The sequence below is a fragment of the Hakea prostrata genome, chromosome 7 (assembly GCF_041222555.1).
Source record: "Hakea prostrata isolate BN-2017 chromosome 7, UWA_Hpros_2, whole genome shotgun sequence".
Classification (NCBI taxonomy): Eukaryota; Viridiplantae; Streptophyta; class Magnoliopsida; order Proteales; family Proteaceae; genus Hakea; species Hakea prostrata.
Window position 1 is genome coordinate 24157506 of NC_142606.1, and position 72089 is coordinate 24229594.

At 35.9% G+C, this 72089-nt stretch overlaps 5 protein-coding genes across 5 annotated transcripts; 1 reads left to right on the forward strand and 4 right to left on the reverse strand.

Moving 5' to 3' along the window:
- Positions 1-11080: 11080 nt before the first annotated feature.
- LOC149010714 (epoxide hydrolase 1-like) lies at positions 11081-14587 on the forward strand. Its single transcript, XM_089161177.1, has 4 exons — positions 11081-11829; positions 11991-12173; positions 13796-14037; positions 14169-14587. The coding sequence occupies exons 1-4, from the start codon at positions 11536-11538 to the stop codon at positions 14413-14415; spliced, it is 966 nt and encodes a 321-aa protein (XP_089017303.1). The 5' UTR covers positions 11081-11535; the 3' UTR covers positions 14416-14587.
- A 1402-nt stretch (positions 14588-15989) lies between these two features.
- LOC149010715 (Fumarylacetoacetate (FAA) hydrolase family) lies at positions 15990-22394 on the reverse strand. Its single transcript, XM_089163740.1, has 8 exons — positions 22195-22394; positions 21984-22084; positions 21497-21662; positions 18709-18761; positions 17462-17524; positions 17155-17205; positions 16882-16999; positions 15990-16492 (listed from the first exon to the last, which is right to left on the reverse strand). The coding sequence occupies exons 1-8, from the start codon at positions 22202-22204 to the stop codon at positions 16377-16379; spliced, it is 678 nt and encodes a 225-aa protein (XP_089019866.1). The 5' UTR covers positions 22205-22394; the 3' UTR covers positions 15990-16376.
- Positions 22395-27821: 5427 nt separating this feature from the next.
- Positions 27822-41637, reverse strand: GEX2 (gamete expressed 2). The gene is made up of 16 exons (XM_089163025.1): positions 41541-41637; positions 40983-41321; positions 38673-38999; positions 37830-38036; positions 37655-37746; positions 37431-37572; positions 35112-35420; positions 34326-34450; positions 33249-33466; positions 32876-33103; positions 32363-32595; positions 30544-30782; positions 29541-29697; positions 29112-29275; positions 28862-28947; positions 27822-28221 (listed from the first exon to the last, which is right to left on the reverse strand). Exons 1-16 carry the CDS (start codon positions 41620-41622, stop codon positions 28107-28109), a joined length of 3063 nt encoding a protein of 1020 aa, XP_089019151.1. The 5' UTR covers positions 41623-41637; the 3' UTR covers positions 27822-28106.
- A 2448-nt stretch (positions 41638-44085) lies between these two features.
- Positions 44086-49932, reverse strand: LOC149010717 (large ribosomal subunit protein eL18x-like). Its single transcript, XM_089162474.1, has 6 exons — positions 49896-49932; positions 49642-49712; positions 49464-49553; positions 49246-49374; positions 48983-49165; positions 44086-44675 (listed from the first exon to the last, which is right to left on the reverse strand). The coding sequence occupies exons 1-6, from the start codon at positions 49930-49932 to the stop codon at positions 44517-44519; spliced, it is 669 nt and encodes a 222-aa protein (XP_089018600.1). The 3' UTR covers positions 44086-44516.
- Positions 49933-50271: 339 nt separating this feature from the next.
- BCE2 (2-oxoacid dehydrogenases acyltransferase family protein) lies at positions 50272-60545 on the reverse strand. Its single transcript, XM_089161709.1, has 8 exons — positions 60265-60545; positions 59911-60051; positions 58694-58819; positions 56471-56850; positions 54528-54775; positions 53187-53275; positions 51988-52215; positions 50272-50754 (listed from the first exon to the last, which is right to left on the reverse strand). Exons 1-8 carry the CDS (start codon positions 60466-60468, stop codon positions 50641-50643), a joined length of 1530 nt encoding a protein of 509 aa, XP_089017835.1. The 5' UTR covers positions 60469-60545; the 3' UTR covers positions 50272-50640.
- Between the last annotated feature and the right edge of the window lie 11544 nt (positions 60546-72089).

The window sequence follows — 72089 nt, forward strand, 5'->3', positions numbered from 1 at the left end:
TCAAATGTGGGTTTGGATTATCCATTTCCAACTCTATTATAATTTCTTCTTTGAGGTTTGAAGCCATACTTGAAATTCCTTGTACCCTGTCGGGTTTTCGGGAGACAAAAAATGTGGGCCAAGAGCCCAGGACTCTGTAATGTTTCTAATGATGGCCCTAGCAAGACCACGGACAAACTATTCGGTAACTGTTGAATAGTCAACCGAAAACAATATTCAATCCCAACAGTCTCCCTCTAGCCCAAAAGCCCAGTTACTGAATAGTCTCAGCCCAAGAATGGGCCCAGATGTTAATACCTAAATAATTTAGGGGTGTCAACAAATACCTGTTGGCTCAAACCAGCCCAAACCTACCCTGAGCCCAGCCCAAGCTTAGTTCAACTTTTTAACCCGAAGGGTGGGTTTTAATTACATAAAACCATAGGAAACCTTGTGGATGCAAAAAATTCCTGCTGGGAGACTTACTTACCTACCACAGCCAGGTGTGCGACCCGGGTCGAATACTAGATTAGTCAGGGCAAAGCCTTGGAACTGGGGTTGGCAACCAAAAAAAAAAAAAAAAAACCATAGGAAAACAATTTGGTGAATTTCGGCCATTTAGTATCTAGCGAATTTTTTTTAACCGAAATCGAGACATGCTAGATATCGCCGATATCTCGTGAAAATTGCTGATTTTTTGACGAACAATAAAATCCAGCAAATTCCTCGGGATTTTCTTGATTTCTTTCCTCTACAAATCAAAGAAAAACCAAGGCTTATAATGTTTGGAAAAATCTGATAGATTTTCTTCACTTTGTTCGAGAAACAAAAGTTACTTTTCTTTCAAAAAAAAATAAGAGATGGAATGGAAAAAAGAGAGAATCCAACTCACACAAACTTAGATCTCAGTCTTAGAGTCCAAGGGAAGCTAGGGGTGGAAAAAATAATATGAAAAATAAACAAATACAACTTCAATTTGAAGCAAATCGCAACCCCTAATGTAAGTGAGGTTGGTGGAATGGTGGATCAAATACTCACTGATATGTGCAAAAGCAAATCGGAATTTGAGAAAAATAAAGCACGAACGGAAGCTGCTATAGATCATAGCAACGAGGAAGCCATCCTAGTCTTTGAGCTCATGTCAGAGAGGAGATGTATGGAAGATGAACCTTTGTTCAGACTTCAGAGAGAGGCTGACGTTCGTTGGTTAGTCAGGGTTTTACACTTTTATAAGGAGTCGAATTTTGGGGGAGTTCAGACAAAATTCGCCGAAACTTCGGACCTTGCATAAAACTAGCATTGATAGGGTTGGGTAAGGGTTTGTGTTTAGGCCTTGGGGCAACTTGACCCAGCCCTATCCAACCTTGTGTTAATTTATTAGTTAAACTAGAATTATATTAAATTGAGTTTTACTAATTATTTAATATGAACCTCAGTTGGCAAACACTAACACTTTAAAACTAAGAGATCAAGAGTTTATATATCCATTGTGCCCCTAATCGGATTTAAGAGCCACCTTGATAAGGTAGAGTTTGGGTTTGAAATTTTCAAACTACGGTAGGATTGGATTTAGACTGGTCCAACCCAACCCGACCCATTGATACCCCAGACCTAATATGCTAAGTTGAGAAGTCAATTTATAAACCCAATTATGTTTGGCAATTTATAATTTGATAATCCCAATTGAACCGAAGAGTTAGATCCTCTACCATCAAGGACAAAGGATATTTGGCCAAAAAAGAAAAAAAGACAAAAGGATATTACTACTTACTAAGACCATATATTAAATAAGGGATCCTATCTTTTGAACACAAATAATATAAACTTTTTCAATATATATAATGATAGAGATTAAAATAATATTATCTATTATCCTAAACTTAAAGTACAACCTTTCGATAAGACCAATGAAAAGGATTGTTATATTATTTAATAATATCATCTAATTAACTAGGCAATAACACTTCTACACCAATCAGAGACTTAGCATCTTTCTAGTGATGCATTCCTTGTAATATAAACCGAAAGATTCTTTTAAATATTAATGAACATGAATGAGAAAAAAAAAAAAAAAGAGACAAGTTAAATTTGATTGTTAATAATTTGCACGACAGTGTGTACTCAAAGTAATAGGACCACGCATGAAGATGTTCTTCGTGTTTTTAAAAAGGAGATGTTGGAACTTTATTCTTGCCCACAAAAAACTTTTTTTTTCTTTTTTCTTTTACTTTTCCCTTTTTTTCTCCTTTTTTATAAACTTTTTTGCTTCTCTTTATATGCGTGTTTACTAACAAAGTTCATATATTATATTAGTTTAGAAGTGTCTTACATATAATTTAAAAGATTGATTCAATAAATAATGATTAACGTCTGATAGTATGAGATTAAAAAATTAATTTTTAATTTTTAATAAAGAATAAAACTTTACATATATAATATAGGTATCCTTCTCCCTTTATGGAAGAAGTTATTGAGATTGCGATGTATATGGGTTATGTTGGAGAAGCTTTAAGGATTGACATTGACTTATAAGTACTCTTGGTTTCATTTATTTAAGAGGCTAATAAGTACTAGAACAAATGAAAAATTCTAGAAAAAAAAAAAAAAAAGCAAATGAGAAATTTATTACTTAATTCTTATATTGATCTTAAGGGGAGATTAGCCACCTCCCAATCAAGGTTCGACATGTCAGCCCGAGTCGCCGTGTCGCCAGGGTCCGCCACGGCGACTCAGGCGACATGTTGCCAAAAGTCGCCCGATTTTTTAAAACCTAAATGTTAAATTTTTTTTAAACCTAATACTAAAACCGTCTTCGGTTTAGTCTTCTACAGTTCCACGGTTTATCTGCAACCTCTCCTTTCAGGGTTAATCGCCATCAGGATCTCCTCCTTCTCCTCCGATGGCAACTTTCTCTACTTCTCAGGGATACTCCCCGTCAGCCATCCAAACTACTCGATCTCCTCCTTCTCCTCCGGTGGCAACTTTCTCTCCTTCCCAGGGATACTTGCCGTTAGCCATCCCAAACCACTCGATCTCCTCCTCCTCTGATAGCTAGTTTTTTGAGGTCGTCTTGGCGGTGGATGGTGGCATTGTGATCGCCACCGGGGGCCCCTTTTGGGGGGGGGCCGGAACGGGAGAGGACCTCGATGGAGAGTCAGGGTTTCTGCGGAGGGGTTGGGGTTGGGGTGGAAGCCATCCATGGCTTCGATCCGAGAAGAATTCGGGTTTGATCAAGGGGCTGGAGCACGCAATGAACTCTCCTGTCTGTCTGTGTGCCTCTCCCTCCATCTCTCGACCTCTGTAATACCACCGCCGGTGGTTGTCAAACGGTTGGTGGATCGCACAGGTAAAGTTTTCGACTGTCGGTGAAAATGCGGCAATATTTTCGCCGACTTAATGTTAAGTTGGTGTCGCTGGGGGGTACCGTGTCGCCCCCCAGCGACACCTACCATGCTCCCAATTGCACCAAGATGCTGAGGCTTCAAATTTTATTTCCTATCTTGTTTATTTTTTTCTCTCTCTCCCTGTTATTTTTTTTGTCTTTTTTTTAAAAGATTTATGTGAAGATATCCATGCATGTAACAAATTGACATGCATCAAACTTCATTTAGACTAAAGGATTTCTTCGATCACACTCCTTTTGATTAAATTGGTGAACTTTATTGAGAAAGAAAAAGACATAGGCTTCAATTCCAATTAACTTGCACGATAAGGATTGATAAAAATGGTTAGTCCAATGTTTTTCACATTATTCAAAAAGAAATTGTCGGTTGATTCATGTAATCAAAATGCTTTACACTCTTGACCCCCAAGAAAAAAAGGAAAAACAGAATGCTTTATGCTCCTTTTGCCCTTTTGCAATAAACTTCCTCTTTACCCGAGAAAAAAATTTGTCAGTTAAAGTTGTGGATAATAAGAAACAAAAAGAGGTTGGTTCTTTATTCCATGCCCTCTAGTATTTTTTTTTTTTTTTAGTTTAAACAAAACTCATTCACTAAAAAAGTCAATAGAACAAATGAAAAGGATTTTTTTTATTTGCAGGCTTGCAGCAGTCTTACTGTCTGTAATTAAAGGTCGAGATTACGTCACGTGTTTAAGAAAGCATCCAATAGTGTTAAATCAACTAACTAGGGTATAGATGTAAATAAACTTTTATTTTTTAAATTTAAAAGATATTATTTATAAAAATGAAAAAAATATATTATGTTTTAAATTTACAAGACAAATCCCTAAATCTACCCAATTGAATCAACGATTCTCCTTGCCTACCTCTTCTTTTTCTTCTACACTGCCGTTCAGATCTCCTTTGTCTTCCTTCCCTAACATCCACCAGCACCACCACCACCACTTCCTCGCAGCAAACTCAGTCACGGTTTACATTTGGATCAACCTCATCACCTTCTTCATCTCTTTTTGGTTCTGCCGCTCCATCTACGGTGGCTTTTCATTTTGGACACCACTCTTTGGTTCCTCAACCTCTGCAAGTTCCCCAACTTCAGCCTCTACTTCTATCACATCTAACTTATTTGTTGGATCTAATGCCTCTTCTGCCCCAAATACAAGAACTTTTAGTTTTCTAAATTTGCATTCTTAAACCCAAACACACATGGCATGATCTTGGATACTGATAGCCGGTAGTAGTCGCTGCTGCAAATAAAAATTCCCAATGAAACTATTTTACGTAACTGCAGAGACGGACTAGTAATAGGCCAATCAATCAAAGACTCAACCGAAAGGGCCTACCTTGCCAAGGAATCTCCCACAGCATTAGCGGATCTCAACATGTAATGAAAACTAAAGGAAGCCTGCATGTGTTTGATATCATGATAAATGCCTAAGATATTGATCTAAGGGGAAGATCTATTGTTTTACTGTTGAATAAGCTCAAGATTATCAGACTCCACTAGAATTCTTCCATGAACAAATTTAGAGGCAAGAGGAAGACCTCAGCGAATTTCAATGGTGACGCAGCTTATAGCATACAACAAACAATCCTAGAAACTCTAATAAATTAAAATCAGTATTTAAAAGTCAAATGTGCCATACAAGATAACAATGACTCCTATATATAGTTAAGAAACCTTAGAAATATTAGGGAACAAATAAAACAAAGCCAAAACAACTCAAGTTAGAAATCCAAATCTAACTAGGAAACTAAAAGCGCCTCAAAAATCCATTAAATGATAGAATTTGGGGGTCAAAATGACACATATTGGGTAAAACAAGATAGGGACACTGTAGATAGACTTGTAAATGGAGAGCCAAAATCCGCCTTCGAATTCGCATTCATATTTGTTTAAGGGTATTCGTACTTGAAAATTTTCTTACAGGAAAATATCCGTATCCATCCGTTAAGCAACCGGATTCGGATTCGAATAATTGCTTATTGCATTGGATAATATCCGGATAGAGTACAATATTTAACATTTTTTCTTTAAAAATAGATGATAATCAGATTCGGATACCAGGAATTGGATTGGATACCGGTATTCAGTAATCGGAAATTAGAAATTTATAATAAAAAATGTAAAAATGTGACAATTATCAATCAACAATCGGATATTTTATCGGATATCCGATAAAGTTTCGGATTCGAATTCGGATGCCTTCTCTAAATTTTTGCCGGAAGCCGAATCCGGTCCATTTACCGGTCTAATTGTAGAGCTTGAAAAACGGTCTCTTTTGATATTTTGTGGGTCTCATATAGGGGTGTCAATTTTCAACACAAACCGTTAAGACCGGACCGAACCAGCCTATTATAGCCCGAACCGGCCCGAACCGATCCTTAATGGGCCGAAATTGGGCTGAGGGTCCTCGATAACGGTTTGCCCCGGCCCAGCCCGAACTCAGCCCGTTAGTCTTTACATAAATAAAAGCTGCTAAAATATTAAATGTCATTAAATTTTGTTTGGAATTGTTTAAATGTAATTAATGATCCATGAATTTCGGTGTTTGAGACGTTGAGACTCGAGTTTGAGTAGTTGAGAGTTGTTAAGTTTTAAATTTTAACTTTTTAATTTTCAAATTTCATTTAGTTTTATTATTTTAAAATTTAAAAGTCTTAATTGATAACTCTTAACTCTTAAGTCTTAATCTTAATCGTTAACTTTTTAATTTTCAAATTTCATTTAGTTTTATTATTTTAAAATTTAAAAGTCTTAATTGATAACTCTTAACTCTTAAGTCTTAATCTTAATCGTTAACTTTTTAATTTTCAAATTTCATTTAGTTTTATTATTTTAAAATTTAAAAGTCTTAATTGATAACTCTTAACTCTTAAGTCTTAATATTAATCGTTAACTTTTTAATTTTCAAATTTCATTTAGTTTTATTATTTTCAAATTTAAAAGTCATAATTGATAACTCTGAATTCTTAAGTCTTAATCCTTAATCGTTAACGTTGTTTCGAAGGAATACCATCTCTTAACATTTTCGCTTTTGTGAAATCGAAGCGTGGTTTTAAATTTCATTTTCACGGTTTCAATTCCAAACCGTTAGTCAACTATGAGAAATTCGCACTACTTGAAACTGTTTGGAACCGTATATTTTAAATGGGCTGGTTTGGAGGTTTTTATTTAAAACCGTAATAGGCCCCAGAAACCGCTCCAAAATCCACCGTAATGACACCCCTAGTCTCATAACTCTTTTCAGATCAAAAGTTACATCCATTTTAAGGATTACCTTAAAACCCCATCAAATGGCTTCCCCGATAAATGCGAACTCACATAAAATCCCAAAGAGAAAAGGCTGCAAAAATATTACGAATGAACACATTCCAATACCTCTTTTTTTTATCTTCATGACAAAATGCAACATCACAATTAATTTTAAGAAATGATTGAGGAGACCAAACCAAAAAGGTTTTTGAGAGGCAACATGAGCATCAACCGAAAGAAGTCCTCGATGAATAATTGATTGATCTAAACTCATGCTATATATGCATTCTTTGCAAGTCTAAGAACTGTCTCAGGAGACCACTCTTCCTTGTTGAACACCAATTAAGGGCAAGAAAGGAAGATATTCCGAACTGATTCCACCACATTACCACATCTAAAGCAAGAGTGATTGACTGGAATTATCCTATCCATGAATCCTTCCCCCGAAGGAATACCATCTGCACAAGATTTCCATAATAAAGCTTTTCTTTTCTGGAGTGGTTGGCATTCTAAATCCTCTTCCAGTAAGCTTCCTTCATCATCATGTGATTCTTAACAGCAGAAATGGAAGTTGAAGGCTGAGTTATAGCAGATTCTTCCTTTGACTGCAATAAAACATGGTACATAGATTTAACCGAAAACATACTTAGATTTGCAACTCTCAGACACACACACACACAATTTAGACATTTTGCCCACAAAGATTTAGGCTTGTTGAGCAACTTCCATCCTTGTTTTAAAAGAAGAGCATTGTTGACATCATCCATTTTTTAAGAACCCAAGCCTCCCAATGTTTATGGTCAAACAACACCTATCCTAAGAGATCAGGGTTAGCTTCTAGTTCCTTAGAGTGCTCCTCAAACAAAACTTTTGGCATAGGGAGTCAAGCTTCTTACATATCGGGAACTATGTCAATGGAGGAGTAGTAGGATGGTTAGGAACCTGACTTCTCAGTGGAGAGGTTATGGGTTCAACTCTTACCGGCGGCATATGTAATATCCCTATCCCTATATATAAAAAGCGCATTTGTACCAAAAAAATCTTCGGGAACTAGAAACGTTGCATATGATACAGGGAGAGGGGTTGAATTGAAAAGCTATAAAAGATTGGTAATCAATCTAAGATGAGTGAACAAACAAGATTTTTTTTCTTGTTTTGAAGGCACAAGAAAAGCCATAATAGAAAAAGAAGAAAGAAGGAAAGAGGTCGGACTCTGAAAAAAATAATAAAACAAAAGATATTCTAATGGCCTAATAATGTGAAAGACAAAAAAATAGAAAAGAGGAGAAAAGATAATTCTGGAATTAACAAAAATGAAAGATCTAAAGAAAGTTTAGGAACATTATTAATGATATCGATCAAAGACTCATATTAAATGGACCTGTCTGTTTCACCCACATTTAAGGGTGTCAATTGGTACGGTTTTGATAACGTATCAACTTTGAATATCGAAAAATAGAACAGTACTGAATTTACATGGTACGTTACGATTTCAGTATTCGTAAAAACGGTTAGGTATGGTTTCGGTATTAAATCGGTGAGGAAAAATGGTTTAAAAGTGGTATCTAGTGCAATACAATTTTAGTACGAACAAACCCATGCCACTTTTGTTATTAGTTCATTAAGATTTTAATGAAATTGCAATCAAACAATCGATAGAATATGATATTAACAGAGACAAAACAAGTAAATCGAAGAAGATGAGTGAATGATGAAACCAAAAACTGATACAATGAATTAGGGATAGGGTAAAGGTAAAGTGTTTTAATTGTATAATTACATTTATATTCCTTAATTTGGTATAGTACCACTTCAATATAATTTTGGTACATACTGACAATATGAGTACCTAAAATGGGAACCGTACTGAAGAAATTTGGTTTTGGTATGTACCGTACTGAATTTTGAACATTACAATACGGTACAGTTTTAGACGGTGGGGTTCGGTACGGTTAAACGGTTTAAGTATGCAATTGACACCCTTATCCACATTAGATGGGAAGGAAACCAAGTAGTCGATTGGTGTTTAAGGATGTTTTGTGATGAAATGAAAATTCTGAAAATCCTACAAAAATCACCTCTAGAATTAGATGAAGTTCTTCAAACTGATATATTGGGTCGACCAAATTAATTTTCTTTGTTCTGTTTTATGTTGGGTCCTGCATAACCCCGGTAACCAGGGCGGACCCACTAAGGGCCCAAGAGTTTTCAAAATATTTATTATTTTTTTTTAATTTTTGGATTTTTTATATTAATTTCCTTCATTTTCCCACTTTTTCTTCCTTCACATGTGAAATGTCACTATTTTGCCCCCCCTTCCCCAATATTGAGAATAATTTTTAAATGTAAAATAATGGGTATAAAAGTCATCTCTAGTTAAAAACTAACTCCTCAATCTCTATTTATTCTCTCCACTCTTTTCTTTCACATTTTTTCTTCTTATTTATTCTCATCTCTTTCTATAAACATGGATTAAAGGAAATTTTTGAAAAAAAAAAAATCTTATTAGATATTCAAAATGTCATTTATAATTAGAAACTTAATCCTCAATCCCTATTTATTCTCTCATATCTCCTCTTTCCTCTCTCTTCTTTTTTTCCTATTTATTATCTTCTATTTCTTTCTTTCTATTTATTCTTCTCTTTTTATAAGCGTGTGTTAAAAAATTTTGGGGAAAAATCCTCCCCACAATTAGGTACTCTTTTTATTTCTCAATTTATTTATTGTTTCTCTTTCTTTCAATTTTTTTGTTATTCTTTACTTGATTTTATATTCTTTGTTTCTTTATTTCGTCTACAATTTTTGTTATTTGATTTTATATTGTAAATAAAATGTCTATAGTTGAAGCCATGTCTTACCTTAAAATTTTTTTTTTGGCTTGCATCTGATTTTTTAGGGTTGAAGCTATGTTTTTTTTTTATGCTTGAATTTACATATATCTAGTTAAAAAAAATATAATTATCAATAATTTTTCTATTTTTATCAAATATGTGTGGGCCCCACAAAATATATGTGAGTCTATTCTTTAATATAATAAAATAATTCATAAGTGGGACCCCCAATGGGTCTTATAAGGACCCATACAATGTGTGGTGAAAAATCATTGGTGTTTCTTCATTCTGGACTTCCATTCTTCGGCTCCCCAATATTGAATCCTGGTTCCGCCCTGCCTGTAACTGTATTCTTTCAAAAAATAAAATGAAAGATTGGGGAGAAATTGTAGGATAAAAATCTGATAATGAATATGCTTGAAGTTAGTTAACGAAAAGTGAAGAAAATAACAAATTTTCAAAAATTAAGTCGACAAAAATAAATGGTTATAATTATATCTAATAAAACGAACAGTTGAATGGATCATCAGTTGAATGGATCATCATTGACGTCTAGCTGCCACCTTTGCATTTGCTTTTATCTAGGGATGTCAATTTTCAATCCGAACCGTTAAAACCGGACCGAACCGGCCTGAATCGATCCTTAATGGGCCGTAATTGGATTGAGGGTCCTTAGCCCAAACGGCCCAGCCTTTGTGCGGGCCCTTCAGCCCCGTTAATCTTTTACATAAATAAAATTAAATATTAAATGTAATTAATTTTTTTTTTGTATTGTTTAAATGTAATTAATGATCCATGAATTTCGGTGTTTGAGACGTTGAGACTCGAGTTTGAGTAGTTGAAAGTTGAGTGTTAACACGTTTAACGGTTTAAGTTTTAAGTTTTTAATTTTCAAATTTCATTTAGTTTTATTATTTTAAATTTGAAGTAAAAGTCTTAATTGATAATTCTTAAGTCTTAATCTTAATCGTTAACTTTTTAATTTTTAAATTTCATTTAGTTTTATTATTTTAAAATTTAAAAGTCTTAATTGATAACTCTTAACTTTTAAGTCATAATCTTAATCGTTAACGCTGTTTCACCGTCTACACATGATAGAAAAAATAAATATTGATATTGATTTTTAATTTATTCCAAACCGTTAGCCAAACCGAATCCATACCATTAGGCTAAACCGTTAGTGAACCCGAACCCAAACTGCACCAAACCAAAACCGCACCGAAACCGTTATCTTTTAAATGGGCTAGTTTTTGGTGAGGTTTTCACCCCGAACCGTAGTTAGGCCAAAAAAGCGCTCCAAACCGCACGGTTGACTTCCCTACTTCTATCCCAGAAAATTAATATTTCATTTTGAGGTTGAAAAAAACCAAATTGAAGACACGGGGGCCTTACCTTTGCAATCTTTCTTCATCTCGCACGTGTGATCTACTTTCCTTTTTGGGGCATGATACACGAGGTTTTTTTAAGCCTCCGAGTCATCACTCACCAACTATGAGCTATCCTTTTTTTTTTTTTTTTTTTTTGGGGGTAATAAGAGCTATCCTTTTCAATCTTTAGCGTGTGTTTGGTTCTTAAGATTATCATCAATCAATGCATGTGGTTCTCTCGTTTCAATTTCAAGATAATTTCTTTCTCGACGGCCAAACATTTGTCTTTCCTGGGGAGTTGATATCGATTCCACCAATAGAATCTCTGGTATCACATTTTCCATCTTTACTCCTCCATTGACCAAATTATTAATGCACGCAAGATTGGAACTTGGATGTGAGTTTTCACCAAAAAAAAAGAACTTGAACGTGGGCTCTGTTTGCTGTTTTTGAAGCTACAGAGAACATCATAGATTCGACACATGGCACATGGCATGACAATCTGCAAGTTTCATCGAACTGGAGAAACCGTCATTACTGGGCACTAGAGAGAGATTTTCGCCTATTTCCATTGCAAAAAAATTCCCTCTGGAGAATTGGGTGGAGATTCCCCTGGAGAATTGGGTGGAGATTCCCCTGTTCGCGGCCTATAAAACAGAGTAGTTACAGATTGAAAGAGGATGCAGAAACCCAGAGAGAGAGATGGAGATGGAGATGGGAGGGATTGAGCACAAGATGGTAAGGGTGAATGGGATAGACATGCATGTAGCAGAGAAAGGGCAAGGTCCGATGGTGCTGTTTCTTCACGGATTTCCTGAACTTTGGTACTCATGGAGGCACCAGATAACAGGACTCGCTTCCCATGGCTACCGAGCTGTAGCACCTGACCTCCGTGGTTATGGTGACACCGATGCTCCACCGTCTCCTACTAGCTATACATACTTTCATATCGTCGGCGATCTCATTGCCCTCCTTGACCTCCTGGGTCAAGACCAGGTGAGGATGTTCATTCTCTTTAACCTTCAAATTCTCATTTTTATTTTTATTTTTTCTGCATTATTAATGTTAATTTCTTCTTTTAAGAAGAGGGTATGTCTCGTCGCTGTTGTTTTCTGCTTTAATGTACGGTGGTGGGTCATGGATGATGAGAATTTCAGGTGTTTTTGGTCGGACATGACTGGGGAGCTATAGTCGCTTGGTATTTCTGCTTGCTTCGCCCTGACCGTGTCAAGGCTCTCGTAAATCTCAGCGTTGCCTTTTCTCCTCGAAACCCATCTGTCAAACCGCTCGATCGAATGCGAGCTGTCTTGGGAGATGATTACTACATCTGCAGATTCCAGGTCTGCCCTTTCCCCTTCTTACTCCTTTCATTGTTCCTCATCCTGGTCTTATTTTCTAGTTACTGGTTTCTCTTCTTAGCCTTGTTTGCATTGTGTTTGATTGGTTTTATTTGCTCCGAGATGGAATTTTCTTTGGTATGCAGATTTGAGTTGAGAAAAAAGTTACAGGAAACGGAAAAAGTGCAAAACTTCTTTATTACATATTTGGATCTGAGAACTCATAATTTAGAAAGCAATTCCCACAACTACTAATCTCATGAATTTTGACTAGAAAGTCTACTTTTCACTATCTTATTTAAATTGGGTAGCTGTCCATACAAGAGTAAATTGCACCTTCATTTACTTCGCTTGTTATTTCTACAAGCAAGCAGGTGAACTTTCACATGCATTGCTGGACAGACACTCCATAATCCCTAAACTATTCCTTCTTGTCTTAATAATGCAGTAAGTCAACAGTTTCATTCCTTTATGTTCTCCGGTTAATCACTATTTCTGTGATGATCATAATATTGAGATCTTGTTAACCTTCTCTTATTCTTTCCACATGGAAGAACAAGTATCAGTGTCTAGCCATTTACATTTGATCCAAATCCAGAAAAATCTTGATTTTTCTCAGATAAGAGAAAGGTAGCCTTAACTGCAATTTTGGGGGCGTGTTAAAATCAATAAAAGCATATTTGATTTTCTTCTTGCATTATGGTTGCTATTAGTTACTGCATAGAACATTTTGGGCAAGCAAAGAGTGTCACTTGTTTCTTTACACCCAAAAAGAGTGTTCTTGCTTTTATGTCCTGCTGTTCTCTAGAATGCTCTGGAGGGTCATCTTTGCAGTTCACCAAAATTGCTAGCATCCACTAACTTTCATCTCCAGTACATTAATATGGCCTTGTTAGTTGGAGCTTTCACTCTTTATAAAACAGGGTAAAAAAATTATGATTTAGATGTATGTAACGTGTATAATGGCTGACATTTGTCCCTTTCTGATGCTGCAGGAGGGGAGCCTCATGCACTGGGTCATTATTATTATTATTAGAATGTTATTATTGGTTGTTGTGTGAAGCCATATAAGAATGAGAAAATTCCTATATCTTGGCAATTAATGAGACCACTTGCACTTCTTTGCATCTGAATGATCTTTTACTCTCCTTCAAAGGGATAAATGAGTCAGACTGGGAAAGTTGGTGGAAGGGGCCCAACCTGTTTCATCCATAAATGGACCCACCAGCCTAACTTCCTTGGATGTATAGTGGGTAAGGAAGATGAGGCTGGAAAGTACTATCTCCATGTTACTAATCAAATAGATGTTTCTGTTTTGAAAATTTTGGAGTTTGGTCTCTGCAAATACTTAGTTATAAGTGAAAAGAGAGAACTTGAAAGAGAGAACTTGATGCTGTTACTGTCTTACTTATGTTCACTATACTTTTCCTCAGCTGATACTTCTATAGCGGTCCCACTGTTGATATTTCATACATTTGAATCAATCAGTGAAAAGAGAGACCTTGATTCTCTTACAGTCTTACTTATGTTCGCTATACTTATCTTTGACTGATACTTCTGTGGCACTTCTGTTTTTCGTATTCCGCTCATTTGTGAATCAATCATATTGGCCTGTCATTTTGTAGGAACCTGGGGAAATGGAAGATTTATTTGCTCGTTTCGGAACAGCAAACGTGCTTAGGAGATTTCTATCAACCCGCCGCGCAGCCCCATTTTTTTTGCCTAAAGGCAAAGAATTTGGAGATAATCCTGATGCAAAAATCACCTTGCCCTCTTGGTTGTCGGAAGAAGATGTTAATTATTATGCTAGCAAATTCAATGCAAAAGGCTTCACTGGAGGATTGAACTACTATAGAGCTCTGAATCTGTATGTTAGCTATGTAAAATTTGTCCAATTCGATTCCATTACAGTCCATAACAGTCTCATGAACCGGTTTTCATTTGGATACTCTGTCCACTTGGTAGTATTTATTCATTTCTGTGTTTTCTGAATTGCAGAAACTGGGAGCTAACGGCACCATGGACTGGTGTACAAATAAAAGTACCGACGAAGTTTATCGTAGGTGACCTGGATTTGACATACAACACTCCAGGTGCCAAGGAGTATATAAATGGTGGTGGATTTAAGAGAGATGTGCCATTTCTGCAGGATGTGGTTTTGATGGAAGGAGTGGGTCACTTCATCAATGAAGAAAAGCCTGAAGAAATAAACAACCATATTTTGGATTTCATTAAGAGATATTGATGTGTTGTGTCCTTCCCTTATTGTGCTTTTTAATGAGTTATGTACATCTAATGTGACTCTTTTAAGAATAGGTGGTGTTATGATGTTATCTTTCCTGAATCAAGCATTGCTTTTCTCAGCTACACAACATGTTTGCCTAAAATTAGTTAGCAGTTCATTTCGTTTTCAGGTTCAGTTTTGAAGCTTTTGCCTGAGCAGTTGTCCTAACTTGGATGCCTTGGCTTCAAGCTTCCTTGTTCTCATCTTTCCTTCATCATAGAAATTATAGGAATTATAATCTTCAACTTTTCTGGGTTTTGGAAGTAGTAGACTAACTGTAGGAATTCTTCATGCATGTGAATGTATCTGAGGCATTTAGATGGACTTCACCACAGATCGGTTTCGTTGCATAGGTAATGGTTAGATTGGTTTAGTCCTAGAATTTTAGGAATGCTTAAGAAGAAGGCTATCAAAGTAGGGTGAAAATCATCAGGAGAGGACTACCTATTCAAGGCTAGTGGTATCAATTCTAGGTTTGGTTGTTATATTTGTTTCTCTCATCGATAAGAAAAAAAGGAAGCAGCCTTTGGGAATCCTAACTAAATGGGGTTGATCATATAGATCTTTGCCTTTCAATCAATTGAGGTCATATTAGATGCAAGATCTAAGCTATACATATCGTTCTTAACTGTTTCTCTCTTAAGATTATTTTAGGTCAGTCTTTAATTCAACTAATTCCTTTAATTAAGACAGTTCTTCGTTCAAAGGCATTAAAAGGCTTCCATTGTATGTGGCAGTGCCATCTCAATCAACTTTCTTGTAGCATATATTTTATCGAAGTTATTCACAACTAGCTTTAATATGATCATTTATTATCTTATCCCTCTTAATTTTGCCACTCATCTATCTTAGCATTCTCATTTATGTTACATTGATTTTATCTATATGATACTTTTTAACAGTCCATACTATCACCATACATCATAGCTAGTCACACAAGAACCCTACAAAATTTCTTTCGAGTTTTTAATGTACGTCGATCGCACAAGACCTTGAACACATCTCTCTATTTCATCCACCTTATTTTAATATACTTTTTTTTTTTTTTTAAATATCTTGTTTTATATCACCATTCTTATTTATATTGAGTCAAAATACCTAAACTAATGACCATATTATTTACTGATAAAAGAAAATGATCATAATATCCACATCAATAGAGATGCATCAAGTCCATCTAAGCTCAGCTTCATGGTATAAATGGAACTTTTTATGTAAGTGTTGACCCATGGATAGGATTGCAGTCTTCTATGTAAAGGCCATAAGTCCAAGGAGGTCATCAATTCGAACATCCATCCCTCTATAAGTTCCCCCTCTCCCTAGGCCTGTGGGCCCTGAGTTGCTATGATTGGTTTGATGATGACAAATGAAAAAATATGTTGGATCCCAGGACCTGGCTACAGTAAGTCAGCTAACCCTATAGCAACTATGGAGTGAATTCCAATTTATGAACTCCACTTATTCATTTGAGGGGGAATTCATAAATGTCTCATGAATAACAAACCTCTGTAATGCTATTTAAAATATTGTTGGGCTTCGTTAACATGACAGTGCACCTGTATTTTGCATTCTTGGATCATGAAAAAAAGACCTAAAAACAAACAGCTGATGCGAAACTGAAAAATTGCACCTTTTCAAATGCGTGCCATTATTAAGTCTGGATGGATTTCAGAGACTATTTCAGTCTGATGTAAATTAGCAGTTTGAGGAACTTAATGTCAAAATTCATACTTCAACAGTTCAAATCATCCACACTTAGCACCTTTCATTTCAAGTGGCACTGCAATTTGAATCTCTTATTGGTACTTATTTGAATCTCTTTTGGCAATTACATTGTTTTGCTGCCTTGTGTAGTGAGATCATCTTCTCATCCAACTCTTAAATAGTTATGCAGTAGCCATCGACACTTAACACCAAGCACTTCACTGATTTGCTGGCTTTTGACGCTTTTGGACATCGAAGCTAACTCCGGTGAGGCCAGTTATGCCAGCAGTGATCTTCTGCCCGGCTTTCACAGGACCAACACCTTCTGGGGTGCCTGCATGAAAGAATACAAATAGGAAACCACATATCACTTATCAATTACAACCAAACATATAAACAGAATGATACAATGCCAACCTACCCATGGGGGGCTGCATAATGAAGTACAGATATGAAGCACTAAAAAACTGAAGTTTTTCTGACTGTGCTTCAGTTGATTACATTTTTTCCTGTTTATATTATTAGTTGAAAGATAACTGGAAGGGCTGTTGACCCACCCAACTAAGGTGCTGCAAGTTTGATTTCAGACACCTATGCCATGGCAGTTGTAACATAATTGAAACTTTTTTTTGGGATGAATAATAACATAATTGAAACTTTATTAAAAGCTAACCCTCATTTATCCATTTAATAATTTGATGAAAGAAAAGAATGATATTTTACCAGTTAGTATGATATCTCCTTCTGCAAGAGTGATCATAGAACTAATGTGGCTAATCAGAAATGGGATTTTAAACAACATATCGTCGGTTGATCCTTTCTGTTTGAGTTCCCCATCTACCTGTAAAAAGAGGGAACAGTCAGTTCTCCAACGCCTGCTTTTGGTAACTGCTCCTACACTTTTTAAAAGCAGTTGATAACCATGAGAGGCACGGTAAACATTTCCAAAATAAAAAACCCATTAAAAACAAACAGAAACAACAAATTTTTTAGAACCTTTAACCATAGTTCCAAGTTATCATGATCTGGCACCATTGACTTGGGTACCTGCAAAAAAACCATGACAAATAAACTAATAAAAATACTTAACCAATTGTAAACATTGTATACTTCTAAAGATAATGATCAGTGAAATGAGAAACTAAGGATTGACAATCTCGTAGTACAAATATTACTATAATCATCTTTTCTATTACCAAACCTGATTTCCATGTCAGTTCTGCAGTGGAAAGATGAATACAAGTATATAAATTATAAGTATACTGTATATAACAACTCACAAAATTTGAGTTTCTCTTCTTACCAATGGACCTATAGGAGTGAAGGTGTCCTGTGCTTTTGCCAGTGTCCATGGAAGACCTGCAGACTGAAAAAATTCACGAAGAGAAAAGGACAGATCAATAATAAAAATCAATCACAATATGAGTTCCAACAGTAGCAGAATCAACAATTAATATACATTTTCTCTTCTGTAAAATCAAACAGAAAAAGGAAACACAGATAATACCAACGTAAGTTACTCTCTGGCAGAACTAATATCCATTTCAAGGAAAAACTCACTTTACCCAATCAATTTGGTAGCTCGCTGTTCGAGTGCAAGATCCCATGACTCTCCTGTCTATGTCTTGCACCATAAGCCACCCCCCTTTCCCCCTCTCAACCACCCTCCCCCTCACAGCTGTAGGAAGTCTCATTCAGGCAGTTAGACAGGTATGATAACAGAGGAGCTTTTTTTTTTTTTTTGGGGGGGGGGGGGGGGGGAGAGTGCTGAGGGAGTCCGTGATGTTTTGAGCTTCATTTCCATCTCCCTTTGGGTTCAAATAGTTTGTTGCTGATAGTCCACAACTTTCATTGCATCACCCTGTATATGTATTTATACTTCGACATCCTAAGCATGTGCTCTACTTGGCAATGGAACCATGCACTTATGCAGTGTTCGAACTCAACTCAATTCATCACTAACATATTTTCAATTACATAACCACTTTCCTTTATTTAACGTAGTCTAATGGGAATCACTAGTAGGCTGTGGCTGAAATAATTTCAAAGAATAGGAAAGAAAAGAAGATAAACCTTATAAAAGAAAACGGAAAACAAATTTGATGGGTTTGGTAGCATAGAAGTAACTGGAGAACAACCAAGAAACCAATGTAAATTGCAGACATCCACTTCCTTCCATAAGTCAGATTTAAATTTTCTGAGGAAGGTCCAAAAATATGCCAGTCTTAAGCAGCTTTTGAAAAGAAAAATTCATGGTCCGACCGAGGAAGAATAGGTTTTACCAATGAAACAAATTAATCCAAACAAATGACTGTAGAATATGTTTTCCAGAAAAGGAAACAGTTACTAAATAAAACATAATACAGATATTGTAGACTGTAAAATATGAAGAAAGTAGCCATAGTCCATCCAAAAGCAGGAGCAAGGTACTATTTCAGAAAATATCTCCAGAGATTTGATTTGGTAGCAAACATTAAAGATTAACAAATAATAAAGAACCCACATCTAATTAGATTTAAATATTAAAAGAAAGCAATCAGTTCTTGTTACCTTTGCAGAAGATTGGAGTTCCCTGGCAGTCATATCCAGGGCAAGTGCATAACCTGGAACATCCATCTTATGTCAGGACTACAAAGAGTTCAACATAATCTTTCAAGCAAAAATCACATAGAATCCATTAACCATGTAATATTCTTAACCAACACAGCATATGGAAGAAGAACAACAGATATCATCACTTCAAGATGCAAGGCAAGGGCAAATTCAGGCCTTTCTCAACAACGGTGACCAGTGAACACCATAACACTCAAGCATGCTATAACATGGTAAGTTATGTGATAGATGGTATGGGAATGACAGAAAACATGATCCACTTCAAATGAACTGTAGCCCATTAAAAATCAAATAGATGGATCCATGACTGATCAAAAGAAATTATCTACAGGGAAGCTACAGTCCACCAAATCCTTTGAATGCATTGAGTTCCTCTTTAATGCTGATTTCAGTGGTATTTGGCAGAATATTTGAGGTCAGACAACCAGAAGTAATGGTATCCAAACAATAAATTAAGAGTAAATTAGTAACGGAAAGAAGATCAAAATGCAGTGGTGACCAACAATGTACCTTGAACTTCAACCAAATATAAGAAACATGGACAAAGTAAAGACACATTTATTAAAATCCCTCCTTGGACAATTTGATGTCAAGAGGAGGATTGACGCAGGAGGATTTGGGTAGCATGGAACCGCCTCTCTCAAGCAAAAACTAAAGGAGGTTTGGGGCTGAGGGATCCATCTCTCCATAACAGGGCTCTCCTATCCAAAGCAGTGTGACAACTGTATAAAAATCCTGAGTCTGAATGGGCGAAAATGATGAAGGCCACATACTTTCCAAAATGCAATTTTTTGGAGGCTCAACTTGGTTCCTCCCCTTCGTGGAGGTGGAGAAGCATAATAGAGGGAAGAGAGGTGATCACAAAAGGCCCAGCTTGGAGGATTGCAATGGTTCAAAAATCAAAATCTTCGATGATGTTTGGGTGTTGTCTCTTCCAAATTTTAAAATCTCTCAAGTAAGGCCTCCATACAGTAATCTGATGTGGGTTTTGGATCTGATTAATGGGGATAGAACGTGGAAAAGACAAGAAACCTTGAAGTGGTTTCCAAGGAAAATCAAGAGGCTATCCTCAAGATCTCTCTGTCATAAGTAGGGGTGTAAACGAATTGGATTCGGATCAGATAGTGGTAATACGTATCCGCATCATATTATATTCGGATGGATTCAAATGATATCCTATCAATTTAGGACGGATTCAGTCGGATTCAGATGATGGTCGGATAGTTATTTTCTTAAGTAGATTCTTCTAAATGGGCATGAATATAGATTAAATACAAGTTTTTGACTACCTATTGACATTTTTACCATTTTATTTGTGAGGGCTAGGGTTTGAAATTTAAGAAAATTTTGGTAGTTATTTAAGTAGAAAATATAGAAAAATAGTCAAATGTCTCAAGTAAAAAGTACATACAAATAAGGAAAATAAATCCAAATAAGTAACTTAGAAGGATGGTAGATGTGCTAGTTGTGGAGAAAAGGACGAATCCTCAGAGCATATTCTATTTCACTGCTCCTTTGCGCAGGCAGTCTGGTTAGGAGGGCCTCTCTCACTTCGGTTGCAGCAGGTTCCCTCCTTTGCCTCTAATGAATGGGTTGAGAAGTGGAGGTAATGTAGCCACTGGCCATGGGAAAAGAAAGATGTAGGGAATTATCTGGGCTGGCAAGCTTCATTCAGTGGTTTCTGTGGGTTGCTCGGAATGACTGTGTTTTCAGCAGGAAATTTTGGAAACCAGAGGTTATTGAAGCAGCATGTAAGACACATGGCGAGTTCCTTGATGCAGAGAAGGAAGGCAGCAGCGGCGGAGGGGAAACTATGGTGGCTCCCTCAAAGTCAGTGGTGGATAGCAGCAACGCCTCCTCTATGGTGTTCCTTAATTCAGATACCTCATTGAATCCTGACAATGGAGAAGGAGGATTGGGATGGGTGGCAAGAACAGCAGATGGCAGTCCTCTTCAAGCAACGTTTATGTTATATGGATTTCACTCAGCTCTCGAAGGTGAACTATTGGCTATTAGGGGAGGCTTACAGGAAGCTGTTGGTCAAGGTTGGGGTCAGATTCAACTGAAGCCCTTTCCTTGCTCGTGGAGGAGTCAGGGGGATATCTCTCTTCAGCCTATCGTCCAAGATATTTTACATATTAGCAGAAGCATGGATTCCTGTTATTTTAATTTTGTCCCTTGGGAACACAACTGTATTGACTCTCTAAATAGGGAAAGCCGTTTGTTGAAAGACACGACAATTTGGTCCACTACCCACCCCTGGATGATTTCCCTGTGTTCTCAATCAGTGTTTTTGCCTGTTTTTGAATAAATATCTTTCTACAAAAAAAGAGAAAGATAACTACAAGAAATTTAGTTTGTCCAAATCATTATGCTCCTAACAGACTCCAAGTCGTTAAAGCATCTGAACATAAATGGCTATTTCATCCAAAGGATCACATTGAAATTCATTCACATGTTGAAAGAGATGAACTCTTTATTTATTTATTTTTGCGTGGGGGTGGGGGTGGAATTTGGGGTTTGCTCTTCCATCTGTCTAATTTGCCTGGATTTGGATCGTTATTCTACAAGTAAAAGAACAAACAAGTAGTTTCTAAACAAGCGGTAGATCATAAGGACACTCTCCCAGAGGAAAAGAATACAAAACCGAAGCACTAGCGAGGCAATCAATAACAACATTGACCAGCAGGATTTATGTCATTTAGGAGTAACCCGAAAGATATACCTCCAATATAATCCATAGCAGATGATTCAGGAACATCACGAGCTTTCTTCCCAATGACAACGGCTAACTCTGCTTCATAATGAAGAGATTCCAAATTGTATGGAATCTCAATTGTTCCCCCGTTTGCCAGATAAGAAGAAGTTGGCTTTATGAAAAGAACCGGTTCCTGAAACATTACAATTTAAACAAGTGAACCTATGCTAGGATCTTGTCAAACCCAATAAATTTTTAAGTAAGAAAAATAGTATCTTATCATTTCGTCATCAATTTGTTGGAAGCCATGCTCAAACAATTTCACAAAACCCCGATCAATCTGCCTTTAAGCCATTAATGGGCAGAAGTTTTCCCTCTTACAAATTAGGTAAAACCACAGCATCTTTGACACCTAAAGCTTAATGTCATCGATTGAATACTAAAACCAGAGTCATGATCGCATCTGGGAAGTGACTTTGTGTGTGAAAAACAGAAAGATGGAGAGAGAAGAGACCTTGGGGACTGCGTTGCCGAGTTCCTTGGCGTGAGCGACATAATTTCGACCAACAGCGACGATCTTGGTACTAAGGCTTAGAAGATTCGCCATGGACAGAGCTACGAGCAAACAGTAGAATTTTTAGAAGAGGAGCGAGGGATTGTCTCCCTCTAAGTAGAATCGAATAGTTATATAATACGAAGAAATGGAGATTAATCCCAGTCCCCACCTCTACCCATACGGGTAAAATTTAAGAAATCTGAACTCTAATCCAAGTGCCGATTTAAGAAATCTGGATTCTGGAAGGGATGAAACACAGCTCCGACCTTGATGCTGCAGGCTGGCAGAAGTAGACAGGGACTGTTCAGGCAGTTTCACTGTTTTTTGGGTTGACAACTCAACTCAGGCAGTTTCACCTAACCTACAATAATATTGGATTTAATGTTTTATTGCCTCTTTAAGTCATCAATCCAAATTCTTGATGCTGACGTGGCTATTTATTTCGGCTTTATCTACTAAAAACCTCAATTCTCATGCCCCATGACAAATGCAGCTTGACTTGGGATTCTCTCCCTGTCCTTACAGGAGGGCTTCCTCTATTTATGAAAAACACAATCCTCTACTCAGAGTCTACCATTTTCTTCACTCAACTTACCCGTGAGACAATCCTCCTACACTAACATGAGTGTGAGACTTGCACTGCCCTATCTAGTACGTAAAATTCTTGTAAGTATAAGTTCTAATATTTTATGTTAATGTGGGAAGATGATTTGACAGGCATATCAGGCGTGATAAGGATGATTTTTCATCATTTTTCTAATTGTCTTTCATTTGAATTCTTTTCATTCATTATTCTTTCCATTTAAATTCTTTCCATACCATCTCATCCTTCCATTTCATCAATATCCTAATTTGGCTTTGGCTTGATTAAGAATCTCTATTAAATCATTTCCATACATTGTATTTCCATACTAGGCGTGATAAAGATGATTTTTTATCATTTCCCTAATTGTCTCTCATTTAAATTTCATCATTTCCCTAATTGTCTTTCATTTTAATTATTTCCATTTAAATTCTTTCCATACCATCTCATCCTTCCATTTCATCAATATCCTAATTTGGCTTTGGCTTGATTATGTTTCTCTATTAAATCATTTCCATACATTTTACTTCCATACTAGGTGTGATAAGGATGACTTTTCATCCTTTCCATAATTGTCTCTCAATTAAATTTCATCATTTCCCTAATTGTCTTTCATTTTAATTCCATTCATCATTCTTTCCATACCATTTCATCCTTCCATTTCATCAATATCCTAATTTGGCTTTAGCTTAATTATGTTTCTCTATTAAATCATTTCCATACAAACATTTTCATATATTATATTTCCATATAAACATTTCCATGGATTGTATTTCCATGTTTTATATCTTTCTTTTATTGTTCATAGTTACATAACAGCATGGGATGTATGTTGTTTATATATTTAAGGTTCTCTCATATAAAATTATTCAACCATTTTTCCCATTGAGGTTGTTTCTTAATATGGTATCAGCCTAACACACGATTCTACATCTTCATCAGCCACGTCTTCTTCTTCTATGGCTACCAACACTACGTCTTCAATGGATTACTCTCATATGGTTCACTCTTTTGCTACAATTGTGATCCATTCAGCTGTTGCACCATCTTTCACCACAGATTAGTACCATAAACTTCTAACTCTGTTGGAATCTGGTAACATTTCACCATTGGCAAATGCTATAGGTAAAGTATCTTTTCTATGAGTTATTGATTCGGGTGCCAGTCTTCATATGGGTTCCAACTTATCTTTATTTCATTCAAATATTCTTGTTCCCCACACCCAATCTATTCGCCTTCTAAATGATGGTTTTGTTTCCGTTACACATATTGGGAATTGCAGCTCCATATTCACTTTACTTCTCACAAACGTATTACATGTTTCTTCATTTGGTTTTAATTTATTATTTAGTACTCAACTTACCCAACAACTTCATTCTTCCATAACTTTCTATCCTGATCAATGTGTGATACAAGACCTACGTACGGAGGAGATGATTGGGCTAGGCAAGGCGTACAATGGACTTTATTATTTGGAATTGGATTATCACGTTGCTGCTGCTGTTTTACCTGCCAAAGACCTTTGGCATTCTCGTTTAAGTCATCCATCTTTAAAGGTTTCTAGTTATATTGCACATTTGGATCCGAATATTTATTTTCCTAAATATTGTGTTTGCTCCATTTGTCCTTTAGCTAAGCAAACTCGACTTCATTTTCCATCTAATACAATTTCTACTACCTCTTGCTTTGAATTGATACATTGTGACATACGGGGGGACCTTACTTCATTCCCTCAATTTGTGATGCAAAATATTTTTTAACTATTGTGGAAGATTTTTCACAATACACCTAAGTGTTTTTGTTAAATCATAAATTTGATGCTTGGTCCCAATTAAGGAAATTTTTTACTATGATCAAAACCCAATTTGGATACCAAATTAAACAACTCCGAACTGATAATGGTCGTGAGTTTTTTAATCACTATTCAATGCCTTTTTTACAACCAATGGTCTTATTCATCAACATAGTTGCGTTGATACACCCCCAACAAAATGGGGTTGTTGAACGCAAATACCGCAATCTTCTTAATGTGGCCCGTGTTCTATCTTTTCAAGTAAGTCTATCTCATAAGTTTTGGGGTCTTTGTGTTTTGACAGTCACTTACCTAATTAACCATTTATCCACCCCATTCTTACAGCTAAGTCACCACTTTAAGTTTTATTTAGCAATATCCCTTCATATTCTCATCTTCGAGCTTTTGAATGCCTTTGTTATGGTCATAATCATTTATCCATTCGTCATAAATTTGATCATCGAGCATCTCCAGATGTTTTTATTGGGTATCCATATGCACAAAAAAGGTATACGATTTATGATTTATAAACATATAAGGTTTACATTAGTCGTGATGTCACATTTGTTGAAGATTCTTTTCCTTTTTTAAAATTGTCATCCCCATTATTGTCTGTTTTACCCATTGCAGCTTTAGATATTGATAGTTTACCCATCTTGTTAGATCCACCCTTATCAACCACACCTCTCCCCAACCGGTTGAAGAACCTCCTTCACCCACCCTCCCATCTACTACCATCTCTCAGCCATCTCAGGTTCATCGACCGCCACCCCATCTTAAAGAATATCATTGTTATGCCATGGATGCCCAAGCTCCTCCTTCATACATAGGTACTCTCACTCCTGAAAATTGTTTTGTATCCTATCATAGATTATCCTTACTCCATTTCAGATATCTCAAGGCCTTCAATGCTATAACTGAACCTACAAGTTTTGCTAAGGCTATTATTTCACCTGATTGTAAGGAAGCAATGGACAATGAAATTGCAGCTCTTGACTTTAACAAGACTTAGTTTTTTGTACCTTTACCCCCAAACAAGAAACCAATAGGTTGTAAATGGGTTTACAAAATTAAACGGCATTCAGATGGATCAATTGAGCATTAAAAAACGCGTTTGGTGGCAAATGGTTATACTCAAATTGAAGGGGTCGATTTCCATGAAACATTTGCCCCAGTTGCTAAGTTGGTTACTGTCAGAACACTTCTTGTTATTGATGCTATATAAGGACGGTCCTTACATCATTTGGAGATGAACAACGCCTTTCTCCATGGCAATCTTGATGAAGAGGTATATATGACACTTTCACCTGGTTATCATCGAAAGGGGGAGAAATTGGTTTGTCATTTGCACAAATCATTATATGGGCTTAAGCAAACATCCCGTAATTGGTTTTCCAAGCTTTCTGGTGCCCTTATTAATCTTGGATATACACAATCTAAGGCAGATTACTCTCTATTTTCTCTACTTATAGAGTCTTCATCTACCTTTGTACTTGTTTATGTTGATGACATTTTAATCGCTAGGTCTGACACAATTGTGATTTCCAACTTAAAATCATTTCTTCAACAACGTTTTCAAATTAAAGATCTTGGATTACTTAAGTATCTCATTGGTCTTGAGGTGGCACATTCCAAGAAATGTATTTTCATCAACCAACGAAAATACACATTGGACATCTTAACTGATGTTGGTTTCACGGGTACTAATCCGACTCAATTTCCAATAAAACAACACCTCAAGTTAACTACTTCTGATGATGAGCCCTTACCTGATCCAGCACCATACCGTCGATTATTGGGAAGACTTATTTATCTCACAATTACTCGTCCAAATATTGTTCACACTGTGAATGTTCTTAGTCAATTCATGCATGAGCCTCGTAAACCTCATATGGATGCTGTTAATCGTTTACTTCGTTACCTCCATAGCACTCTAGGACAAGAGATTCTTTTATCTGCTGATAGTGAGTTATCTCCTTGTGCTTATTGTGACTCAGATTGGGCAAGTTGCCCTATGACTCGAAGATCTACCACTGGATATTGTGTATTTCTTGGTTCCAACCATTTATCTTGGAAATCTAAAAAACAAGTTACTGTGTCCCGCTCATCTGTTGAGGTTGAATATCGTGCTATGGTTGTCACTACTTGTGAATTAATGTGGTTAGCTACATTGTTTAAAGATCTTGGCGTCATGGTCCCTCGACCAATATCTTTATTTTGTGACAATCAAGCTACTTTACATATTACTGCGAACCCAGTCTTTCACGAGCGCACCAAGCACATGGAGATTGATTGTCATGTGGTTCGTGATCAAGTTTGATGTGGTCTTATTCAACCCACTTCCACCACTAGTGCTGCTCAAGTTGCAGACATTTTCACCAAGGCCCTTGAAAAAGATTTATTTCTCAGTCATAGAGGCAAGTTGAGAGTTCTTGACATTCACTCTCCATATTAGGTGTGATAAGGATGATTTTTCATCCTTTCCCTAATTGTCTCTCATTTGAATTCTTACGATACCATCTCATCCTTCCATTTCATCAATATTCTAATTTGGTTTCGGCTTGATTAGGTTTCTCTAGGTTTCTCTATTAAATCATTTCCATACATTGTATTTTCATACAAACATTTCCATGTATTGTATTTCCATGTTTTATATCTTTCTTTTATTGTTTATAATTACCTAACAACACGAGATGTATGCTGCCTATATATATGAGGTTCTCTCATATGAAATTATTCAACCATTTTTCCCATTGAGGTTGTTTTTTAACACACGATTCTACATCTTTATTCAATACTTTATGTTAATGTGGAAGATGACTTGACATACAGGCCAGGTGAAAAGAATCTCTATTACTATAAGACTCCCTGCAGCCTGCTCCGTATTTTTAATCAATGGAGGGAGACTGGTGACAAGCAAATTACCATGGTTTTATGGAATCGGTGATCGAATCGGTGAATAAAACGACTTGAATTCCAAATTCCTGTTAATTCTTGAGTATTTGATTCGGATTGAAATCGTTACTGAACGATTCAAAATCAAACTGAGTCAAATTGTAAACAGACTAACTAAAAATAAATGTAAATTTAACCTGACTACGTTTCTTTTTTTTTTAAAGGTTTTATCTTATGAATGGCTTAATTTACTAGTAGTACATTAGTGGGTTTAAAAGGTTTTCTGTTGGTTTAACCAGTAAGCGTGCATCATTTTGACACCAAACTCAAATCTTTTATTTACTAAACAGTTCTTATGTAAAGACTTGATTCAATTTCTAATGTTTTCAATTTGGTTTGACAGGCGGCTGCATCTTCGAAGAATCAAACTGGTTCTAAATGCCGTTTCCCATGCCATAAAATTGTTACATGACACATATCACGCCAACTGTGGAGGTCCACTAAGAAACCTGATAAGAGCCTTGCCAGAAGTTCTTCCAGAAAAAACTTAAAATGGTCAGTTCAATTGGTTTGTACCAGATACATTACAAAGCATAAGTGATTTGTTGGTTCATAGAAGATGCATTACAGAGCATAACTGAATGGTTATGGTTCATGGGCATATGTTAATGTTACTAGGAACTGTATTTGGTTTGATGTTCTTGAATTTGTCTTGAGTGGTAGATACCCTGGAGAAAAATCTTTGGAATATTGACCTTGAAGTTCTGAATTAAAAGCCTGAATAGTTGATGAGTGGTGAGACAGGTTCATCTCACCCCTTCTCAATGGAAAGAGGAGTGAAACTGAGGCGACGGTTTAGCTCAGAAGATTGAGGGGAACAATCTTCATCTTTGCTAGATCTTCCATCTCCCGATAGCCGGCGAGACCTGGAGATGCATAAGAGAATAATTAGCTAGAGAAGAGAAATGATTTGACACCAGATGGAACAGGAGATACCTCCTAAAAAATTGCTAAACCATGTCGCCGATTTTAGTAGTTGCAACTTGTTAAATTGAATTAACTGGACACAATCTCAAACAGCAGCAGACCGACAAAAGGCTTTCTATTGTAGCAATTAATAATCTAGTTATAAGAAACATGCCTTTGGCAAACATGAAACCCCCTGACATGTAAGGTGCCTTTTAAGTGATTTGCAATGTTAATCCAGTGTAATAGCTACTTAATGCAAACAGCTGAACATTTCAGAGATGTTCATAGAACTCAGGAAGAGAAGTTCAATCCACATGTAAGGTGTCATGGGTCATTTTCAGGGCCATGCTAAATGAGACATGTTGCATGCTGTTTACCTGACTAGTTCTAATTTATGAAAAATCTAATGTTAGCCAATATTTTAAAAAAAAATTTAGTAGCAGACAGCCTAGAATTATACAGTCTTATACTTGAAAAGGAAGTGAATTTCAAAAATCTTCTGGGCAACCTTTGCATGAACTCTTTCTCTTTGTTTTTCCCCAATTTAAAAGGTACCTTTCCAAAGTTAACTCTTTAGAAGAATATGAAAGTCCTTACTGCTGACAGAAGTTGGAAGGCTGGCTTCTGGCACTTGAACCAGCAGCTGTGTAGTAAGTCGCATCCTCTGATGAAGCTCCACTTGACTGCATATATATTCTGCAAATTAGTCTATTTATCACATAATTGCAAGGATTACATATCTTGCACGAAACTCCACAGGGAAGCAAGTGAAGTATCTGTGAATATTTGAGAAACAACGACGAGGAAACAGTGAGGATATAGTCAAAAGTACAAAAAGTATCCTCACAAGATGTTTTTGGAAATTTTCATGTCTCAAGAGCTTGATGTTGCTGGCATGACGGTATTTCCTTTCATTTCCAAGAGCTATGGCACATTTACATGTGAAAAAGAGTAGCAGCACTCCAAGGGCAAACATCATAATGAATTCAAGCACAATTGCTGACTCAAGGGCTGTCAATACAAAATGTAATAGTAAATCAAACCATTTAACATATGTTATACAAAACTTGTCTGATCTAGCACTGATACACTAGATTCTGTCTCAATAAGCACATAACAAGGATATTTTGGGTGGCTCCAAAGTTTATTTAGAACACATTAATTCCTGAATCTTAGAAAAGGATATTTTCGGTTTAAAAAGAAAACAGGGGAAAATTTAGAAAACAGATTAAAAAATAATTTCACTGGATAAGCTGTTACAGTTACTATTACTTACAATGAGCCGTCAGTGAACCCATTGGCTGTCTCCCAATTAGATTTACAGTAGCCTCAGCAAAAAGAGGAGCGGACATCCTTTCAGAGCAATCTGGATAACAACCATAATTTCCCATATCGTTTACACCTACAGTTAGAACAGCTCCATATTCTCCGCCCTGTACAAGAAAGAGTCAGTTTATGAATTGATTCACACCTTGTGCCAAGGACAGAATTGCATTCTCTTTTAATTAAAAAGATTGCTTTATGCTTTCTTAACTAGGTCCCAGCTTAAAAATATAAGTTTTTTGGTTTCTCAGTCAACATACTAAGTGTTAGTTGGTTACCTACTTCTGCATGTGGCTAATCAAGTTCAGCTGAATTATTTTGTGAGGCAGATCCCTAGACCCCCTACTGACATGTCAATTTTCAATTAAAAAAGAATTCGCATGTGGTTAACAAAGCATTAAAAATCCAGAAGACACCGGAAGTGACAGGGTTATCAATGTGAAAAAATGACGAAGGGTTTAAAACCTGACGTGTAACCTATCCATACCATCTTCCAGATATCCAGTGGTCAGATTTTCCATTTGAACCCTTCCACATGGTAGATTCAGGTTTCAGATAAAAAAGACACCCTTAGTTGGTATGCCAACCATGGAAATCCTTAAGAATATATGATAAAATTAGAAGAACACTTCAAGTTCAGCAGCCAGTATGGCTGTTAACAGTGAATAGTGGTAATGAACTTCCTCCGTGCTGATGTTGTTTTCATTTTAAACCTCTGTTGCCTACCCTTTAAAAAACCTAGAGCTTGGCATTTCCTTAAAGACCAAGCACAATGCTAGGAATTGAATCTACCTTAGCTAACCTAAGATATTAGAGATACAAACAATCCAGATACAGTGGAAGTAATTCAAAGAAAGAGGATGTCTGGTTCTAACTAAATGTCACTGACTAAAAATTAGAAACAGAAATAAAATAAATACAGGCAATGCATTACTAATGTGAGACAGTTCACTAACTTGATATGACAGTTGCTGCATGACATTGTTGCAGTCCTTAATTGTTCCCCTGAATCTAACTCCTTTAGCCTTAACCAAAAAATGTCTTGAAATACTGACAAAAGTCTGAAGGGGCTGCCACAGGTTACTGCTCTTCAGCTTCAGTTCAGTTGTATTAATAAGATGAATTGGTAAGTTAGTAACCAAAATTCCATAATTAACCTCCATTGAAAGTGTGACCAAAAAGTAGGAGTCATTCCCTGAAAAAAAATATCCATCAAAAGACATCAAAACATTGTATATTAACAAAATGGAGGATGCAACCCTTAGCTTTACCCAAATATTTGAAATAATTGGTTGATAAAAAATCATAACGTGTTTTCACTATGCTGTTGCCATCATCAATTACTTAACTTCAGTATAGTTTATCTCAAAAGTTAATCTTCATTCAGTTCATAGGTTTCAAACCAAAATTTTTGTTTCAATGAAAAGACAAAACCTCAGAGATAGAAAACAATATGACTGAGAAAAATCTCAATGCAAAATTTATATATATATATATATAATAGGCTTGCTGATACTGCTCACTCATGCACAGAGATGCACACAAAAACATGAACAGGGTGTCAAACGGTTCCAGAACCAGGTATTCAGTTCAGATACAATTCGGTTCCAAGCAATGGAAGTGGGACCCAAATCTGGACCAAGTCCCTATTGGTTCTATACTTGAATAGTAACTGATCCCAGTAGTTTGGTTCAGATCTATTCTCGATTTGGTTACTGTATTTGGTTCTTATCTGGTAACTACATCCATTACTATACCAATATCAATTCAGTAATAGTACTCATTTGGTTATTACATCAGATTAAAATTTAGTAATTTTTAAGGGACTAAGGGATAAGGGCTAACTGCCCAAGTCAGTAAGCTACCATAAGGTTAACTGTCAACATAGAACCTTAAAGTTTTAAAAATCTAAATCTAAACCTAATAAAATAGTAAACTATTAGTGTTTAATTTGACTTTTAACATTTGCAATTGATTTGGATTCAGTTAGAACCGATGGCTCCATGGCTAGATTCGGATCTGCTCTCAATCAACCAAAAAAGACATTTTCAGATCCAAGACTTAAAAGCATATTAAATTCATTTGGTATCAGTTCAGGTTATGTAGTCCAGATTCAGCATATGGTTGCCGGTTCCTCATTGACACACATACAAAGACACAACTGACTGACACAGAAGAGGAAATCTCACAATCTCAACTAGGGTCTATGGGTAACCATTGGGTCCAGAATCCACATCTCAATAACTAGGGTTTAGAAAATAGAAACCATAAGGGACTCTTATTTCAACATCAGGGTTTTGAAGATAGGGTTATAGCTTCAGAAACTTCATGAAACTTTACAGCAAAGTTTCTTATTTTTCTCTTCCTCTAGTGTCAAAGAAAGGATTTGGAGGGTGAATCCTTTGATGATGCACTACGAGTGAAACTTTCTCTAGCTGTATATGCCGGGTAATGAGAGAAAATAGGATAATAGCTTCATAAATTATGAAAATTAAGAATAGAATGGCTAAGTTTATTTGGGGTACAATGTCTAGTATTTCACTGCATGGTTTCATAGGTTAATTGAGTGCTCCACCACTATTTTCCACCAACCAATCACTATAAAACATCAAAATTTGAGCAGTTAGGTCTGATGTGACTTCAGAAGCAAAATAAGAAAATGTAAAACTTTTTCTGGTCACTGATTTCCTTTTCAGCATCTCAAGATCATATACACTCGAGTAGTATAAGCAAAAACCAGAATATGAATTCCATTAATTTAGTTCAACAGAGTACCAGGAAAATTAAAAAGATCTGGATCTCCAATTGAGAATTCAAACTGATCTCTTTGACTGTTGAAGATCTGTGAACCACCTTCATCTTGCTTCCACAACTTTATGAATTCAGGGACATGAATAAATGGAGGATCATTGATTGGTTGCACAAAAACTGGAACATGGGCATCATTTCTTCCATTTTTGTTCATGGTTGAAACATGAATGAAATCATCTCCACTGAAGTTATCATTCCTGAAAGGAGGAAAATAAAATTAATTCATCCAGTATCACCTAACAGGGGGTATAAAAATTAAGTTTTAATTGCCATTTACATTAAAAAATTCCTTCTTTTTTGGGGTAGTGACAAAAATAATTGCCAGTATGTGACATAGTAGACACTATATATCAGTTTGATAAGAAACTATTAACTTTTCCTTAAAGCATATTATGTTGAGTAAATAATTCAGGACCCAAAAGCAAAAATTTAAAATGTTAGAACTTTGTCTTGAACATGTAATGCTATGTGCAATACCCAAGATACTGGACTGACTGAAGAGCAAAATTAATTACTTCCACATGGCCCTCTAAGATCAAGCTCTTCCAATCTCCTCCCCCTTCATGGATAGCAAGTGAATTCCATCTTGATTGCCAGAACTGCATTGGCATAGGAGAAAGAAAAATAGAACCAGATTGTGTACTGAGAGTAACAGATATGTTCTCCTCTAAGTCGGAGTACTTCATTTCAAAACCAGGAAAACCACTGCAAGATATGAAAATTGATTCAGTACAAATTTCAAAACAATTCAAAGATAGAGGGGAGGGGGAATCTATTTTGTCTAGATCAGATTCTGCTTATATAAGTGGAAGTTTATGCTTTATCCGCTTCATCTTGAAACAAGTCTTACCCAAATCTGGGACTCATCAAATCTTCAGTTGCTTGCAGTTGAACAGGTAAAGAAACAAACTGGGGTGGAGTACTAAGAATGGAAATGATTACTGAGGCAGAAGCCATATTTTCATTTATATCAGAAATTGTGTAATTGAAGGAATCATTCCCAAAGAAACCTTTAAAAGGTGTGTATCTGAACAGCTGATCATACTGAAGAAGTGATCCATGACATGGCTGCCAATGCAACAAAAACAATCGTAAGCTATATACCCAGAAAACTATATATGATTTTCATCTTTGACATATTATGTATCTATGGTTGGTTATTGTGACTGCAAGGGAACTACAAAAATTGAAGGTCAGAAACGTCATAGGAGCACACTACCAAAAGAACAAGGAAACTTCAATGAACTATCATGAAATTTATGGGTTTTCAATTTTTTATAGTTTTCAAAAATATCTCTTCAATTTTTTTTTTATGAAATGAGATGTCTCTAAAAGGAAAATTAACAGGAATGAAAAGGCTTTACAGCTTTCCCCTGGCACAATTGATAGATTTAGACATAAATGGTCTTTGATCTCTATGGCCATCTTTACCATTAATATAAGTGCACCTAGGGTCCCACCATTGCAGGGTTTGGGGGGTTTTATAACATACACAGCATCACCCCCACTTTTGAGAGAGTCTATTTGCTGACTTGAAGCCACAACCTGTAGGTCACAATGGAGCAATCCTACCATTCTGCTGAGACCTCCCTCTCGTTTACAATTAATGGGTAGCTAACAACTAATCTAGGGTGAAGCAAAATAATGGCATGAGGATGAATTCCCTTGACTGGAAGAACTATTACGAAGAATTATATTTTAGTATTCCGACTGAGTAGTGAGTATCGGCCAGAAATGGCTGAAAAAATAAGAAGAAAGAAAAAAAAAATGAGGCATGCCTTGATTCATTGAAGATAATTATTTAATTCATTGAATAAAATCAATGTTGTTAGCTCCTATTTAGAAGGCCACGACACCAACACTAATGATACTATTTACATCACTTGCTTGTGACGTATATTCAATTGTCCATAGCTTTAAACTGTACCTTTGAAAATTCAACAATGCTTGCATTACCACCAGCGAAGTAATCATTTCCCAGTGCATCAAAAGCAACTGACTCATCCTCCCAAACAATTAGAGAATCGTTATAGGCTTTAGGAAAATATTCCCCTGCAAGAAATCAATATTTCAATATTCACAGTTGATAAGCCTGAAAACAAAGAAAACACACATTATGCATAATCCCATCCAAAGTAGAATTCTCATTCTTAAAATAACGAACAGAATCTCTTTCTACAAGCTCTGGTAGATGGCATAGGAAAAGCCACAAAGGTTAGAAACCTCCTTGCATCGTCCCTTGAGACCAGAGACAAAATAAGGTCAGAAATTTGAGCATGGCTACTTGAGACAAGTAGAAGATGATCAACATTTCCCTGGTCACATTTTTTCATGTACAAAAATTTGGAAGATACAAGGCCATGAATATATACTCTACTTTAAGAATCCATCCGATTCATGCTCCAAACTAGCAACAACATAAAAAGTAGATATCCAAAACATGTTCAAGTCTTAGATTTGTTTAATGGAATGGAAGAACCACCAAGCCTTTCCTTCCACATGTAGCCCAAATATATTAATACCCATTAAGAACATGTGTTCCAATTTAGATAAACTAACTCTCTTTCTCATAGGCAAGAAAATGGTTAGAAAAGAAGCACATTTAAACCACCACATTAAAGTACAAGTCTCATGTCTCTTCCATTATATGCAGGCAAAAAGAAGAAGAAAAGAAAACAGCATTACCTAAAAGAGGCCATTCCGTCGAACTTACCGCTGTAAATTTTAACTTCCAAAGGACAAGGAGACAAGTGTTGTCCCTCGAAAGAAATGCACATCTCATAGGTGCCAACATCCTTGCCCAGAAAGTAACCCACATAGGACCCATCTCCGTTGCCCACAAATTTTGAAATTAATAAACCAGAATTATTGATGGAACCAGTCTCAAGGCTCAGCTTTGGTTGCTGCACTAAGACAGGGTTGGAAAACAAATCCATCAGTTGGACCACAATTTCATTTCTAACCAGCTTTGATACTTTAGGTACAAATTTTACAACTCCTGAGAGTGATACATTTACTTCACCTGCAGAAAATTAACAAAAGCACTCATCATTGATTACAGAATTTATGCTCAATCAAGTATATAAGAGGAGTATGCCCATGAAAACACAAACTCAAGGTTGTTTAGTTAAATTACAAAATTAGTGCCAAAAAAAGGGAGAAAATAAAAGAGTAGGGTGTTAGAAAAAAAGAAAAAAAAAAGTTCTCAAGTAATATAGTACAACAACAATAAGCCTTATCTCAAGTAAACGGGGTCAACTACATGGATTCTTGCCCCACAATTAGTTCTATTTTAGGCCATGCTAGATACAAGGCCTAAGCTATGCATATCCTTTCTCAACACTTCTCCTAAGGTTATCTTAGCTCTGCCACTAGCTCTTCTAGTTCCATCAATTTGGATTATATCACTTCTCCATACAAGAGCATTTATAGGCCTCTGTTGAACATGGCTATACCACCTCAAACGACTTTCTCATAGATTAGCATTATGGAAACAACTTCTAGACCAACTCTAATATGATCATTCCTTATCCTATCCTTCCTAGTTTTGCCACTCATCCATCTTAGCATCCTCATTTACACTGAGTTTATCTATATAATTCTTTTTAACAGCCCAACACTCACCGCTATACATTATAGTTGGTCGAACAATAGTACTATAAAATTTTTCTTTAAGCTTTAATGGAATACGTCACACAAGACCCTGGACGCACCTCCCCACTTCATCCACCCTACTTTGATTCTTTGAAAAACATTATTCTCTATATCACATCTTTTATTTATGATTGAACTAGGTACCTAAAACAATCACTCTGAGGAATATCCTTATCGTCAAGTTTCACCACCTCATTGTCTACCAGATCATGACTAAAGTTATAAATTAGATATGTTGTCTTCATTCAACTTAGTTTAAAGCCTCTTGATTCCAAAGCTATTCTCCATGATTCTAACTTGGTATTAATCCCTACTTGAGTCTCATCTATCAACACAATATCATCAGCAAAAAGCATACACCAAGGAACGTCGTCTTAAATGTCTTTGGTTAATTCATCCATTTTAAGTGTAAATAGATATGGGATTAAAGTTGATCATTGATGTAACCCAACTGTAATTGGGAATTCATTACTTTGTACCCCCACTGTTCTTACACTTGTCACTGAACCATCATACATATCCTTAACTATGTCCACGTATTTACTTGTGATCCTTCATTTCTCTAGTACTTGCCAAATTAACGCTCTAGGAACTCTATCATAAGCTTTTTCTAAGTCAATAAATACCATATGAAGGTCTTTCCTACACTCTCTATACATTTCCATAAGTCTCCTAATTAGGTAAATAGCCTCTATCGTAGATCGTCTAGACATAAACCCAAATTGGTTCTCCGTAATTGAGGTTAAGTGTCTCGAACGGGTTTCAGTTACTCTCTCCTATTTTTTTCATAGTATGACTCATCAGTTTCATATCTCTATAGTTATTATAGCTTTAAATATCTCCTTTATTTTTGTAAATTGAAACCATGATACTTTTCCTCCATCCGTCTGGCATTTTTCCTGTGCTCATAATCTTATTTCCAAGTAATATAGTAAATACAAGAAATGAATAATAATTTCCTCGTGGTTTCAAAGAATTACCCTTTTAAGGAAGGGTATCACACAGAGGTGCCACTTTCAATTGATGCTAAAAAATTGCAGCTGAATTAAAAGATTCAGACACTCCTAATTGAGAGCTACGTCCAGGTTTCCAATGTTCATCATAATTCATAACTGATCATGAAAAATGTTCCAAAGGATCTCTTTTGCATCACAACAGCCATGTACTAGCCACCCAAAAAGTGCCAGTTACTGGCTAACGGTCTATTCAACGAAACCAAGTTGCCCCATGATTGCCATTTCTTAAAATTCTGAACCTTATCTTGATTTTGTGAAGAAAATATTTAGCAAATCAATTATGTTTTAGTTGCATAGAGTTATATTCCTGTGTTCTACCAAATATATAAATGATTACAAAAAGAAAGAGAAGAAGACTGCACCTGCTGTTACTTCCTTTGTATAAGGGTGGCCATTATTTAATGGAATATTTCCACAGAACACTCGAATCTCATAGAGTCCAGATTTTTTGGGTGTATAAATGACATCAAAAATACTTGTCTGAATTTTGAAGTCTGCGTCTGACTGAATTCAAAGCAAACTGCTATTAGAAATGTGTACAGAAACAGTTTTATGAAAAATAAAAAATAAAAAATGATTTTCTTACACTGTTCTTTGGGTCAATAGATGGTGCAGGAGCAGTTCCCATAAAGCTGGTATCTCCATAACTAAATAATCCAGTGGGCGCATGCATTGTGGCTGAGATACATGCCTCCTGATCAGAGCACTAAGTAAACATGTTGCAGAAAGGCTACAGATGAAAAATAAAGGAGATACTTTACCATTAGTGGGCTGCACAGGAAATATGCTTGGCAACACATTAGCTGAATCATCTTCCCTCAAAATTTGCACCCGAAGCCTATCAGCATCAATTGGAGAGGGATATTCATATTTATCATTCATATAAACTGAAAACTTGGATATCTGACCAGCAAAGGAACCAGTTAGGCCAGAACCATTGACAACACTCTTCGCTCCATCACAATAGCCTATTAGAAAATTATCAAAAGAAATCTGAACCTTGTTAGGAGAGAATGTTGTCCATTACATTATGTGGTTGATTGAAGCAATGCATGTCTTTTTTATTTTATAGATCTTGAACCACAAGCATTAACCTATGAAAATGAGATTACGTACTCTTTAAGGCAATGCCTAGAAGTATCCTGGAAGACTTATTAGGTTTCTAAACTTTAACAAAGATTGCATTTTATATTCAATCACCAAAAAATTGGGGGGGGGGGTAAGAGAGCATTATCTCATCACGAATGATGATGATAGGAGATGAAGCAAAGTATATAGGTTATCTACAGATTACACATTGGTGAATCCTCAGTCCATATATACACGCACACAAAGAGAGAGAGAGAGAGAGAGAGAGAGAGAGAGAGAGAGAGAGAGAGAGAGAGAGAGAGAAATATTTCTCAATCTGATACATTACGGCTTAATGAACATATTTCACCCCCCGAAACATTGTGCATAATGTCAGCAAAAGATTGCAATTACTCATCCAGGAACATGTATGATAAATTTTGACCTTGAAATTATATGATCATCTGAAAGGAAATCAGAAGGAACAGGATGAATGTAATTTGAAGAACTCCTCCATAGAAACAACATCTAGATACCTATAAAAACAGTATAGTCATATGGCATGTTGGAGATGCTCTGGTTCTGTTCGCTGTCATAAACTGTCAGCTTGAAGTCCCCCGGTTCACGTGCAGTGAAAGAAAACAACTGAATACCTGGTACCATCTCTTTAAAAGTCAAATCTGCTACAGGAATAGACAAATTTGTTCCCTTCTCAACAACTTGAGCATCAAATGCATATAAACCTGGAACAAGGTTTCCATATTGATCTTGTTGGTGTATAAATATCTCCAGCTTAGAAAATATTTGCAGAGCATTTGTTTCATGACTCCATTTTGCCAAGCAATTCGAGATATCCAGTAGCCCTATTAAACAGGCAGTGTCAACCTTCATGTCAACAAGAATAATAAAATATTTTGTATTACTAAGAATTGAATAAATGACAAAGCAACAAAATTAGAATCTAGTATTCATGAAAATTAGGTCAGCCAGTAATTGTAGTTTCTCATATAACAGACAAGATGATGCAGTTGCACTTTCATTAATCCTGTAAAGAGGCTCACAAGGTGTTGGTGGCAGTCCAATGAGTTGGGTAGTTACACTACAGGTTAAGCTTTTTATTTTACAATATGTTGATTTGGGTCATATAGATAAACTCAGCGTAGCAGAAATGAGGATGCTAAGATGGATGAGTGGCAAAACAGGATGGATAAGAAAGAAACGATCATATTAGAGTTGGTCCGGGAGTTGCTCCCAAGATAAGCGAGAAAGTCGGAGGGGCACGCCACGTCAACGGAGACCAAAAGCTCCGTCGGAGAAGATATAATCCAATGAAGGAACTAGAAGAGCTAGGGGTAGACCTAAGATAACCTTAGGAGAAGTGGTGAGAAAGCATATGTATAGCTTAGGCCTTGTATCTAGCATGGCCTTGAACAGAACCGATTGGAGAGCAAGAATCCATGTAGCCGACCCCATTTAGTTGGGAAAAGACTTATTGTTGTTGTTGTTGTTGTTGTTGTTGATTTGGGTCATAGTAAAGGCTCTATTTCATAAGTCCATAGAGTGGGGATTGAATTAGTACAGAAGATAAGCCAAAAAAACAAGCTGTTGAAGCCTGATCCAGTGCAGATGCAGACTTTATTGTTCTGGTTCATGGAGTCTGCCGACACATATGGTTGAAGTAATTGGCCCAGTAGTTGGGTTGTGATCAGAATGACCTATGCAGCTATACGGTGACAACAAAGCTGATGCAGACACAGAATTTGGTGATCTGGCTCATGAAGTCTGTAAGCTCATATGGTTGAGATGATTGATCTAGGAGTTGGGTTTTGACACTGAAGGACCTGTTCAGCTCTACAGTGAAAACAAAGCTACTATAAGCATTGCTCACAACTCGGTACAACAGTATCATCTATATCGAACAATACAGTGCACAACAGTAAGATAAAATTTGTTTATAGAAAAATAGTATTATATCTCAACATATCATATCAACACCGTGCACTACCTATTACCTACAGATCGCTCAATATGATATGGTGCAATATATTTCCAGATCACAAGACACCAACCACAATAACAAGAAATAAGATAAAGGAAGACAACAGATTGGGAAGAAAGGAGGAAGATAGATCATTTGGCTCTGACACCAAGTTCACACATAATGAATTGGAGGAGATGGGAAATCTGAGATAGATAATAAGAATTGGAGGGGAAGAAATGGAAGATTTCTATCACAAACTCAATCAGAGCAAAATCATCAATAGTGTTTAAGGCATTCTCCTTTCAAAAATGAGGAGACTACTACCATACGCTGGAACTGAAATTTACTTGTAAACCAACTCTGAAAGTAAATTGGAGTTCAAACAAATGTGACTAACCTAATAACTGCCCAAGAATAAAAGACATAAAAACTACAAGACTACCGCCAACTCTTGTTGGACGGAAAACCTGGTTGAACCAGTTTCATCTGGCTCAGGTTTCCGTAGATTGTCAATATTTTCACCCAACCAAGTAGTACTGCATCAACACAAAAAAAAATCATCCATAGAATAGAGAGCCTCTGCAAAATACCATGCAAAATGGAAATGCAATGGAAAAAAAGAGAGGCTTTCTTGTACCAACAAAAAATCAAAGTGAAAGGCTTTGATTAGGCCCCTAAAAGTTTGCTAAATTGATAATTTAGATGTGAAAACAGAATTGAGCAACAGTAGACTACTAACTTCTATAATTCAGAAGTGAAAGAACATGAGCAAATTTATGAGCCACGGTTATTGAAACTTGTGCCCAAAAAGAATTATACCCCAAGCTGGAAATGGGAAAAAAGAAGAGGGGGGGAAAAAACTGACCTGGATTTACCTTGAAGGGTAGAGGAGAACCACTCAAGGTTTGGTTCCCAAGCTCTACATGTAATAAAAGATTTCCAGCTATGGAAGCAATAAACTCAGCACCAATATAGCCAAATCCATTCCATCCTGTGTAGGAGACGTTAAAGACACTAGCGAGAGATCCATTTTCATAAAATGCAGATAATATAAACTTATAGGAGCCCAGTTCATCACTGGTTGATGATATATTATTCCCAAAAGCATCTTTAGGAAGCACTAAAACAGTAGTCCTCGTCCCTGCGACAAACTCATTTACAAGATTGCCAAATGAAGCAACAGAAACAGATGGGTACATCCGACCTTCAAAAAGACAGAGGGTGAATTGGATTAGAATATTCAAGCATATTTCAATCAGAAACCTCCACCAACCCATAGAGAGATGTGCAAGCTAGAATTCAGGCTATCCGTTACAGTAACAATCCAACCAACCCAATTTCCCAGTTATGAGTTCTTGTTAACATTTAATATGGATAATACAAACATAATTTTAAAAAAAAAATTTAATTCAGTTTTCATTACCTGCTAAAACTTGGAAATGAAGTGATGAATCTGAAATCCCAAAATGATCGTCAGAAATAAGGACATTAAACACCCCAACCATAATAGGTATGAAGGTAATACTCCAATCAGTAGAATTCAGATTAAAGATAAATGAAAAACCGGATATATAAGTACTATTGCCCTTTCTCCCGTTCACTGCAATTGATAGATTGATCGGATTTTGGTCAGAGAAAATATTGGCACCACCACCAGAATGGGGCAACACCTTGATCTTTATAATTGCTACATCACCAGCATTATATGTATCATTTTCATCCAACCAACTGAAAGCAAAGCCAGGTAGAAGTTTTTTATCTGCAACAAAGACAAATAAAGCATTTGCTGTCATAAAATTAACCAGATTCGAGAAGAAGCTAGAGGCCAAAAACATCATTTTCAACAACACTGTTCCGGAATTTGCTTCATTTGAAAACTGCGATGCAATTTCATAGATTAAAATAAGAAATCATATATAATTGAATGAAATGCAGTGGAGGTACCTGACTCTGAAACCGCACCAAGCCCCACAGACAGGCTTGTAAAGATGGAGGCACTGAAGATACCAACGAAAATATAGTTGTAAAACTGCATTTATCTGTCAGTGGAAAAGGTTCACCAAAGAAGAACTGTCGGATAAGGAGAAATGGAGAAAACACTTTGCGATGCCAATTTGATTTTTAGGGAAGACACATCTTTCTGCCTCTAGGGTTCTGATGGGGAATCACTTTTGCAGAGAGAGAGAAATGGGTACCAGACTGCAACTCAGGAGTCGAATGTGGAGACACTTTTGAGTTTTGACACTAAACAACGCGGGAAACGACATCGACCGTCCGATCAATGAGCGGTTATCGACAGTTATTGTGGCCCTAGCTGAACCTATTGAAAGCAATTTATCAGTTTCAGTTCCGATTTAGATTTTTCAAAAAATATAAAATAGTGGATCGAGCCAAACAAGAAACCAGAAACGGCCTCCAAGACCAAACCTGGATTGATTCTTCCCCTCTCTCAGCCCCTTTGGCCCCATTCCGTCACTCATAAAAAGGGGATGTTGGGTTAAAAGGGGGGGGAGTTTAGAGATCTGAGATTTCAAATCTATGGAGTTATAATTTATAAAATTAGATGTTTAGTTGTGGAATGAAATTTGTGGATTCATCCTCAAAAACTATTTGATCGACTTGATTTTTGTGAATATGCAAATGTATAGATTTTTTGAAATCTCTGGATTTTACCCCTTACCCATAAATCTACGGATTCACATTTTTAGTGTAAAAAGGTGAATCTCTAGATTTCTTGAATCTCTAGATTTCATGAATCTAGAGATTTTTACAACCAAACGGGTATAATTCTCAGATTCATGAATCTAGAGATTTGAAATCTCTGGATTCATGTAACCACAGGCCGAGAGCTTGATGTAAAACGTCTAGTCCACACATACAGGTTCTGTAGTTCTAATTATACCTAACGTAAGAATTCATCATATATTATCTTCGTAGGATTGCTCAATTAGTAAAAACCAACACCTTTTAGTGAAAAAATCGTGGATTCGGCTCTCGCTAATGGTATATGTAATATCCCATCTCCTATATATAGAAAACGTCTTGTACCAAAAAAATAATAATAAACAATAATTCTTAATGTACATGAATATGCATAAATGCATTTGAGGCATCAAAATAAAATGCACCAAAGATAAGGGTGTCAATCGGTACAGTTTCAATAATTCGGTATAGTATCAACTTTGAATACCGAAAACTAGAACTGTACCGTACCGAATTTATACGATACGGTTTTGATATTTGCAAAAACGGTTCAATTACGTTTCAGTATTAAATTTGTGCGAAAAAACGGTTTAAACACGGTATCTAGTGTAGTACAATTTGAGTACGAATGAACTTATGCCACTTTTGTTATTAGCTCATTAAGATTTTAATGAAATTGCAATCAAACAATTGATACAATCTAATATTAACATAAACAAAACAAGTAAATTAAAGAAGAAGAGAGTGAAGGATGAAATGAAAAACTGAAATAGAGAATTAGGGATAAGGTAAAGGTTAAGTGTTTTAATTGTAAAATTATATTTATATTCCTTAATTTGGTACATACCGACGGTATTAATACCTAAAACCAGAACCATACCAAATAAATTTTGTTTCGCAACGTACCATACCGTACCGAATTTTGAACGGTGCAATTTTAGACTACACAGTTCAGTACGGTTAAACGGTTTCAGTACACGATTAACACCCTTAACCAAAGATGGACTTTTAATGATGGACAACATTTTGTGATTGCACCGATTCCCTGTTGGATAATATTTCTCTAAAAACTAAAGAAATTAATGATAGTCATTTTAAGTGATTGTATCGTACCAAAAAAAAATTTAAGTGATTGGATCATATCTGTAGCTATTTACTTAAAATGCGGATCCTCATGTTTAGAATCAGGATGGCTTTATTGTATACAGATAATAACGCAAGACTCCAAATCATCTATCTGGCTGAAGAGTGCACAAAGTTCCATAGCTCCATTGACAGAGCAAAAGCTTTTATATTGGATAGATGCGATATGTGGCAGAATCCAAACTCTCCCTAGTCATCCTAGATATGAAATACAACATTGGCTTAATTCCCAGAATATTGTCAGGGGTACAAACAATCGCAAGAACAAAATGAGTGTTTTCCTGAAACTGACATATGAACTGTAATAAGATGCCACAACAAATGGCTAAAGAAAACATACAACACCTCACATGATTAACAAAAATTGAACCACATTATGGCTCAGGTCGCAAGGTTGCTTTGAAAATGGAACAGGAAAAATGAAGGCATGTCAATTGAATCAAACACTAAATCCCCTGCTGTTCCTTCTTCCTCTAGTGAGTACATGGCAATTGAATCAAACCCTAAATCCCCTGCTGTTCCTTCTTCCTCTAGTGAGTACGTGACAATTGAATCAAACCCTAAATCCCCTGCTGTTCCTTCTACCTCTAGCGCGCTCAAATTTCCTTCCATTTGATTGCACATACGGTTTGGTGTGGCTGTGTGGCACACCAGGAGCCTTACCAAAATGTTTCACTGCTTCACGAGCATTCTTAGGACCCCTTAGGAGAACCTGCAGCACGTGTTTAAAAAATAAATAAATAAGATAAAGCAGATGATTAGAACTACCAACATAAGTAGAATTTCTTTGTCCTACAATAATATTTCATAAAATAAATCTAGATCAATATATTGCCAATGCTGTGAAGACAGCATATTCTCACTACAATATGATACAAGGAAAACATTTTAACACCCTCCCTAGCTTAACTAGATTGATGCCGGGCACATTGGTCAGACCCATACATGTTTTTTCCTTTTTTTTTGGGGGTAGAACCAGGCCATGTTTGTTAGGAAATCCAAGGGTGGAAAAAGGGAGAAAGACACAACAAGAATAGTAATGATTAGATTATTTTCCCCTCTTGTTTTTTATTCCTATTTTTTCCTCCTGCCTTGCAATAATGGCATTAGCAATAATTATTCTTATTTGGGTGTGTGGCTTCCCCCCCCCCCCCTCTCTTCCCATCTGTTGCTACAACGGCCTAACTGCTTTTTCACCTTCCTTTCCCCCTGCTGTGACATCAATCAATTGCCTCCCTCTTGTGACATCAATCTAGTGCCACTCTTTAACCCCCCCCCCCCCCCACCAAAAAAAAAAAAAAACCCAACCCCCCACAATCAAAAAGTAAAAACTATGGCATGCATTGGTGTACTTGATGAGCTTTTTTTGTTTTATGCCCCTCCACACCTTCACTTTCAATAGTTACCTACTTATGGTCGACATTAAGAATTCATGGGCCCCAGTGATTCCAAAACTGGTTTCTAAAAAGTTGAGATTGCTGCCAATTTAGAAAGCCTATCTATATCATGATGGGGAAGAAATGAACAACTCAAACCAATGTTGGCAACAACAGAAAAAACAAAACTAATCTTCCCTTTCTTGAGCCAAGCTGTTAGAAAACAAACAAATAGAGATTCTTCTGAGCAATTTATAAAACACAAAGTGGGCAATATCTTTTGCTCACAACTTAGCTGCAAATTAAATCACAAACACATCCACAAATCACAAACAATTTTTAATGTGGAAAACCTCTCCAATGTGAAGAGGAAAAACCATGGGACCATAATGCACCCAAAACCACTAAATCACAAAAAATAGGAATACAATGATCTTCTCTAGATAAAACTAGAGGTAAACATCAACAATCACCAAGAACAATAATTTTTTGCATACAATATCTAATATATGAACTCCAAAATGAAGAAATTAAGAAAAATCAGATAAATCTCATCAAAACAGAGAAATAAATGATGTATAAATCGCACTAACTTCAAAAGTTCAAATGCACAATCCAACCGTTGGATTTGAAAAACAAGAAGTCAAGAACCTATTGTTCAAAAATCAACTTGATCAAACCCAAATACCACCAGATGAAGGACTTGATAAAAATTGGATAGACCCTCTAAAAAAACGAGGATTACCCTCTTCCTTCTCTATTTTGGGATTCTTGTTCCTTTTTTCATTCATTGTTTCTTCCAAATCAAACAAACAATTAGACTCTCTTTAAAAATCAAAGAGAAAGACTAAATTGTTTTTCCATAAACCATATGAGCCAACTTCAAGTAATGGGCCATCATCCACAAGGAGCGAAACCCAAACCCAACAAATTTCCTCCTCCAATATGTGGAGTGATTTGCTAAATTGGCGATCAAAACGAAAAATCTCAAGCTTCTCCCTTAGTAAAGCCTTCGTCAACATGTTGGAACCATTATGATCAGTATGGATTTTCTCAATTTCTACTAACTTGGAATTGAACACATCCCTAATCTAATAGTATCTCACATCAATATGCTTTGTTTTATCATAAAAAGTTGAATTCTAACCAAGGTGGATAGCACTCTGATTGTCATAGAATAACACATATTGATCTTACTTAAAGGCAAGCTCCTACAAAAATTTCTTCATCCACAAAACTCTTTACAAGCTTCTACTGTTGCAATCAACTTTGCCTCAATACTAGAAAGGGCAACACATTTGTGTAATTTTGATTATCACAACACAACTTCACCAGAGAAAGTAATCAAGTAACCTAAGGTAGATTTTCTATAATCAACATCCCCAGCCATATCTGCATCTCTGTAGCCAATCAAAAGAAGTTTATCATTTCCAAAATCAAGTTTCAAATTTAAAGTACTAGAAGATATCTCATTATCCATTTGACAACATTCCAATGCTCTCTTGCTGGATTTGAGACAAAGTAACTAACTACACCAACAACATGAGCTATATTTGACCTTGTGCAAACCATGGCATACATCAAACTCCCTACTACAAAGGCGTATGGAACTCTCTCCATGTCTTCCTTTTCTTCAGCTGTAGGACTCTGTTTTGTGTTCAATTTAAAGTGAGTAGCAAGAGGAGAACTAACTACTTTAGCCTTGATTGTCTTGAATTTTTAAAGGATCCTTTTAGTGTACTTCTCTTGAGATAACCACAACTTCTTTGCATCTCTGTCTCAAATGATTCTTATACCAAGAATCTACTTTGTTGGCCCCAAGTCTTTCATAGAAAAAGAGCTGCTTAACTCCTTTTCAATTTTGCAATTTCCCTCCATGTGGAAGATGGCCCATTACTTGAAGATTGACCCATATGGTGTATGGAAGGGCAATTTAGTCTTTCTCTTTGACTTCTAAAGGGGGTCTAGTTGTTTGCTTGTTGAAGAAATAATGAATGAATGAAAAACAAGAAAGAATCCCAAAATAGAGAAGGAAGAGGGAAAATCCCGTTTTTGAGAGGGTCTGTCCAGTTTCGATCAAGTCCTTCATCGAGTGGTCATCTAATGTCCAACCAAATTGGCTTTTGGACAGCAAGTTTATGACTTCTTGTTCTTCAAATCTAGTAGTTGGATCGTGCATTTGAGCTTTCGAAGTCAGTGCGATTTATATGTCATTCATGCCTCTATTTTTGTAAGATCTATCTGATTTTTCTTGATTTCTTCATTCTGAAGTTCATATATTTGATGGTGTATGCCAAGAATTATTGTTTTTGATGATAGTAGATGTTTACCTCTAGTTTTATCTAGAAAAGATCCTTGTATTCTCATTTTTTGTGATTAGTGAATTTTTTGGATAGACTACGGTCCCGTGGTTTTTCCTCTTCACATAGAAGAGGTTTTCCACATTAAAAATTATGTGTTATGTGTGTGTGAATTTGTGGATATGTGTGTGATACAATTCACAACCAAGTTTTGAGCAAAAAAATATTGTCCACTTTGTGTTCAATAAATTGTCCAAAATGATCTTTACTATATTGTTTCCTAAAACATTCAATCAAGAAGGGGAAGATTAATTTTGTTGATTTGTTTGTTTCTTCCCTATCATTTCCTACCCATGGTAGTCAATCATAAGGCCTTCTAACAATTCATCAACTCAACTCTTAAAAAGATAAAACCATCTTAAAATTGTCACCTTTTGATCATGTTGATACCCTCACTTAAATTGTCACTTCCATCCAAACTATGATGGCATCCACATAAGCTTCCCTTGACCAACTGTTGGCTTCCAAAAAAGGAAGGAGTCCAAATGTAATCTAGGGATTCATCCAACTTATTCTATACAGCCTTCCCTTGACCAACAGTTGGCTTCCAAAAAAGGAAGGACCCATCTAATGATACACCACCATCATATGGAGCTGGTTAATAAGGTATAAAATCTTTGTGGAGCTGAAAGAAAAACAAAGCTGGACATCTCAATGCATTATGGTTGACTAGGGCCAAAAATATTTATTGCAAAGTCCAAACTAAATATCAGTTCTCAAGTTTGTAGGATCAAACACCAGCAACAAAATCAGAATAACGATTAGCTTAGTCAGTATTCAGGCTGAGACAAGTGTCAAACCCATAACGTATGCATGTATAATAGGGACCCCTCAAGTCTGGAACCAAAAAGTGATTTGTGTCATAAAACAACTAATAGTATGTATTCAATTTCTTACCCCAGAACCCCCAAAAAAGAGAAAAATATAGTATGCCACTCAAAATTCTCATGTGATCAAATTTAATGTACACACGGTATAAACAGTAACATTTGCGATGTCAATATCAACAATTGTGAGCACAAGCACATTGTCATGACTATACAAACAGAATGCCCGGTTATGTCCTTAGTTGTGAAAGAGTTAAGGTGAAAACCTATGGACATCCATAGCCCGTTAATGTCATGCAATCATAATTACAAGTAAACAATATATTATGAGTTTGAAGGACACCTCAAAACAGAAACTTCACTTTCAGAAAAAATAAACACAAGCAAACCACCATAGGGATTAAGCTGACCTCTCAAAAGCACTATAAGAAGGGGAAAATATAGTTGAGTCAATACCGTGTTCTGGCCAAGAGGAGCTCTAAGCGCAAGCTGGTCAAAAGTCAAGCATTCTCCTCCTGCATTTAGTATCCTAGCCCTCGCACTTTCGGTAAACCTCAGAGCAACCACCTTCATTGAAGGGACCTCATAAACCCTAGCATCATCGGTAACCGACCCCACAATTACAGCTATCTTATTCTCCTGACAAACATGATTCAACAACATATGAAGCATTAAACCAGAAGGAAGCGATTTTACCGGGTAGAGCATAAAGAACCAACCTTCCCTTCCATAAAGCGAATCAATCTGGATAGCGATATAGGAGCCTTGTTAACCTTGCTCATGAACAGCCTCTTCAATACTACCGCATTGAAGTTGCTTCCAGTTCTCCGCACCAGAAACCGATACAGCTGCGCTCGTAAGTAGGTCCACCATTTGTTTAGTTTAAGCTATAGAAATATTCCGATGGAAAGAAGGTGAAGAAGGTGATTGAACTCACCTTCACAAGAAGCTTGAGGTAAATGTCATTAGATTTTGGTGCGGTTCGCTTGGTTTTCTTGCTCTTGCCACCGGCGACTAGATCGATACCCTGTCAACCACAGAAATGGAGAAATCGTAATGGAGGATATACTACACAAACGACCCATAACGACCCATGGAGATATAGACAGCTATACCAGAAAACAATACCATGGTCCTCCTTCCGCCCCGACTTCGAGTGCTGAGGATCGAGGACGAACTTCACTACCTTCGCATCAAAAGCAGGCGCAGAGTTTATTTTGGATCGTTTGCATTTCCACTCGAACCGTGGTGGCCTGAGACGCGTTGGTAAATCGGGTTGGTCTGGTATGGTCTGGGTGATTGGACCAACCCGTTCATGCAATCGATTTCAAAACTTGATACTTCTTTCGATATTTTTTAATCTTTTTACCTGCGCATACAGAAAAGAAATATCCACTCCCAAACATACAAATGAGTTTACACGGCTTTTTCTTTCTCTGGTGAAAAATGAGTTTACAAGTTGTAGTGGATGTACTTCTACCACAGCGGCAACAGCTTCTTATATATGATAGCAAATCCAAGAATATCATGAGTTAAAACCTCAACCTCTATCACACATTCCCCTAAATCTTGAACTCTGTTTGTACCGAAACCTTTAGCACTAAGTTAACCCTTTTTATTTCTGAACTATAAAAGCTTTTCTCTTCATTTAATGACCTTGCATTAAATTATATAATTTTTTGTTAAACATTTGAAATAATGATGGACTCTTCAATAGAAAAAGAAAAAGAAGCCCAGCAGTGAGGTTACAAGACATTAAATAATGTTGAAGTCGAATGCTTTTGTATTTAAAAAACTGTGGATCTTGTTGAAGATGTTTATGCAAGACGTGGAAAGAAGACCCTAGTTAAGGAAATAAATAGCAACTTCATTCTTGAGGATGTCCAGAATTTATTAATTACATAGGAATGAGCAAACCACCTTTCCAGTATGATTCTTCTTGAATCAATGTGTAGATACAAGTACCCAACAGGCTTTGACGCTTTGTCAACTACATGTTAAACTAGGTCAAGGCTCTGACAGTGATGATATACACATACGGGAACTTGTGCGTCTCTGTATATTAGAGTCCACATAATCACTTGAGTGCCTGCTCAGTTAGAAGTTTGCTCAGACTATCTCAAGTGTAGAACGAGCAATTCAGGATTTTCAATTAAATTCTTCCACTCATTGCAAAATCTTGCAACAGTTGCTCCATCCACAACTCTGTGATCCGCTCCAATATTTACCTATCAAAGGGAAAACCCAGAGTTAGAGATCACCACCAAAGATAAATTCATTGCCCAATGAAAGAAAGCTCCTCAATGTCATCAGACATGCTCAAACTCTCCCATTTACCATCAAAATCTGAAATCATTATCATTTCAATACTGAAGTTTTTCTCATACTATGACAATATCATGATTTTTCCACAACTCAATGCCAAATAGGAAAGCCTGAAAGGTAAAAAAAATTGGAATATATGAACTTCCAAATAAATAGATATGAAGGCTTAAAGCTCAGTCAAGATCAAGGGCAGTCCCCAATAACCAGCATCCGTTCTCCTGATCATTCATTAGAGATAAGAATAGAAATGGACTTAAAAGGAAAAAGTGGGGGGGGGGGGGGAATCATTGCAAGTATATAAATGTGAAGAAGCAAGCTTTTTCCGTGACCTCTTGAGGATCTTCTGTGAGGCTGTGTCTAATGGTAGTGGTATTTATGATAACTTCTCTTGCCATTTGATTACCTCAACAAGTACTTTTTGGGTCAATAGCAAGTGAATATATTAAAGACCATCTTTCTCCATCTAGTAATAGTTGAGAAGAAAACCCACAAAGAGAGAGAAGAGAGGGTATAGAGAGAACCTATTTTCAAGGCAAATAGCAGACCAATTTTAAGGAGTTATGGAGATTAAAAATTGACTTTCCCCCTTGAAGAAGTAGGGAAGGACCTATTGAAATTATCCTGTGAGGCTGTGTCTAATGGCATTTCTCATCAAAACGAGTGAAGCATAATATGAAAAATATCATTCTTCCCTTTGCAAACACAACAAGAGGGTAAAGTATGCACTGTTAGAATTCATCAGCACAAGTGAGTCGAGTATCAAACGATTGTTACCACCTATTCTTTGAAAGAAAAATATACCTTCACACGAAGATGTGGTTTAATTAGTACCATGTGTGCTAAGAAATATATCTTGGCATGCAGGAGCAATTTAATGATTCAAAAATCATCAAACTTTGGAGGGGCAGGGAAAGCATATTAGAAAATGCAGGTCGACCCCCTTATCAGATGTTACACCCATTTTCTACAATTAATATGAAAGTGACAATGAATTCCACTTGTGTGAGGGTAGAGATCTCCATTCCCACACATTATGAGATGGAACTTTATACCCAACACCCCACCCGCCACCAACAAAATAGAAGGGGGGAAAAAAGAAAAGAAAAAGGCACTCAAGAAGAGTGAGTAAAGCTTACATTGGCAATGGATGCAGGATACACATTTCCATCCTCATCAAAACGGGGAAGTTTCTGGATTCGACCAAGTGCAATTATAGCAACTTCAGGCAAGTTGAGGAGGGGAGAGCCAAACTTCCCACCAATTGCTCCAATGTTGCTTAGAGTTAATGTTCCACCAGAGATATCCTCAGAACTAAGCTTGTTATTTGACGCCAAGTGCTGTAACCGTGACAGCTCCTTTGTAATCTAATCGGAGACAAGCAAGCATTATCACAGTATCCAGCATCTGTTATAAATTATAAATAGAGGGCAAGGAAAGAAAGGCTTCTATATTTTGAAGCACATAAAGCAACAAAATGCAGTATCTTTTTCCTTAGAACCAAAAAGTGATTAAATTTTTAAAAGGGCATATAACAATTCGCACATACAAGGACAATTCTTATTTATTTTTCCTTCCCATGTTCTATAATGTAAATTTACCAGCCATAGTTATAGTCATCCAATTATGATAACAAGATATTCTTCTTCAATTTGAATATTCAACTCAAGTATAATTCTGGAAAACCTGTAATATAAGAAGCTACGTTCCAAAATTTCAGCAACAAGAATGAAAATTTATGAGAATTATATTCTTCAACAAACAAGGAAATGTTCCAACCTGTCAGGCATTGCAGAAAGGTCTTGAATCCCACCACTGCACCTATAAGTGGCTAGGTGCAATGAGAACCCCCCATTTTCCGTAGAACCTCCCATATCTGAGAGTTTTCACAATTCTCAACTTCAGCTGCCAATAGTATCTTTGTGATGCTTCTGTTATCAATAGTGATGTTGCTTTTCTTGCTGTCATTACCATCACTACTTTATCATATCACTAGTATTGTTGTGAACTTTGTTCTGGGTTTGATCTCAAATCACTTCCATTTCTATTCGACATTAGTTTAAAGTAGTTGGACTTGTTTTACCAAGTTCCAAATTGAGTATCATCCGCCTTCTTCACTGAATCAATTAAGTCTTATTATCTTCATTATTGAAGCGCAGGACCTCTCCCCTCCCCCCCCCGCGGGGGAGTTTGGCCCGTAAAGCTTTCAGTTCTACTTTTTAAAGCATGAAAAGATAAATAAATCCAACACATAATTTGGAAAAGAAGCAAACGGTTGGTTGATTTACAGTTAAGAAACTGGATTGAGATTCATCCAAATAAGCAGGATTGAGCTAACCTCTAGAATGGACAATGACTGAACCTTCTTTATGTTTGGCACCACTAAACCATAAGGCGTAGCCATAGCAATTCCAATATTATGGGATCCTAGTCATAAATAAAAAAGATGAGGGTAAGAAGTCCATTCCAGGAAAAATAACGACAATATGTCGATGTTAGAAATCAAACAGCAGCTGGAAGCAACTTGACATATACAAACAACAAAACTTCCATTAGGAAACTTTTGTGTTCTAAATTAAGGAAGATAGTAGAAACTTTGAAGTAATTTACATTAAGCTCTTGATATCATATGACAATTATCCTAACAAGAAAATATTACTCATATAAAAAAATAGAAGGAAGAAACTCTATTATCCATGCATGGAGATAATGACCAGTCACCATCCTACATGGCATATTAAGACAATGAGGCATGCATATGGAACATAACATCATTTTAAGCTTGAACCTTTCATTACCAAAATACTGTATCCCCTATTGGGTGAATCAATGATGACTGCATTGTACATGTGAATGATATTGTCATGATGACAGGTTCAATGTAACCACCTGGGGTTACACCAAGGAAACCCAAAATAAATTGATAATCCAATTTCTTCCTTGTGCTACAGCAGAACTTCAAGACAAGACAAGTGATATACCACAACAGCCATAGATAGGAAATAAAAGAAAATATACACATAGGGCAAAAAAAAGAGAGGAATAAAAGAAGAAATGCAGTATATTGATCATCGAGTAAAGCTTGTCCTTCCTCAAGGTTTGAACTTTTATAAGAGCTCTATGAATGTCAGAAAACAATATGTATGATTTACTATGCAAGAGAACATGTCTAGCCAAAAATTCTCTCATTGAGGAAGTTCCCTCCAGGTCTATTTTGACTGCCATACAACTATTTCCAGGGTTAGTTCACCAATAACATGGAGATTAGAAAAATCAAGGATTTTAGTTTCTCTGAACTTTTAAACAATCTAGCAAGTCTAGCCTTTTCAGATTATCATTTCATCTTCCCTCTGCTAACGTTCCGTCCCATTTAAAAGATGAAGAAGGTTGCTCATGAAATGATGCAAAATTGATCATATTCTAGATTCACCATACAGAATAAGTAATGAGTGTTAAGAGTAATGGTACTCCAGGACAATGACGTCAATCCTCAAGGGTATAGTACAGTGGAACAATTATTGCCTTGAAAATGAAGCAAAAATTTCTAATTATCTACTTACTTTCTGCAATACTTTAACTTCTATCTTACTATAAAGGTCCAATTGATACAAATAATATCAGAGAGTGCATTTTAATAGATTGAGATGAAACCACCTAAGAGAGATCAATGTCTACATACCTCTGTATATAACCTCATATGACTCCTGGCTGAATGTACTATTTAAAATGGGATATTTAGTCAACGCCACAGAAAGTGACTTTATCAAGAGCGGCAGGTAAGTGTGTTTGATATCTGGATCAGAATTTGCATCTTTAAAAGATGCTTTGAGCTCCACAAGAGCATCACAATTTATCTCTTCGAGATAGTGAAAATGCGGAACAGTAGCAACCATGGTCATAGATTTAACCATTGAACGCTGAAAACCCCTGAACAAAAGTATTGAATCAGTGTCATGAATCAAAATTTTATACAAATTCAAAATGTCTGGTTCAAGAAGACATAGTAACAAATCATAATAGTGTTGAGTCAATAGAATAACTAAAAAGAAAAAAGAAACTCCCAAAGCAGAACAAAAACAAAAGGTATAAGAAATTGACCATTTCAAAACACTTGCTATTGCATAACCGTTAGTAAAAGAGTTCCAACTCCTGTTATGCATTTCTTTTTAGCAATGAGAATTCTATCAGAACGCTCATTGCACAATCTTTTGCCAGTTTTAACCCCAAAGTAAAGTTTCTTAATCTCTTCTTCAGATCTTTAAATTATCAAACTGGTAAAATGAGAAAATCAAATCAACACAATTTTATGAGTAATTTTCTAATTTACATAATCTAACAGCTACCCTGGGCCGAAGGCTTCTACACAAGCAGAGTCCCCCAGGGCACCCCGCCGGGGGAGAGGGAAGCAATTTCCTACGGAGCCTTACCCAGCAACTTCTTGTGAGAGGCTGTTTTGATAACTTAACCTCAGGCTACAACTGTGGTCCACCGACCATTGTGCCAAGGCCCACCCCTTAAAAAATTGAGAACAATTTAATAAAATATATTTAAAGGAGTGCTTTGGCACTTGAATTATGAATGCTCAAAGAAACTTTTCCGGTTTTCATATTCCAGCAAAGTAAAGGCTGTAAAGTGGCAAGCAGAAAAAAAGATTCAGATAAAACTATTTTAATGGAAGAGTTGGTATAAAATTATTAATCAATTAAAAAATCATCAACAGTGGCTGGTCTAGAGGGTATACCCAAACCACTCCTTAAAGTATTTTTTTTCTGCCACAAGACAGCTCAGTTAGCCGTCAATTTGACACCTACATATCAACTTCAAATTTTACACTTCCAGCTATCCCAAAAGCATTTTACACGTAAGAACACAAACAAGTCAATTATGGTTAACATTTGGGCAAATAGAAGTAAGGTACAATATATGAAGGCCCATATGTGTTGGTTTGGCTTTGAAATTCAATCGATGACCAACCCACATATCCTTCCTCCATCTAGCAGTTAGAATTGCCACATTATACTCCATTGTTTTGATGACTAAAGATACAATGACAAGAAGCCCTATCCCAATCAAATGGGTTTGGCTCTGTTGGGGAACACCCTAGAATAGTGTTTATCACATAAGGTTGTAGAATCCATGTTAGGGTTTGGCTGAATTTTCCGATGCCAGCTGCTAACCTGACGCACCAACCCCTCTCCTTTAACTGGTCTTGGGACCGACAGCAAACACTGGGGGAGTTTTTGATGACTAAAGATACCACTAGAAAATCAAATTAAGAAGATGATGGGCCTATGTTTTTGATTGGTCATGGAACTTGACACACATGGATAGTCCATTGGGTACCAAACTGTCCAAACCCACCCAACAGTTGGACTAGACACATCAGCCACTACATGCAGCACACAGAGAATAAGCTAGAGACATATTTTTAGACCAGCTGGACTAGATAACTTTTCACCTAATGGCATACATTTAGTTTTACCATCACATACTGCATAGGCTTTAACCAGCAAAATGATTTATATTGGTCTCTACCTCACTAAAACGAATCACAGAACACACATGTACTTCTAATGTTCATGATTTGAAAGTTCGTCAGTGTCATGCACACAAAGAGTATACCTCAGGGGTATTGTCATATCTTCATACTGTGATCCATCAGCAGCTGGCCGATATGACAGTTTCTCCTCCTTTCCAATCACATTTTCTGATGAGCTTGCATGTAAAGTTGCAGTGGATTGTTTACTAATTGTTTGTTTATTGTCAACATAGATTAGGATATCTTCTTTTAAAACTCTCCCATCTTTACCAGTTCCACGGATATCCTTTATATTTACACTATACTGCTTTGCCAGATTCCGAACTGCAGGGGTAGCTAGGACTCCTCCTTCATCATCCTTACACAACTCAGAATTCAAGCGTGTTGTATTGTCCAAACCATCAGAACTCACAGATGGGACCTGAGATTCTTCCACAACCATCTTGAGAAGAGTTTCTCCAACCTGCAATTTGAGTTCAACCACAAGCATAAAATAAATGATCCACCAAATTCCTTGTGTGCAAGTCAACCAGGTTGGGATTGATAAAATATAATTTGAATTGGCTATGTCTAGATGCCAAGAAAAGAAAAATAAATAAAGAGACAACGATCACGATGATCCAATGACAGAATATGTGTCAATCTTTTTCCCCAAACATTTTCTTTTCTTTTCTTGACATCCAACAGCCCGTCGTTGAGCCTGATCTCGACCCAGCCAAAACCCATCTCATTTAGGTTCAAAATTGAGATCAAATACAGCCCAATTTGCACCTATAAAACCTTTTTTGTTTTTCTTTTCTTTTTAGGGGATGACAATCCTCCAGCCTATCTAATAGAAACATGAAAAGTTAAAAAAAGGAAGGTTTAATATCAACTTGCAAACTGTTAATATTATTTCTAAATTAATTTGCAAGATGCTTAATGCTTAATGCAAGTAATATATCCACCCAAAAAATAAGAGATCAATGTAAGTGTACTTGTAAGAAGAATAAAGACATAAATCATGTTTAGTTTCATGTAGATACCATGGAGTGTCTGTTTTGTTCTCTCTGCCTGCAAAATTTAGAACAATTTCCATGATCAATCCAATTAGAGGTCAAAACAATACATTTAGTGAAAAAAAAAATCTTCAGGATTTCTTGTAAGGAGGATAAAAGACCAAGTCATCTTCACTCTTATGTGAAATTTGTGCTACAAAAGCTTTGTATTTTTTTCTGGACCCCTAGGTATAACCCTAACTTTGATGATTGGATAGCAAAGACATTGGAGACTGCTTTTTAAACCTCCAGGGAGGAATGGTGAATGCTTGTAGACAAATCTAACTAAATTGATACAGACTAGGGAAACTGGATGAGTTGTTTTCAACAGACATATAAATTGATCTTCTGAATCCAGGTTTACAGCTCACATTGTAGTTTTGTATCTCTCTTTTACTTGAGATACTTAGTTTTCTGTACCTTATTTAGTTTTTAAAAAATCTGGTCTTTAAATGGCTGGATATACACCCTGTGTTCACCGTGCAAACAATAAATCTTCTTCTGTGTTATAGATAAAATGTATCACTCACATATGCAAAATCTTCCTATAAAAGGGGTATCGCTACCAAGCAGTGAGAAAAATTGGTATAGCCCTAAGTTGGAATGGTCTGATAAACTAGCATTTTGTTCTCATCTTTATGATCATAAAGGGCAGAGATTATAGCTCATGACAAACTATAGGATCTGTTGAATTAAAAGTCATATGGGTGTAATAACCAGGGGGTGTAACATCCACCAAATTCTCACTAGGAACAGTCCAAGTAGTAAGCACTCTGAAAAAAAGGTTAGTCATAAAAATTTGGGTTGGAAAATCGGTAGGAGAAAAAAAGAATTTGAATGCAGGCCAATAGACTAATTGGTTGGGAACGGATAAATGTCTCTATTGCTCTCAACCATATACAGTTTCTTGGTGGTTCTGTTGATAATGTCTAAAGTGTAGGAATATTCTCTGAGTGGGTAAGTATGCACAACAGCAGATTGAAGATTTGATAGCACTATAAGATCTTTCTTGATGGCACATTATTTTGTACTCAGCTAGTGGAAAATGCATCAGATAGCACTTTTTACACCCTCAAATTACATATGGGTTTTTATGTTAAAGTTTTATATAACATGAATGGATAAATAACATACCTAGTCCTAAATTCTGTCTTAAGGTATTTTGTGTTTACAATAGCCCAATGCACCCCACAAGGGAGAGCAGGGAGAATTGGATTCCAATAAGAAACTACATTTTCACATCAAAGGCTCATGCTGCTATCATTTTACCTTCACAATGTCTCCAGGACCATAAAGAACCTGTGAAACTTTTCCCTTGTAACGACTTGTTATTTCCATAGTTGCTTTATCACTCTGAACTTCACATAGGGGCTGAAATTCTTCAACTTGGTCACCCTGCCATAACAGAATTAACAATGCATCTAGTTTTCTGTAACTTAAGAACAGGTCTAAGAAAATACTAGCAAACAAATTATGAAAGCATAGTTGAATAAGATAATATCAACAGCAGAGCTAAGTTTATCCTTAAATTAGGATCGAACAATGTTACATTTTAGAGTTCAATTTTAACTCTTTTTTGTTTGTAATCAAAATGTAAAAATAAATCATTTATCTAAGGAATGCTTTGCTGAATATATTGGTTATGCTAAGAAACATTAACGGAACTTTCAGGCCCCACAAAGGAGTAGAATCTTGAATACTTATCAGTAAAACAGTGGTCAGGTAAACGTTACATCCCAAAAATGAATGAAAGAATGACATACCTACAATAAATACAAATTTTAAATCTGGTAATGCAAATGGAAATTTATGCGGTAAATTAACCCACTACCAAAAACTTGACCAAACTTTTACATCTTGAAGAGCACACGGGCTTGCTTGAACGGTTATAAAGCACGAAAGATACAACAGAAACTTCCATTCACAACACAGAGATGATGCTATTGTTTTTAGATAGGTGTTCAAAAAGCAAGTCAGGCGTACTGGTTCTGCACACTAACTATAAGGACTAATTGATTGTTGTTTGGAGTTGGTTTCTTTTTTTTCCTTTTTTTTTCCTTTAATTATTTTTTAATTTGGGGCGGGGGGGGGGATGGGTTGGGGGGTCTGGTTGAAGCGGTAGGGGTATGATGTTGATATTGCAGAAGATGATCAAGTAGACTATGTTGCCCAACTTGGCAAAATCCTGTTTTAACAAGGAAATTTTAAAAAAAATCCAACTTGTGCCATCTCTAGCTTATCTTTATATGAAACAAAGAATAAAACATCAGGTAATGGCAACAATAGTGGTCAATGGAAGGTTTTTGTGTGTGTATCAGAGGTTGTAAGCCGTTTTATCCATCACAGTAACAAGTTAATAACATGAAAAAGTCAAAAGAACAATATCCCCGCTTCCCCAACCCCATGAAAAAAATAGAGAAAAGAGCACAACGGAAGAAAATGAAAATGAAAGAAGGATACCAATAAAATAAGTTTCGTTTACTCACCTCCACCACGAACCATTTGAGAAGTTCACACTCAGCAATACCTTCACCGGTTTGCGCTAAGGGCACCTCAACTATCCCACCCACTAGAGGATCAACCAAAGCTTGACTTGAGGAGAAAAATTTCTTGCCAGTGTATGAATTCTTCAACCACAGCAGAAATTAAAAAAGAATAAGAGATACAAAAACCAATGAAATACCCCCAAAAAAGGATAATAAAAAAGAAAAGGAACCAAAAACATGCAAATGGTCCATCTTCAGAAATACTAAGCCCTAGACAAGCCGAGGCGAAAGCAATTCAAAACATAAATAAACAAAATACAAGAAATTACGAAGGAAGAAGACGAAGATAGATACAGTGAATTTCTCCGCTGAGGGAATTGATGCAGATGCATTGCGAAAGAGAGTGATACGAGAAGCGAAGGGCAGAGGTGAAGTGCGCTGCCCCAAGTCATCACAAGCGAAGGAGTGCAGGCGTCTAACGCTGCACGGTGGTTGCAGCCCTGACACGCCGGAAAGTGCAGCGGATCTCTGACAAACGCGCCTCCACATCGTCGACATGCTGATCGATGGTGTCCGATTGTTCAGCAGTAATTTGGATACGCATATCAAATCAAGCTCTTATATGGAATGCCAATCTAACGGTTACTTTTAAAACAATCGGAAAAATTAATTCCAAAATAGAGTGTTTAGATAAGTGATCCGACGTAGGGATGACTAGATGACATGGTAATCGCGCGTGGGCATGCATGGATCGTACTTGTCTTTAGACTTTTTTTTTTTTTTTTCGGTCTTCTATCCAAGCCTCTATTGCTTGTCGGTGTCAACGAATCTGAATCCCTGACGTCAGGGAAGGGATGGGCAATATGAGCACTGGAATTTGGAAAGTTTTGCATTCCATAACTTTTGTTAGGTTTGCTAAGTTCATCAGCAAAGGTAGTCTCTAAGATTCCATTTTTGTTTTGAAGGCCATGGTAGTATTTCTACCATGTGTTGATTGTTTGTCCATATTTCATCAATGTTAAGCCCTCTCGTGGCGCTTTGAAACTATACAATAAAAAGTGAGAGTGAGACCCACATGAGATTCATTAAAATTTTTATTTCCACTCCATCATTATATGTGGTTCAAAAAGCACTAGAAAAACAAATTCTTTTGCCCAAAGCTACGTTTGTTTGCTGGAATAAAAGTTGGGGCGGAAAAATTCTTAAATCTTAAAAGTATGTATTATTTGGTTGTTTAAGATAGAAAAATTATAAACAAGTTTTCTTAAATTAAGACTTGTTTGGTAAGGTGGTAACCCAACTTTTTTACTCCAAGTCTTTTTAAAATCCCACAAAATGTGGAGTCGGGATCAACTCCCCGTCAGAAAAACACAAGTGCTCCCCGACGGCTTCCAAACCACAAAACTGGGGCCCACAAGTGAAAAACACATTTTGGGGAAGAAAAAAAAACTCATATTTTCACTTCGGGGCCCCACTATGTTTTTGTGGTTGGGAAGCCGTGCTCCCTTATAGGGAGATGATCTCGATTCCAAAATGCATAGGACTTTGTGGAAAAGTATGGAAAAATAAAATATGAGATCCATAATTAACATTTTTCCACGCTTTCCTTTCATTCTCCCTCACCCCACCACACATAGAACTCACATGTTTTTTTTTTTTCCACCCCACCTAAAGGCTGCATTTGTTTGAAAACGTGGGGTGGAGAAAAAAATATGTGGGCCACATGTGTAATTGGGAGAAGGAAAGAAAATGAAGGAATTTTGTGAAAAAGTGTTAATTATGGATCCCACATTTTACTTTTCCATACTTTTCTACAAAATCCTACACATTTTGTGGGGTTTTGAAAGATTTGGGACTGGAAAGTTGGGTTGTCACCTCACTAGACAATCCTTAAAACTTTCCCACCCAAGTAACCCAACAATGTAAACTTTTAAAATTTAAAGGAAAAGTAAGAAAATTTTGTATTTTTAAAGAATTTTTTCACCCCTTTTTTCCCACCCCACCATTCCAACAAACAAACGTAACCTAAGAGAGTAGGTGAATAGGTATCATGGTACGATATAAAGAATCGACAGTAAATAATTGGAATGTCTTATATTATTTTGGTATCTACATTTGCAAATGGTTATCATATCATGATGGTATATAAAAATAATATTAAAAATGGTATGGTATAATTTTGATGCGTAAGTAATATAAAAATGAAAAAAAATTCAGATTTTAAAAAAGATTTATTTAATAAGATATTTTTTTTTTAAAAAAAATTACTCAAATGGATCATAGTTTTTAAAATAATTATCAAATCTAAAATTTTGTGATAATTTTTGTCACGTAACAAATATTCTATCATAAACTACCCAAATTATCCTATATAAAGTTGTTGTTAGCCCTATACTTGCCAATAGATTGAAGGCAATAATAAACTCTTCTCACAAATTTAGATAATTTAAATAATTCAAAGTAGAATATTAATTGGGGAAAAATTATTACAAAATTTAGAATTTGTTAATTATTTTCATATGGACCCCTTGAGGTTTGGTACAAGTCACTTTTAGTACACTTTAAGTTTTCTTTTGCATATGGATCCCCTGTGGTTTTAAGAAACGATTAAATAAGGACAATCTTAACAAAAATTGTTAGTTTAACAAAATTTGTGACAAAAATATCCTTCTGTCTTTTGGATTTTTTTTATTTTTATTTTAATTTACTATAAAATAAATAAGTGAAAAACCTTAGAAACTCAGATCTGCAACGCAGAAGGGATTGGTGAAACCGACGAAAGGTAGAAGGGAAGGTTGGAGCCTGCAAAGGGAAGGGAACGCTTCGCATTCCATTACTCTTCCGGGATTTTGCTTGGCAGCAGTGCCTACGTGGCACTGCTCCAAGCAGTGAACGGTTCAGATGAAGAATTGAGTCTAACATTAAATCGTTGTCGTTGATTTTTCCCATGTGCAAGAAAGCAAACTTTAAGTGGGAGCAGACCCGGTTCGCACGGTTCAAAATGAACCAGTACAAAACCAAAACCCAATTTTAAAATAAAAAGTTAAAAAACGTCGCCTTCTTCCTTACGAATCGTTGTATTCTGTTGGTTGGGTTGACGTTCTCATCTTGAATAACACCCATCTTCAATCTGGTTACTACTTGATTGTTTTGGCCAAAGCACATCTGATTCTTGCAATTCTTCCGCCATTTCCTTGGTGGGTCTTTTGAGAAAGAATGAATGAATCGCGGTCAAAGCACATTTGATTGCTTTCGTTTTCCCTCACGATATCAAATCTCCTATTTTCGATCACGATTTCACATCATTGCTTCGATTTTTTCATCTTAAGATTTCACAGCATATCTCCTGCTTCTATTTTGTTCCGTGAACATCAACTCTAGTTTCCCAATTCCAGTGAGCGATGTACAATGGCATGGGGTCTGGCACAAATGGGTATTGCCCAGAACAACAAATTTTTAATTTTTTGTGAAACCAAAGAACCCTAGAGTAGAAAAGAGGGGATTTCAGGGAGATCTGAGCATAGCCCAAGAGGGAGATCTTAGAGCATGACAGGAAGCGGCAGATTCAACTGAAACTTGTAATGCTGGAAGAGAAACTGAGATCCAGGAGAAGCTCAAAAAGCAAGAAAGACTTTGGAGGTTGCGGTGGAGTGATATGTTGGGATGCCCTATGATTGATGCTTATTCTAAAGGATTAGAGGGATGAAATTAGGTTATCTTGTTGACTGTCTTACGGATTCTCTGTTGCCTCAATGGGTTGCTGCAAAACACATCTGATTCTTGCAAAAAAGACCCACCAAGGAAGAAGATGACGTTTTTTTATTTTTATTTTAAAATTGAGTTTTGGTTTTGTACCAGTTCGTTTTGAACCGTGTGAACCGGATCTGTTCCCACTTAAAGTTTGCTTTCTTGCACATGGGAAAAATCAACGACAACGATTTAATGTTAGACTCAACTCTTCATCTGAACCGTTCACTGCTTGGAGCATTGCCACGTAGGCACTGCTGCCAAGCAAAATCCAATCTTCCAAGTCCAGAATATTGACTATTATTGATTTGATTTCCGATAATTGTTGCGGATCAGTGTTTGTGAAATCTAAAAGTAACCGCAAGCGCACGGTATCGTGTAGCTAACGGGTCGATCTCAAGGAGATATGCCACTTAGAATTCAACTTCTTAATAGTAATGCGAGAGTGAAATGATTCAATTTTTGTTAACTAATTAACTAAACTAAACGATCCTAATCTATATGTCTAATGCAATCGAATTGAAACGAAAAATAAATTAAACACAATCAATGCATGAATAAAAGACAGGAAAAAAAAATGCGAACAATAACAAAGCAATAAACAAAGAAATAAACAAAGCAATAAAAGGAAAAGGAAATAGCTAAAATGCAGATGCAACACCACCCGTCACCAGATGCAAAGGCACGACTGTAGGCTTGCTCCGGTTATGTGGTCCGAGATGATGAATGAATAGGCAGAAAGTAAATAACAAAGCAATTAAAGGAAAAGGAAGCCTTAACCAAAGAGAGGCACGACTGTAGGCATCTCTGATCAAGGATCCAAGGGAAGGGAGAACAATAAATAATGCTGAAAGTAAATCCTAAATTAAGAATATGGAGGGGTAGATAGAAGCGGGAATGGAGGGAGGAGAGAAGATTAATAAAGAAAGTTACTTACTTGCGAATTGAACAAACGATTTGAATCTCAACAAACCCTAACAACCAGATCTAGATCTAGAATGATCTAAATCTGCAATTGTTAGACCCAGAGAAAAACGAATCTAAAAAAATTGAAACTTGAATTGCATTACATAAAAAGATTAAACTTAAACATTGAATCTAGAAATTTAAATCTCACTAATACAAGCAAAGAAAACTAGAGAAAACATAAATAAACTGAAGAGAGAAGAAAGAATGCTTCTACTAAGCTCTAAGATATGTTCTCCTTTGATGGAGTATGCTCTCCTTTTATAGAGTTTACATGAGATATGAAGTACGGCTGAATTTGAATAAAACTCAGGGTTTCTATCTGACTCAACCAATTAGGGTTTTGACGTAGTAATCGCGCCAACTTAGAGAGATCAGATGTATAATTCCACCGTTGGATTTGAGGTTTAAGTAGTCGTGAAGCTCTCCTCCAAAAATCAGCACGATCGGACATCGGATGACCGTTCGATGAAGGGTTTGATCAAAACTGGACAGAGTCATTCAAAAACGGGATTTTTCCTCTCTTTCTTTCTGAATATAATTCTTTTTCCTCTTTTTCTTTCTTTAATTAAATCCAAGATATGAGATAAGATATTGAGGTATGCAAGGACTCTTTTCCATTAATATCTCTGTAGATTTGATTTAAAATCTCAGCCGTAGATCAAATTTGCCTTCTTTATCTCTTCAATATTTCGGAGTTGGCCCATAGTCACACATCTCTAGCTCAGCATGATCCAGATCAGGCCCATTTTCGCATTTGAGAATTTGAATGGACTTCTTGACGTGTAAAATAGCATGATTCAAGCCCAAAACTCCAAATATTTGCTTAAATCTTGAAAAGTCTTAAAATCTGCAAAAACAACATAAAACCCAAGGTAACTCCACTCTAAGTGTATAACATGCATGCTTTATGCCCTAAGATTTCACACATAAATGTGCTCATCAATCAACATCTACAATTTTTATATATACTGAATAACTGATTTGGGCGTTTCTGCTGTTTTCTCCAAATTCTGCGCTTTTATTAGGTAGAGTTGTTTTCGAGCAGAGACTAGAGAGGGCTTCTAATTTCAGATTCTCAGATTTGTAAGTACATTAATGGGAGAGTTTTATGCATTTGCAACCATTGATAATTCTGTTGCAGAGGATATAGGTGTGGCACACATGAAAAGGAAGCAGAAACCTTCAGAAAAGGGGTTGGAGTTGCAGGCTGAAAAGGTGAGAAAGCCACTCACGAAGATCAAGACTTCTAGCAAACCATCAAAAGTAAAGAAATCTAATGTTGGGCAAGACATGGATCTCATCGAATTCTTAGATGATGCAACTGACTAAATTCCAACTCCAGATGATTACAGTCTGACAGGCCTACGGTAATCCAACTTATAACCCCTCTCTACCGCTTGTCTCTGAAATCCTTATCCTTTGCTGCGTGGATTCCTTTATCTTTTTCCTTTTCTGCTTTTGCTACCATATATATCTCAATCTCATCTTTCCCTCCCTCTACTTCACTCTCTCTTATCTGCAAGTCTTCGTCTTAATTAAGCCGCTACTTTTCTCCTGGGATATTACTTTCTTTGGCTATTCCTCTTCCGAAGCCCTTGAATCATCGCCGTGCTTATTGCACCTTTGATCATCGCCCTCTATTTCTCAACTCTTCTCACCTTGAAGATCTGAACCTTTGCTCCCTTTTTACCCACCTTCAATCCTAAACACTTTTAAGTAAAGTGCAACAATAATGCTGGTTGATTGAGGCGTCTCCGCCCAACAAGGAAGCAGAAACTCCAAAGACGCAATTTTAGAACCAGACCCAGAGAGAAGTCGGATGCCTAAAGAACTCAAACCCCCCAAGAGGCACAAGGGTGATTGAGGCGCCGGAGCCTCCAAAGACGCATCTGCGAACTCAAATGCAATCTTGAGTTTTTAAGGTTTTTCATTTATTTATTTATTTTAGTAAATTAAAATAATAATAAAAATTCAAAAGACACAAGGATATTTTTGTCACACAATTTATTAAACTAACAGTTTTTGTTAAGCTTGCCCTTATTTAATCGTTTCTTGAAACCACAGGGGATCCAAATGCAAAAGAAAACTTAAACTGGACTAAATGTGATCTGGACCAAACCTCAGGGGGTCCAGATGAAAATTACCCTTAAAAATAAGATACAATTGAGTAAAACTTTTTTAAAAATATTTCAAATACTTTTTATTTTATTTTTATATTCTGATCATTTGGAAATCTTTTTTAATATAAATATAATATAAAACTATATGATCAGTTTTGATTTTAGTAAATGTATGGTTCCTTTTACATATATACGAGTCGCCACTCACTGGGGTGTACTACTACTCTACTTCACACTTTTTTAAACAAGGCTGAAATCTGTTTTTTATTCAAATTCAGAAGAAGATTGGGATAAACAAGAATTTTATATTTTAATAACAAATTTTGATTTTTTAAGAATAACATCCACGTTTTCTTTTTGGTATACTATAACATTCACGTTAAGTTTGGAATAATTTTTTATTCAATTATGGTTTCTTGTTCTACTCAAGAAAAAACTATGGTTGTTTGACATTTTTATACATATATTTTTTCAGATTTAGTTGTTTGATTTGAAAGTAAATTGACGAAAGTCCTATAATGGAATCAAAGAGTTGAATACCCACCACTTGGTCTAGTTTTCGTCTTTCATTAGATCGTTCTATATATATATATATATATATATATATATATATATATATATATATATATATATATATATATATATATATATATATATATATATATATATATATATATATATATATATATATTTGGTAAAAAGATCGTTCTATAATAGTGCTGTCAGCTTTTGGCAATCATAGTTTAGGTGTTACATTAAGCTAAGTGGTGTTCATTCATTTTTTGAGTGGACTCTTGGCATGTTGAACAAAAATTCAAGGCCACTTGCTTTGTTTTGTTGTTGGCTTTGGGTGCTTCATCAAATAGTTAATGTCAAATAGGGGTGTCAACGTAATTTGAACCATTAAAATTAGACCGAATCAGCTTGCATAGTTCAAACCGGTCATAATCGAAGCTTAATGGGTTGTGTTTGGGCTGAATAACCTCAGCCCCCAATAGTTCGGGCCGGGCTAGCCAGACCATGTGTGACTTGCTAGCCTAAACCATTTGGCCCTAACCCTGAACCAACTGTTAAACCCGTTATAAATAAATAAAATAAAATATATTTAAATATAAAAGACAAGAAAACCCCTAAGTTTCTATTTGTTTTCTTAATTGTTTTGCTTTGGAATATGCAAACAACAAGCCTGTCAAAATCTTCGCCATTTGGAAGATTGGCTTAGTAAATATTTAGCAAATGTATTATTATTTGAAAATCTTTCAATGTTTTATTTTGATCCATTTTTACAAATGTCAAGAAGGGGGAGGAGAATAAGTAGAAACAACCCACTAAAATTCATCAAGATGCCGACTTTATTTTGTATATTAGTTCTATAACTTTTACTTCTTTGTAGAAATTCTTTTTTTGGTTTTGAAACCTAACACAAAAGACTTGAAGAGAATTTAATGCTTATATGTGTTTACATGCTCTTGATAACTTCCACACATCAACAATGTACTTAAAACATATCGCTAGTATATCCGAACCCAAACCGCACCAGCCTAAAACTATTATTTTCTTAATGAGTCCCGTGTTTGGGCTGAATGTTTTTCAGCCCGAAACCGGCCCAACCCAAACCGTTAACAATCCTAATGTCAAGTGAGTTATCAATTAACCCTATTTCGTAAAATCAATACTTAGTTTTTTTTCTTTTGAAAAAGAAATAGCTACTTAGCTTCACGTTAAGGTATCAAAATAGAGAAAGATAGTATACGCATGAAATATCCACAAAAAATGAATACGAAATAAAATAAAGTTAAGATTTCTTTTAATTAACTGTATTTAGTAAAATAAATAACTATCAAGATTTCTTTAAATAGAATTATCAATTAACTCTCTAAAATAAAATCAAGATTTTTTTTAAGCATATCAAATAATCTCATCCCTTAAAAAAAAAAACCTCATCACCAAATAAGACCTAGCCTCTACATTTTTTATGAGCAAATCAATAACATGCTTTCACCTCAATCATAGACAAATTCGTTTGACCCAAGTAAAAATTTTAAAAACTTAATCAAGAGTCATGTAGGCCTAGTAAAATCAGAAAATGTTGATTAGATGATAGACCAACTGCATTAGAAAAGGATCTTTTTGGTATCTATTCTCATTATTATTTTTTAATTTTTTTATGTGTTTTTAGTATCCATTTCATAAAGTTATTTTTGTTTAAAATAATAGAAAAATCCCCATAATCCATAATAGATTTTTTTCTATTTATGGATTTTGAGTCAAAGCTCATTCTATTCATTTTTGTACTAGTCTCTTATCAAATGCAAATTAATGATATAAAAGTATATATAACTTTTTTTTTTTATCAAAACCCTATTGTTTCTCATTTTCCTCACTCTCAAACCCTATCCAACTATTGTCAATTTTTAGTATCATTTTTTTAATTATATATGTTTCATTTTGAGTATAAAAATTTATTTTTCATTCCATAATTTATTTTGAACAAGACTTACCAAACTATTTTTCATTATTGATAAAAAAAAAAAGAATTATTGTATTCATTTATTTTAAAATTTAAATCAAAATAGATAATGAGAATTGATACCAATAAGGCCCTAAGACTCAATATTTTCCGTCTAGTAATGATAAATTCAGTATTTAGTTGAGTAATAATAAATTTATATTCTAAACCATTCAGAAACCATCAACTCATTGAGTCCCTTCGCTTGTTTAATTGCACAAACTCAGAATTAATTATATATGATTTATTTACATCTTCCTAGTTTTTTCTATATATTTTCCTTTCATACTAATTTACATGTAATTATGTAATTCACAATTTTTAAAAAAAAAATCACTCACTTTGATCATGTTTGACAAGACCAATTCCCTGATTGTAATGAAAATTGAGTCATGAAAATTGGCTTCTTATTATGCTTTATAAAATAACTTGTAATTTTATTATTATTAGAAAAAAATGTCTAAGTAGAAGCATGCTATCTTTGTTTAAAACCCATAGGGTTAGCTATATGCATAGGAATCACTTCATTCAAGTAGACACACTTCTTTTCTCTAGCAGGTTCCAACTTCAAGCTACTTGCATCAAATAATTTTTTTATTTTTTTATTTTTTCATGATGGAATGTCAGCCGTTCTTAAGCTACGTTTGTATAATTTTAAGAGTTCTTTACCTGTCACACACTATAATGGGGTGAAACTTTGGGTTTTTCACTATAGTAGGTCAAATTACGTATCACCCACTTACTCAATTACAAGTCATCCATAGTTAGGTTTTGAACCAATATTTTGTTAAGCTTCTATACATCTCTGCAATACTTTTGTGAGGTTAATTAAACATATGTCAAAAGAATCACCATATACTGTAAAATTATTCATAAATACTTTTATGATGTTCTCAAAATAATCAGAAAAAATATTAACCATATATCGCTAGAATGTAGTAGGGCCATTAGAAAGTCAAATGACATCCTCTGGTAAGCAAAAGTACCAAAGGGCATGTGAGTGTGGTTTTCTCTTGATTCTCTGGTGCAATCGAAACTTAATGAAAACTTGAAAAGCCATCTAAAAACAAAGAATGAGATTTACCTGCCAAATTTTCAAATAGGCTACATCTGATCCCTAGAAAAATTAAATTAGTTCATACTAGAAATAAAAAACATTACAGAAGAGTTCAAGAACATTGAAAGAAGATGGAGAAAAATTTATTCCCAAGCTTCAGATCTCCAAAGCCATCCAACGTCTTCTGGTTTAACCTATACTCTCCTCCAAAGCTCCAAGAAGGTTCTCTTTGCTCTTCCAAAGTTCCCAAAAACGTGCTTCCCTCTTCCTAGAGTTTGCTCTCATTTTATAGATTAATTAAACTCAAAGTTTGAATCAAACTCAGAGTTTTTATCTGACTTAACCAATGAGTGTTTTGATGTATGAATCGGACTAACTTAGGGATCTCTAATGCATAATCCCACTGTTGGATTTGAAGACCAAGAAGTCGTGAAGCTCTCTTCCAAAAATCGGCTTGATCGGACACAAGATGACCATCCGATGAAGGGCTTGATCAAAACTAGACAGAGACACTCAAAAACGGGATTTTTCTGTCTTCCTTATTTGAATTGGATTATTTTTCTTCTTTTCCTTTCTTTGATCAAATCCTAAATAGGATATAGAACATAGTAGCATGCAAGGACTCATTCTCTCTATGTTTTTGACTTGAGGAAGCTTCTAGAGTGCACTGTAACTTGGTGAATAAGACTTTTCTTTCTGGAGTGGAATAAAATCCAGTTGGGTTCCATTAGGACTCTCTTTACAGAATTTCTCAATAATACTCTTGCAGATTTGGTTGATAATTTCCTACATGTAAAAGTAATAAATCTTAATCAGAATTTGCTAGGAAATATATAAAATCACCAAAATTATAGAAATTAAAGGAAAGAGTGCAACATATTCATCTTCATATCATATTAAGGTAAATTGATACAAAACAATTGTAAATACATGGAAATATAGTAAATTAATCGTATAATATAATATGCATGAAATCAACTTATCAAATTACCCCCAACTTAACATTTGCTGGTCCTCGAGCAAACATCAGGATCAGTCAAACTCTCATTTTGATTAAATATTCAATTATAGTCAAGTTCAACCATTATTCAAAGGAATATATAAAATAAGCTAAATAAGAGATGAGTAGATAGATCATAAAATCAAAACTTTGACCCGTGTGTGTGTGTATACCTTAACCAATCAAATGCATGCATGTTTGAGATCCCAAATTCAACCGACAACTCCCTAGTTTCAAGGTCAATTCTTATATGTCTAGCATATCATCCCTCTCTCCACTAATGAAGAGCAATCACTTATCCAAGGTCAAGAGGACTTGTGAAGGTGGAAGAAATGTAGACTAGAGCTGAAATACATATATGGAGATGATAACATTGAAGCACCAAATTTTTTTTCTTTTCTTTTATTTTCTTCCTTTTGCTAAAAAATAGCAATTTCATACTTCTCAAGGCAACAACACATCTCCCAAGAAGTAGCCCAAGACATATCCTACACCCGTAACATGGTGCTCAAATAACTATCTATCGCAGCGTTGTGGTAGCCTTTGTCCCTAAGCCTCAATTGTGCAATGTTAATCCAGTGAGAATCCAAAAGGCTCATTTAGTGGCATTAACTACGGAGACCCACAACTACAAAGAAGATCTACTCACAATGTTTTTAACCCTCACCATGCTTTTAACAATCCATATCACCTTCGGTTTATTCAAGGGATCACACGACTTGGGAGAGTCACCAATGAGATCCTAACATATAAACTATATACATCTTGTGAAACATG

Coding starts and splice junctions, on each gene's coding strand:
- LOC149010714 (XM_089161177.1), top strand. CDS start 11,536: ATGGAGATGGAGATGGGAGGGATTGAGCACAAGATGGTAAGGGTGAAT. Junction 11,830..11,990: donor ACCTCCTGGGTCAAGACCAG/GTGAGGATGTTC, acceptor TGAGAATTTCAG/GTGTTTTTGGTCGGACATGA. Junction 14,038..14,168: donor TACTATAGAGCTCTGAATCT/GTATGTTAGCTA, acceptor TCTGAATTGCAG/AAACTGGGAGCTAACGGCAC.
- LOC149010715 (XM_089163740.1), bottom strand. Junction 21,663..21,983: donor TCGGCAACGCAGTCCCCAAG/GTCTCTTCTCTC, acceptor GTAATGTTTCAG/GAACCGGTTCTTTTCATAAA. Junction 17,206..17,461: donor TCACTCCTATAGGTCCATTG/GTAAGAAGAGAA, acceptor GTTTTTTTGCAG/GTACCCAAGTCAATGGTGCC.
- GEX2 (XM_089163025.1), bottom strand. CDS start 41,622: ATGGTTGGGGTGTTTAATGTCCTTATTTCTGACGATCATTTTGGGATT. Junction 33,104..33,248: donor TTGATGAGTCCCAGATTTGG/GTAAGACTTGTT, acceptor CATATCTTGCAG/TGGTTTTCCTGGTTTTGAAA. Junction 28,222..28,861: donor CCTTCCAACTTCTGTCAGCA/GTAAGGACTTTC, acceptor ATGCATCTCCAG/GTCTCGCCGGCTATCGGGAG.
- LOC149010717 (XM_089162474.1), bottom strand. CDS start 49,932: ATGTTTGGGAGTGGATATTTCTTTTCTGTATGCGCAG. Junction 49,713..49,895: donor TTTCTTTTCTGTATGCGCAG/GTAAAAAGATTA, acceptor TTTGATGCGAAG/GTAGTGAAGTTCGTCCTCGA. Junction 49,554..49,641: donor GACCATGGTATTGTTTTCTG/GTATAGCTGTCT, acceptor TGTGGTTGACAG/GGTATCGATCTAGTCGCCGG.
- BCE2 (XM_089161709.1), bottom strand. CDS start 60,468: ATGTCGACGATGTGGAGGCGCGTTTGTCAGAGATCCGCTGCACTTTCC. Junction 60,052..60,264: donor CCTCAGCGGAGAAATTCACT/GTATCTATCTTC, acceptor CTGTGGTTGAAG/AATTCATACACTGGCAAGAA. Junction 50,755..51,987: donor ATCCTGCATCCATTGCCAAT/GTAAGCTTTACT, acceptor TCCCTTTGATAG/GTAAATATTGGAGCGGATCA.